The sequence below is a fragment of the Salvelinus namaycush genome, chromosome 9, assembly GCF_016432855.1.
Source record: "Salvelinus namaycush isolate Seneca chromosome 9, SaNama_1.0, whole genome shotgun sequence".
In the NCBI taxonomy this organism is placed as follows: domain Eukaryota; kingdom Metazoa; phylum Chordata; class Actinopteri; order Salmoniformes; family Salmonidae; genus Salvelinus; species Salvelinus namaycush.
In genome coordinates this window covers 33,587,870-33,659,958 of record NC_052315.1, presented here as the reverse complement: position 1 = coordinate 33,659,958, position 72,089 = coordinate 33,587,870, and the positions used below count along the sequence as shown (strand labels likewise).

General features: G+C 41.5%; 4 protein-coding genes across 7 annotated transcripts in view; all 4 read left to right on the top strand.

Moving 5' to 3' along the window:
- Positions 1 to 19,322: 19,322 nt before the first annotated feature.
- On the top strand, positions 19,323 to 39,713 carry LOC120053250 (receptor-interacting serine/threonine-protein kinase 3-like). Its single transcript, XM_039000394.1, has 8 exons — positions 19,323 to 19,474; positions 19,636 to 19,966; positions 20,216 to 20,367; positions 20,460 to 20,516; positions 27,995 to 28,137; positions 28,317 to 28,399; positions 37,714 to 37,843; positions 39,706 to 39,713. The coding sequence occupies exons 1-8, from the start codon at positions 19,323 to 19,325 to the stop codon at positions 39,711 to 39,713; spliced, it is 1,056 nt and encodes a 351-aa protein (XP_038856322.1).
- Positions 39,714 to 57,392: 17,679 nt separating this feature from the next.
- LOC120053249 (receptor-interacting serine/threonine-protein kinase 3-like) lies at positions 57,393 to 58,087 on the top strand. The gene is made up of 2 exons (XM_039000393.1): positions 57,393 to 57,541; positions 57,721 to 58,087. Exons 1-2 carry the CDS (start codon positions 57,393 to 57,395, stop codon positions 58,085 to 58,087), a joined length of 516 nt encoding a protein of 171 aa, XP_038856321.1.
- Positions 58,088 to 58,311: 224 nt separating this feature from the next.
- On the top strand, positions 58,312 to 59,474 carry LOC120053248 (ankyrin repeat and protein kinase domain-containing protein 1-like). The gene is made up of 4 exons (XM_039000392.1): positions 58,312 to 58,445; positions 58,788 to 58,952; positions 59,131 to 59,210; positions 59,388 to 59,474. Exons 1-4 carry the CDS (start codon positions 58,406 to 58,408, stop codon positions 59,472 to 59,474), a joined length of 372 nt encoding a protein of 123 aa, XP_038856320.1. The 5' UTR covers positions 58,312 to 58,405.
- Positions 59,475 to 60,547: 1,073 nt separating this feature from the next.
- The window catches only part of LOC120053984, an 11,844-nt gene continuing 302 nt past the window's right edge, over positions 60,548 to 72,089 (top strand). Inside the window, exons 1-5 of one of the 4 annotated variants that reach the window (XM_039001333.1) lie at positions 60,550 to 61,930; positions 62,052 to 62,334; positions 62,747 to 62,809; positions 63,231 to 63,479; positions 63,710 to 63,760. In XM_039001333.1, the coding sequence (XP_038857261.1) occupies positions 62,061 to 62,334; positions 62,747 to 62,809; positions 63,231 to 63,479; positions 63,710 to 63,729 (606 nt within the window). In that variant the 5' untranslated portion in view covers positions 60,550 to 61,930; positions 62,052 to 62,060 and the 3' untranslated portion in view covers positions 63,730 to 63,760. Of the gene's footprint in view, positions 61,931 to 62,051; positions 62,335 to 62,746; positions 62,810 to 63,230; positions 63,480 to 63,709; positions 64,442 to 72,089 lie in introns of those variants that run through there. The other 3 variants (XM_039001332.1, XM_039001331.1, XM_039001334.1) reach the window with 3 other exon arrangements.

Below are 72,089 nucleotides of genomic sequence, written 5' to 3'. Positions count from 1 at the left end.
TGTCTGGGGTGGAAAGGTGGGCCTATTATGTCTGGGGTGGAAAGGTAGGCCTATTATGTATAGGGTGGAAAGGTAGGCCTATTCTGTCTGGGGTGGAAAGGTAGGCCTATTCTGTCTGGGGAGGAAAGGTAGGCCTATTCTGTCTGGGGTGGAAAGGTAGGCCTACTCTGTCTGGGGTGGAAAGGTAGGCCTATTCTGTCTGGGGTGGAAAGGTAGGCCTACTCTGTCTGGGGTGGAAAGGTAGTCTTACTCTGTCTGGGGTGGAAAGGTAGTCTTACTCTGTCTGGGGTGGAACGGTAGGCCTACTCTGTCTGGGGTGGAAAGGTAGGCTTACTCTGTCTGGGGTGGAATGGTAGGCCTATTCTGTCTGGGGTGGAAAGGTAGGCTTACTCTGTCTGGGGTGGAAAGGTAGGACTACTCTGTCTGGGGTGGAAAGGTAGGCCTACTCTGTCTGGGGTGGAAAGGCAAGCCTATTCTGTCTGGGGTGGAAATGTAGACCTATTCTGTCTGGGGTGGAAAGATTTGGCATTGGAGAAACATGATGAGATTAACACATATGCCTATCTCTCTGTCCATTTCTTGCCTGTATTTTCAGTAATTTGTGTGGTATAAAATAAAGATTATGATGACATGTAAAATGCCAAATTGCATGACATTTTTGTAAAAGGCAATTTTTTCTCTGACCTGCAAATATGTTGATAGTTTAATGCAATGATTTTACTATAAAGGAGATCTTTCCACCCCTACTTGTCCACGGTGGTCTGCGAACCCACAACCTTCTGGACGGCAGCCAGGTGAGCTATCAAAATTCCAGCGTCGACATTTAACCCTTACAGGACGAAGAACATTTTGTAAAGCTTCATGTCTAAGGCTCTGATCTGTCCAATAATTGAGGGTAAATGGTAGACATGTTCTCTGCTATCCACTTTGTATTCATTATTTTTGGGGGTATAGGGGAGGGCCACTTGATTTTTTTGAAGTGTTCAGGGTACCTCTAGTTAGAAAATATTTTGCTGATGTGAGGGCCATCCATTTTAATTTTAAAGAGGTCCGTTTTTCTCCATGTAACCCTTATTATAAACAACATTAAAAACCTTACCAGTCTGGAGGTTGCTGATGCTACTAGGCAGGGGACAGTGGATGAGATGGAGGAAAGATACACCCCAGGAGGGGCTATGAATATGTCACTGGCTATCCTGACGAAACGTTTCTGACAGTCTGCAAAATAGGTGATAAAACTGTACAGTTGAAGTCGGATGTTTACATACACTTAGGTTGGAGTCATTAAAACTCGTTTTTCAACCACTCCACATATTTCTTGTGAATAAACTATAGTTTTGGCAAGTCGGTTAGGACATCTACTTTGTGCACGACACAAGTAATTTTTCCAACAATTGATTACAGACAGATTATTTCACTTATAATTCACTGTATCACAATTCCAGTGGGTCAAAAGTTTACATACACTAAGTTGACCATACCTTTAAACAGCTTGGAAAATTCCAGAAAATGATGTCAAGGCTTTAGAAGCTTCTGATAGGCTAATTGACATAATTTGAGTCAATTGGAGGTGTACCTGTCGATTTATTTCAAGGCCTACCTTCAAACTCAGTGCCTCTTTGCTTGACATCGTGGGAAAATCCCAAAAAATCAGCCAAGACCTCAAAAACAAAATTGCAGACCTCCACAAGTCTGGTTCATCCTTGGGAGCAATTTCCAAACGCCTGAAGGTACCACGTTCATCTGTACAAACAATAGTACGCAAGTATAAACACCATGGGACCACGCAGCCGCCATACCACTCAGGAAGGAGACGCGTTCTGTCTCCTAGAGATGAACGTACTTTGGTGCGAAAAGTGCAAATCAATCCCAGAACAACACCAAAGGACCTTGTGAAGATGCGGGAGTAAACAGGTACAAAAGTATCTATATCCACAGTAAAACGAGTCCTATATCGACATAACCTGATAGGCCGCTCAGCAAGGAAGAAGCCACTGCTCCAAAACCGCCATAAAAAAGCCAGACTACGGTTTGCAACTGCACATGGGTTCAAAGATCATACTTTTTTGGAGAAATGTCCTCTGGTCTGATGAAACAAAAATAGAACTGTTTGGTCATAATGACCATCGTTATGTTTGGAGGAAAACGGGGGATGCTTGCAAGCCAAGAACACCATCCATGAAGCATGGGGGTGGCAGCATCATGTTGTGGGGGTGCTTTGCTGCAGGAAGGACTGGTGCGCTTCACAAAATAGATGGCATCATGAGGAAAGAAAATGATGTGGATATATTGAAGCAACATCTCAAGACATCAGTCAGGAAGTTAAAGCTTGGTCGCAAATGTGTCTTCCAAATGGACAATGACCCCAAGCATACTTCCAAATTGTGGCAAAATGGCTTAAGGACAACAACGTCAAGGTATTGGAGTGGCCATCACAAAGCCCTGACCTCAATCCTATAGAAAATTTGTGGGCAGAACTGAAAAGGCGTGTGCGAGCAAGGAGGCCGACAAACCTGACTCAGTTACACCAGTTCAGTCAGGAGGAATGGGCCAAAATCCACCCAACTTATTGTGGGAAGCTTGTGGAAGGCTACCCGAAATGTTTGACCCAAGTTAAACAATTTAAATGCAATGCAACCAAATACTAATTGAGTGTATGTAAACTTCTGACCCGCTGGGAATGTGATGAATGAAATAAAAGCTGAAATAAATAATTCTCTCTACAATTATTCTGACATTTCACATTCTTAAAATAAAGTGGTGATCCTAACTGACCTAAGACAGGGAATTTTTACAGGGATTAAATGTCAGGAATTGTGGTAAAACTGATTTAAACGTATTTGGCTAAAGTGTATGTAAACTTCCGACTTCAACTGTACATTGGGGCAAATGCCAGATGGGCTGGTCCAGTTTCAGCCTAGTGGTCCTGTCTAATTGGGGTTTTAATCGCAAAATTATCGGGCTAATAATGGGTAGTGCTGAGAAATTAATGGTTTTTAAGGTTGGTTCGGTTTCAGTTCCATTATTAAAACATTATCACAATTTCAGATTTTGGTTTCGATAGCTTTTTAAAACATTAACTGCATTATGAATTATGTGGGTTGAATGCTGTTACAACAATAATACATTTACTAAAAGTCCCATGATGGTAGTGACTGCCTGTCACGGCCGTTTAAAGGAGTGGACCAAGGCGCATCGTTTTGAGCGTACATACTTGCTTAATATAAGAATTTGCCACCAAAACCATAAACGACCACGTGACGCCAACATAGTGCTCACAGGCAACTAAACATGGACAACTACCCACCAAACCAACATGGAAAATGGCAACCTAAATAGGCTCCCCAATCAGAGACAACGATAAACAGCTGTCTCTGATTGGGAACCCACTCAGGCCACCATAAACCTACAACCCCTAGATAATACAAAATCCCCATAGATAACAAAAAACCCTAGACAAGACAAAACCCCTAGACAATACAAAAACTAAACAAACCACCCCTTGTCACACCCTGACCTAACCAAATAATAAAGAAAGCAAATATAACTAAAGTCAGGGCGTGACACTGCCCATGACTGCTTAACACTTATTAACCATCAGCTCTTCAATTACTTTACTTTAATAAAATATGTGTTGTGTATATAACATTGTGTATATAACATTTGTTTTATGACATTACATTCCAAGTCATCATCTCATCTCTATAAAGCTGCTGCCTATGCTGTCTGACAAAATCACAATTTTAGTAGTTGTTCAAAGTAAATAAGCTATACTTTTATTACTGCTGAATAGAAACGATCAATCACTTAGATCATGTATTTTCAGGTGGAGATACAGTGCATTTTTCTCATCGATCTACACACAATACCCAAAATGAAAAAGCAAACGGAAATATTACATTTACATAAGTATTCAGACCCTTTACTCAGTACTTTGTTGAAGCACCTTTGGCAGTGATTACAGCCTTGAGTCTTCTTGGGTATGAAGCTACAAGCTTGGCACACCTGTATTTGGGGTGTTTCTCCCATTTTTCTCTGCACATCCTCTCAAGCTCTCTCAGGTTGGATGAGGAGCGTCACTGCACAGCTTTTTTCAGGTTTCTCCAGAGATCGGGTTCAAGTCTGGGCACCGGCCGGGCCACTCAAGGACATTCAGAGACTTGTCCCGAAGCCACTCCTGCATTGTCTTGGTTGTGTGCTTGGGGTCGTTGTCCTGTTGGAAGGCAAACCTTTACCCCAGGATGAGGTGCAGGTTTTCATCAAGGATCTCGCTGTACTTTGCTCTGTTCATTTTTCCCTCGATCCTGACTAGTCTTCCAGTCCCTGCCACTGAAAAACATCCCCACAGAATGATGCTGCCACCACCATGCTTCACCGTTGGGATGGTGCCAGGTTTCCTCCAGATGTGACGCTTGGCATTCAGGCCAAAGAGTTCAATCTTGGTTTCATCAGACCAGAAAATCTTGTTTCTCATGGTCTGAGAGTCCTTTACGTGCAATTTGGCAAACTCCACGCAGGCTCTCATATGACTTTAACTGAGGAGTGGCTTCCATCTGGCCACTCCACCATAAAGGCCTGATTGGTGGAGTGGTGCAAAGATTGATGTCCTTCTGGAAGGTTCTCCCATCTCCACAGAGGAACTCGGAGCTCTGTCAGAGTGATCATCGGGTTCTTGGTCACCTTCTTGACCAAGGCCCTTCTCCCTCGATTGCTCAGTTTGACCGGGTGGCCAGCTCTAGGAAGAGTCTTGGTGGTTCCAAATTTCTTCCATTTAAGAATAATGGAGGCCACTGTGTTCTTGGGGACCTTCAATGCAGCAGACATTTTTTCCGTACCCTTCCCCAGATCTGTGCCTCAACACAGTCTTGTCTCGGAGCTCTACCGACAATTCCTTCGACATTGCTTGGTTTTTGCTCTGACATGCACTGTCAACTGTGGGACATTATATATACAGGTGTGTGCCTTTCCAAATAATGTCCAATCTATTGAATATACCACAGGTGGAATTCAATCAAGTTGGAGAAACATCTCAAGAATGGAATGGAAACAGGATGCACCAATTTAGAGTCTCATAGCAGAGCGTCTGAATACTTTTCCTAATTTCCAAAAATAAAAAATAAACAGTTTTCAGTTAATTATTATTGGGTATTTTGTGTAGATTGATGAGGATTTTTTTTAATTCAATCTATTTTAAAATAATGCTGTAACTGAAAAAGTAAAGGAATCTGAATAATTTCCAAATGCACTGTACCTTGCGAAGAAACTGCTCTCTATGTATCCCCTCTTGATAGCGCAATCTTCTGTCCATTATGTAGCAAACGTAAAAGAAACACAGACTGGACAAGTAGCCGCAAAATGGATTATTGTCATTATAGTTCATTATCACGTTTTATGTGCTAAACTATGTATAACATTGGCCTGTTGAAAGTACAACTCCCCTCTACATGGAACAGTTCATGATCTGATTTATTTCTAGAGGAACTGCAGCGCGATGTGTATGAATGAGTGAATGAAATTCAAATCATTTAACCAAGATCAGTCAATTAACCAACATTCCAATTAATCACTCATCACTAATAATGGGTGCTTTAAGGGAAAAAAATTGCCGGTGCGGGAGCCTCAAGAAAAAAATGGGCAGGTGTGGGGGCCTCAATGCAAAAAAATGGGAAGGTGTGTTAGAAATGACAAATTTTATTTGTCACATGCGCCGAATATAACATGTGTAGATATTACCGTGAAATGCTTACTTTCAAGCTCTTAACCAACAATGCAGTTTTGAGAAAAAAAAGAGTTAAGAAAAATATTTACTAAATTAACTAAAGTAAAAAATAAAAGAACAACAATAACGAGGCTATATACTGGGGGTACCGGTACCGAGTTAATGTGCAGGGGTACAGGTTAATCGAGGTAATTGATGTAATATGTACATGTAGGTATGGGTAAAGTGACTGTGCATAGATAATAGATAATAAACAGCGAGTAGCAGTAGTGTAAAAAAAAAGTGGGGGGGGTCATTGCAAATAGTCCGGGTAGCCATTTGATTAGCTGTTCAGCAGTCTTATGGCTTGGGGGTAGAAGCTGTTAAGAAGCCTTTTGGACCTAGACTTGGTGCTCTGGTACCACTTGCCGTGCGGCAGCAGAGAGAAAGGTCTATGACTAGGGTGGCTGTAGTCTTTGGCAATTTTTAGGGCCTTTCTCTGACACCGCCTGGTATAGAGGTCCTGGATGGCAGGAAACTTGGCCCCAATGATGTACTGGAACCTATGCACTACCCTCTGTAGCGCCTTGAGGTCAGAGGCCAAGCAGTTGCCATACCAGGCGGTGATACAGCCAATCAGGATGCTCTCGATGGTGCAGTTGTAGAACTTTTTGAGGATCCCAATACAAATATTTGCATTCTCCTGAGGGGGAATAGGTGTTGACGTGCCCTGTTCACGACTGTCTTGGTGTGTTTGGACCATGTTTGGACCATGATAGTTTGATGTGGACACCAAGGAACTTGAAGCTCTCAACCTGCTCCACTACAGCCCCATTGATGAAAATGGGGGCATGCTCCGACACCTTTTCCTGTAGTGCACGATCATCTCCTTTGTCTTGATCATGTTGTGGGAGAGGTTGGGGTCCTGGCACCACTTTTCCAGGTCTCTGACCTCCTCCCTATAGGCTGTCTCATCGTTGTCGGTGATCAAGCCTACCACCGTTGTGTCATCTGCAAACTTAAGGATGGTGTTGGAGTCGTGCTTGGCCTCACAGTCATGGATGAACAGGCAGTACATGAGGGGACTAAGCACGTACCCTTGAGGGGCCGCCGTGTTGGGGATCAGCGAGGAAGATGTGTTGTTGCCTACCCTTACCCTGTTGGGGCAGTATGCAAATTGGAGTGGGTCTATGGTTTATGGGATGATGGTGTTGATGTGAGACATGACCAACTTTTCAAAACACTTCATGGCTACAGACAAGAGTGCTATAGGTCGGTAGTCATTTAGGCAGGTTACCTTGGTGTTCTTGGGCACAGGGACTATGGTGGTCTGCTTGAAACATGTAGATATTACAGACTCGGCCAAGGACAGGTTGAAAATGTCAGTGAAGACACTTGCCAGTTGGTCAGTGCATGATCGGATTACACATCCTGGTAATCTGTCTGGCCCTGCGGCCTTGTGAATGCGATGTAGTCACATCGGCTACCACGAGCGTGATCACAGTCGTCCGGAACAGCTGGTGCTCTCATGCATGCTTCAGTGTTGCTTGCCTCGAAGCGCAATTAGAAGTAATTTAGGCTTGTATCACTGGGCAGCTCACAGCTGGGCTTCCCTTTGTAGTACAGCCGCGAGCATTGGCGCTAGTGTAGTAGGATTCAATCTTAGTCCTGTATTTATGCTTTGCCTGTTTGATAGTTCGTCTGAGGGCATAGCAGGATTTCTTATAAGCGTCCAGGTTGGAGTCCCGTTCCTCTACCCTTTAGCGGATGTTGCCTGTAATCCATGGCTTCTGGTTGGGGTATGTACGTACGGGTACTGTGGGGACAACGTCATCAATGCACTTATTGATGAAGCCGGTGACTGATGTGGTATACTCCTCAATGCCATCGGAAAAATCCTGGAACATATTCCAGTCTGTGCCTGCAAAACTGTTCTGCAGCTTAGCATCGGCGTCCTTTGACCACTTCCGAATTGACCGAGTCACTGGTACTTCCTGCTTTAGTTTTTGCTTGTAAGCAGGAATCGGGAGGATAGAGTTAAGGTCAGATTTGCCAAATGGAGGATGAGGGAGAGCTTTGAAAGTGTCTCTGTATGTGGAGTAAAGGTGGTCTAGAGTTTTTTTCTCTCCTCTTGTTGCACATGTAACATGCAAGTATAAATGAGGTAAAATGGATTTAAGTTTCCCTGCATTAAAGTCACCGGCCACTAGGAGCGTCGCTTCTGGATGAGCATTTTCTTGCTTGCTTATGGCTTAAGTGTGGCTTAGTGCCAGCATCAGTTTTTGGTGGTGTATAGACAGCTACGAAAAATATGGATGAAAACTCTCTTGGTAAATAGTATTCTACCTCAGGCAAGCAAAACCTTGAGACGTCCTTAATATTTGATTTTGCACACCAGCTGTTATTGACAAATAGAAACAGACCACCACCCCTTGTCTTACCGGAGGCAGCCATTCTGTCTTGCCGATGCACAGAAAACCAGTCAGCCACGACTCGGTGAAACATAAGATAGTAGAGTTTTTTATTTCCCATTGGTAGTGTCACGAACCGGCTCAAAGCCCGTAACAAAAAGGAGACAACGTGGAGAAAAGGAATAACAAAATATATTTATTAAATAACGAAACTAGGTAGCACCATGAAACATAACCGAATCTATCAAAATGTCTGCCTGGAGAGAGTCCCCCTCATGAATGGAGAAGTGGTGTATTTATCCTGGGAGAGTGGGCCCAGGTGTTCCCCATGTAGCTGACGACCCTCCCAACTCCGCCCACCGGCATCCTAATAAGGAAACAAGAGCAAAGAGAGAGAGAAAACGGTAGACAGAGTGGGAGGGTCGTCACATTCCCCCCCATAAAACCGGGGACCAACAAGGACCCCGGAACAACATACCGGCCTCTGCGTCCCAAACTGACACAGCACTTGTGTCCCAAATTGATGAGGGGTACGTGTTCCCACTTCCAAATTTGCCCCAGCCAACCTCCTCTCCAGACCTCAGCAACCTTTGTGCACGGGAAGCAACCTTTAAGAGGAAAGACGACTCCCCAAACCTCAGCAACCTTAATACATAGGAAGCAACATTTAAGAGGAAAGAAGACTCCCCAGACCTCAGCAACATTAGTGCATAGGAAGCAACTTTTAAGAGGAAAGAAGACTCCCCAGACCAGGACGGAATAGACAGGAAAGACAGAACCTGACCATACAAACATTCAGGAAGAGGGCGCACGAGACCACATCAGCTACAAACTCCAACGAAAAGAACAAGGTCCTTAATTTTTTAATTCCCAACGATTCATAGCCCCTTCCCAACGTAACAGACTACTCATTTCAATCTACCCTTTTTTGTACGAGGCAAAGGACCCACACAGTCAATGATCAAATACTCAAAAGGTTGGCTGAGTACAGGAGTAGGAAACCGTGGTACCGGCTTAATAGCTTGATTAGGTTTACCAGTTAATTGACAGGTGTGACAAGTTTTGATGAAATCAGAGACATCCCTCTTTAATCTAGGCCAAAAGAAATGTCTTAATATGCGATGGTATGTTTTCCTCACACCCATATGTCCAGCAACACCATTGTGAGAAGTTGTCAAAACCAACTCACAAAGCTTTACTGGTACCACAACCTGACTAATCGCCTCCCCCAGAAAACGACTACCATGAGACACCCACTTTCTCATCAGGACATCCTCTTGGAGAAAATAGCAATGGGCGACATCTCCCAACTGTTCCACAGGCACAATTTGGTCACGCAACTCTTCCAATGTGGGGTCAGTCCGCTGCGCACTGACTAGATCTGAGTGGGTAACAGACAACGGAATAACAGGGACAGTTTGGTCTAGGGGTATGATTCTCGCTTTGGGTGCGAGAGGTCCCGGGTTCATATCCCGGACGAGCCCCCACTTGTCACGAACCGGCTCAAAGCCCGTAACAAAAAGGAGACAACGTGGAGAAAAGGAATAACAAAATATATTTATTAAATAACGAAACTAGGTAGCACCATGAAACATAACCGAATCTATCAAAATGTCTGCCTGGAGAGAGTCCCCCTCATGAATGGAGAAGTGGTGTATTTATCCTGGGAGAGTGGGCCCAGGTGTTCCCCATGTAGCTGACGACCCTCCCAACTCCGCCCACCGGCATCCTAATAAGGAAACAAGAGCAAAGAGAGAGAGAAAACGGTAGACAGAGTGGGAGGGTCGTCACAGTAGCAGAGTCTTGAAGCTCGTCCATTTTATTCTCCAATGATTGCACGTTAGCCAATAGGACAGATGGTTGAGGTGGGTTACCCTCTCGCCGACAAATTCTCACAAAACACCCGAACCTGCATGTGCCTATTTGTTTTTGCACATATAGTAAAAATGATCTTACTAAGATACTCTTAGTTAATATAGTTTAGCAAAATGTATGATTATGAAAAACAAAACCCAGAAATATCTTATTTACATAAGTATTCAGACCTTTTGCTATGAGACTCGAAATTGATTTCTGCTGCAACCTGTTTCCATTGATCGTCCTTGACATGTGTCTACATGTGCACACACCTGTATATATAAGGTCACACAGTTGACAGTGCATGTCAGCGCTAAAACTAAGCCATGAGGTCAAAGGAATTGTCCGTAGAGTTCCGATACAGGATTGTGTCGAGGCACAGATCTGGGAAAGGGTACCAAAACATTTCTGCAGCATTGAAGGTCCCCAAGAACACAGTGGCCTCCATCATTATTAAATGGCATAAGTTTGAAACCACCAAGACTCCTCCTAGAGCTGGCCGCCCGACCAACCTGAGCAATCGGGGAGAAGGCCCTTGGTCAGGGAGGTGACTAAGAAACCAATGGTCACTCTGACAGAGTTATAGAGCTCCTCTGTGGAGATGTAAGTACCTTCCAGAAGGACAACCATCTCCATCAATAAGGCCTTTCTGGTAGAGTCACCAGACGGAAGCCACTCCTCAGTAAAACACACATGACAGCTCACTATGAGTTTGCCAAAAGGCACCTAATGGACTCTCAGACCATGAGAAACAAGATTCTCTGGTCTGATGAAACCAAGGTTGAACTCTTTGGCCTGAATGCCAAGCACCACGTCTGGACGAAACCTGGCACCATCCCTATGTTGAAGCATGGTGGTGGCAGCATCATGCTGTGGCGATGTTTTTCAGAGGCAGGGAATGGGATACTAGTCAGGATAGAGGGAAAGATGAACGGAGCAAAGTACAGAGAGATCCTTGATGAAAACATGCTCCTGAGCACATAGGACCTCAGACTGGGGCTAAGGTTCACCTTCCAACAGGAAAACAACCCTAAGCACAGAGCCAAGACAATGCAGGAGTTTCTTCAGGACAAATCTCTGAATGTCCTTGAGTGGCCCAGCCAGAGCCCGGAATTGAACCTGATCGAACATCTCTGGAGAAACCTGATATTAGCTATACAGCAACGCTCCCCTTCCAGCCTGACAGAGCACGAGAGGATCTGCAGATAAGTAAGGGAGAAACTCCACAAATACAGGTGTGGCAAGCTTGTACCCAAGAAGACTTGAGGCTGTAATCACTGCCAATGGTGCTTCAATAAAGTACTGAGTAAAGGGTCTGAATACTTAAGTAAATGTAATCATTTTGTTTCATATTTTTTGTAAATCAGCAAACATTTTTAAAGCCTGTTTTGGCTTTGTCATTATTGGGTATTGGAGTCAAAAATACACACGACTGAGTGATATATGCAGTGCCTTCAGAAAGTATTCAGACCTCTTAACTTCTTCCAAATTTAGGTTAGGTTATGGCCTTACTCTAAAATTGATTAAATCGTTTTTTTCCCTCATTAATCTACACCCTACTACTTTCACAAAGATAGTAAAGCATCAACTCCATTCAAATTGCATTCAAAATGGATAATCCTGTTCTAGATTGACATAGACTTCAGTGAACCATCATTTTAGTCTGCTCTGTACTTGTACTGTAAGGCATTATATATTTTTAAATGTATCTGTATCTCATTAACAACGTTTCCATCCACAGTTTTTATGAGAGTAAAGTCATACGTATGTTTCGGTACAATTATAGCTATGACAACGAGAAATGGCGGTGGAAACGCCTTGAAGCGCAAATATTGATATAATGACCATCATATCGAAGTAAACTTGGAGTCACATGCTGATATGGTGTGTGGTCCTCCCAATACCTATTGGGAAACCATGTAGTTTATTAGGCTACACATTAACATTTACATTTAAGTCATTTAGCAGACGCTCTTATCCAGAGCGACTTACAAATTGGTGCATTCACCTTATGATATCCAGTGGAACAACCACTTTACAATAGTGCATCTAAATCTTTTAAGGGGGGGGGGGGGGGGTTAGAAGGATTACTTTATCCTATCCTAGGTATTCCTTAAAGAGGTGGGGTTTCAGGTGTCTCCGGAAGGTGGTGATTGACTCCGCTGACCTGGCGTCGTGAGGGAGTTTGTTCCACCATTGGGGTGCCAGAGCAGCGAACAGTTTTGACTGGGCTGAGCGGGAACTGTACTTCCTCAGAGGTAGGGAGGCGAGCAGGCCAGAGGTGGATGAACGCAGTGCCCTTGTTTGGGTGTAGGGCCTGATCAGAGCCTGAAGGTACGGAGGTGCCGTTCCCCTCACAGCTCCGTAGGCAAGCACCATGGTCTTGTAGCGGATGCGAGCTTCAACTGGAAGCCAGTGGAGAGAGCGGAGGAGCGGGGTGACGTGAGAGAACTTGGGAAGGTTGAACACCAGACGGGCTGCGGCGTTCTGGATGAGTTGTAGGGGTTTAATGGCACAGGCAGGGAGCCAAGCCAACAGCGAGTTGCAGTAATCCAGACGGGAGATGACAAGTGCCTGGATTAGGACCTGCGCCGCTTCCTGTGTGAGGCAGGGTCGTACACTACGAATGTTGTAGAGCATGAACCTACAGGAACGGGTCACCGCCTTGATGTTAGTTGAGAACGACAGGGTGTTGTCCAGGATCACGCCAAGGTTCTTAGCACTCTGGGAGGAGGACACAATGGAGTTGTCAACCGTGATGGCGAGATCATGGAACGGGCAGTCCTTCCCCGGGAGGAAGAGCAGCTCCGTCTTGCCGAGGTTCAGCTTGAGGTGGTGATCCGTCATCCACACTGATATGTCTGCCAGACATGCAGAGATGCGATTCGCCACCTGGTTATCAGAAGGGGGAAAGGAGAAGATTAATTGTGTGTCGTCTGCATAGCAATGATAGGAGAGACCATGTGAGGATATGACAGAGCCAAGTGACTTGGTGTATAGCGAGAATAGGAGAGGGCCTAGAACAGAGCCCTGGGGGACACCAGTGGTGAGAGCACGTGGTGCGGAGACAGATTCTCGCCACGCCACCTGGTAGGAGCGACCTGTCAGGTAGGACGCAATCCAAGCGTGGGCCGCGCCGGAGATGCACAACTCGGAGAGGGTGGAGAGGAGGATCTGATGGTTCACAGTATCAAAGGCAGCCGATAGGTCTAGAAGGATGAGAGCAGAGGAGAGAGAGTTAGCTTTAGCAGTGCGGAGCGCCTCCGTGACACAGAGAAGAGCAGTCTCAGTTGAATGACTAGTCTTGAAACCTGACTGATTTGGATCAAGAAGGTCATTCTGAGAGAGATAGCAGGAGAGCTGGCCAAGGACGGCACGTTCAAGAGTTTTGGAGAGAAAAGAAAGAAGGGATACTGGTCTGTAGTTGTTGACATCGGAGGGATCGAGTGTAGGTTTTTTCAGAAGGGGTGCAACTCTCGCTCTCTTGAAGACGGAAGGGACGTAGCCAGCGGTCAAGGATGAGTTGATGAGCGAGGTGAGGTAAGGGAGAAGGTCTCCGGAAATGGTCTGGAGAAGAGAGGAGGGGATAGGGTCAAGCGGGCAGGTTGTTGGGCGGCCGGCTGTCACAAGACGCGAGATTTCATCTGGAGAGAGAGGGGAGAAAGAGGTCAAAGCACAGGGTAGGGCAGTGTGAGCAGAACCAGCGGTGTCGTTTGACTTAGCAAACGAGGATCGGATGTCGTCGACCTTCTTTTCAAAATGGTTGACGAAGTCATCCGCAGAGAGGGAGGAGGGGGGGGAGGGGGATGAGGATTCAGGAGGGAGGAGAAGGTGGCAAAGAGCTTCCTAGGGTTAGAGGCAGATGCTTGGAATTTAGAGTGGTAGAAAGTGGCTTTAGCAGCAGAGACAGAAGAGGAAAATGTAGAGAGGAGGGAGTGAAAGGATGCCAGGTCCGCCCGGAGCCCTGTTCTGTGAGCTCGCAATGAGTCGTCGAGCCACGGCGCAGGAGGGGAGGACCGAGCCGGCCTGGAGGATAGGGGACATAGCGAGTCAAAGGATGCAGAAAGGGAGGAGAGGAGGGTTGAGGAGGCAGAATCAGGAGATAGGTTGGAGAAGGTTTGAGCAGAGGGAATAGATGATAGGATGGAAGAGGAGAGAGTAGCGGGGGAGAGAGAGCGAAGGTTGGGACGGCGCGATACCATCCGAGTAGGGGCAGAGTGGGAAGTGTTGGATGAGAGCGAGAGGGAAAAGGATACACGGTAGTGGTCGGAGACTTGGAGGGGAGTTGCAATGAGATTAGTGGAAGAACAGCATCTAGTAAAGATGAGGTCAAGCGTATTGCCTGCCTTGTGAGTAGGGGGGGAAGGTGAGAGGGTGAGGTCAAAAGAGGAGAGGAGTGGAAAGAAGGAGGCAGAGAGGAATGAGTCAAAGGTAGACGTGGGGAGGTTAACCTGTTTGGGCTGCAAGCCCGACACCGCCCACACTATGACAACATCCAGCTCAAAGTGCAGGGCGCGACATTCAAAAGCTAGTTTTTAAAAATATTTAACTTTCACACATTAACAAGTCCAAGACACCAGATGAAAGATAAACTTCTTGTGAATCAAACCAACATGTCCGATTTTTAAAATGTTTTACAGGGAAGACAAAATATGTAAATCTATTAGCTAACCACGTTAGCAAATGACACCACTTTTCTAACTGCATCAGTTTCTTACTCCATCAGGTGCTATCACAAATTCGACCAAATAAAGATATAAATAGCCACTAACCAAGAAACAAATTCATCAGATGACAGTCTGATAACATATTTATTGTATAGCATATTTTTTTTCGAAAAATGTGCATATTTCAGGTATAAATCATATTTTACATTTCAGCTACAAATCAGAAAGTGCACCGAAAGCAGCCATAATATTTACAGACACCAACAGACACCAACGTCAAATAGCTTATTACTCATCATAAAACATTTCCGAAAAATATATAGTTTGCAGCAATTGAAAGATAGGCAACTTGTGATTCCAAACAATATTTCCGATTTATTAAATGTTTTACAGCGAAAACAAAATGTATCGCTATATTAGCGTAGCCACAATAGAGAGACACATTTGGGCGCCCACGACCCGTTCACATGCACGACAGATATATGAAATAACATCATAAAATGAGTCTTACTTTGGCTGATCTTTCATCAGAATGTTGAAACAGGCGTCCTCTGTCCAGATGAGTCGTTGTTTCGTTTCAGAATGACAAATATCCCTGTTAATTTACCATTTCCAGTAGCCGTGGCCCAACGTAAACACAGTCATACGACGGAACACGGCAAAACTCCCGAATAAAGTTTCAATAATCTGATTAAACTATATTGAAAAAACATACATTACGATGATATGGTCACATATATCCAAAAAAATTCGAGCCGGAGACGTTAGCCGTTCGTTAGGAAGGCAAAACAGAAGTCCATCCCACTTCCTTCAGAATACCGGAAGTTGGCGCTCAGGTCAAAGAAATAGGTTTTTTTCCACCACAGACCAAGAGGAGCAAAAAAATTTCTTCTCTGACATCCTCTTTACACCAATAGGAAGGCGTATAGACTGTCAGCAGACTCGTAGGTGTTAAGACCATGTATAGGCATCAGATTGAAAAGAGCATAGATTTCTGACATTTCACTTCCTGGTCAGGAAAAGTGCTGCAGAAGGACTTGTGTTTCACTCAGAGAAATAATTCCAACTGTTTTAGAAACTAGAAAGTGTTTTCTATCCAAAAAGAATAATAATATTCATATTGTAGAAGCAAGATTTGAGTAGGAGGCCGTTTGAAATGGGCACGATTTCACTGGCTACTCAACACTTTGCCTTGCAGCCATAAGAAGTTAAAGTCACCCAGAACTGTGAGAGGTGAGCCATCCTCAGGAAAGGAACTTATCAAGGCGTCAAGCTCATTGATGAACTCTCCAAGGGAACCTGGAGGGCGATAAATGATAAGGATGTTAAGCTTGAAAGGGCAGGTAACTGTGACAGCATGGAATTCAAAGGAGGCGATAGACAGATGGGTCAGGGGAGAAAGAGAGAATGTCCACTTGGGAGAGATGAGGATCCCAGTGCCACCACCCCGCTGACCAAAAGCTCTCGGGGTGTGCGAGAACACGTGGGCAGACGAGGAGAGAGCAGTAGGAGTAGCAGTGTTATCTGTGGTAATCCATGTTTCCGTCAGTGCCAAGAAGTCGAGGGACTGGAGGGAAGCATAGGCTGAGATTAACTCTGCCTTGTTGGCCGCAGATCGGCAGTTCCAGAGGCTGCCGGAGACCTGGAACTCCACGTGGGTCGTGCGCGCTGGGACCACCAGGTTAGAATGGCAGCGGCCACGCGTTGTGAAGCGTTTGTATGGTCTGTGCAGAGAGGAGAGAACAGGGATAGACAGACACATAGTTGACAGGCTACAGAAGAGGCTACGCTAATGCAAAGGAGATTGGAATGACAAGTGGACTACACGTCTCGAATGTTCAGAAAGTTAAGCTTACGTTGCAAAAATCTTATTGACTAAAATGATTAAAATGATACAGTACTGCTGGCTGGTGAAGTAGGCTAGCTAGCAGTGGCTGCGTTGTTGACTTTGTTTGAAAGTGTAGCTGGCTAGGTAACCTCGATAACTGGCTAGGTAACCTCGATAACCTCGATAATTACTCTAAACTACACAATTATCTTAGATACAAAGACAGCAAAGACAACTATGTATCTAGCTAACACTACACTAATCAAATCGTTCCGTTGTAATGTATTATTAGTTTCTACAGTGCTGCTATTCGGTAGAAGTTGACTAGCTAGCTAGCAGTTGTTGACTAGGTAGGAGAACGGTGGCGCGGCGACGAAAATAGCTGGCTAGCTAACCTCGATAATTACTCTAAACTACACAATTATCTTAGATACAAAGACAGCAAAGACAACTATGTAGCTAGCTAACACTACACTAATCAAATCGTTCCGTTGTAATGTATTATTAGTTTCTACAGTGCTGCTAGTCGGTAGAAGTTGACTAGCTAGCTAGCAGTTGTTGACTTAGTTGGAGAACGGTGGCGGGGCGCGGCGGACGAAAATAGCTGGCTAGCTAACCTCGATAATTACTCTAAACTACACAATTATCTTAGATACAAAGACAGCAAAGACAACTATGTAGCTAGCTAACACTACACTAATCAAATCGTTCCGTTGTAATGTATTAGTTTCTACAGTGCTGCTAGTCGGTAGAAGTTGACTAGCTAGCTAGCAGTTGTTGACTAGGTAGGAGAACGGTGGCGCGGCGCGGCGGAAAAAAATAGCTGGCTAGCTAACCTCGATAATTACTCTAAACTACACAATTATCTTAGATACAAAGACAGCAAAGACAACTATGTAGCTAGCTAACACTACACTAATCAAGTCGTTCCGTTGTAATGTAATAGTTTCTACAGTGCTGCTATTCGGTAGAAGTTGGCTAGCTGGCTAGCTAGCAGTGTTGACTACGTTAGAAGGACGAAAATAGCTGGCTAGCTAACCTCGATAATTACTCTAAACTACACAATTATCTTTGATACAAAGACGGCTATGTAGCTACCTAAGAAAAATTGCTCAGATCAAACAAATCAAACCGTTGTACTGTAATGAAATGTAATATTACCTGTGGAGCGAAGCGAAGTGCGACTACTCGCTCCAACCCGGAAGTTCCAACATTAAATAACTTGTGATGAACAGGCATAGGGTGGTGAAAGTGCACGGCAAACTTGATGCCGCTTTACAAAAAATATTGAGGGTCTTATTCTGGAGACATGATGATCGTGATGATCGATGCTTGACTGCCATTTGACAAATAAAAATACTCTCACTCTTAATAATCTCATCATGTACACTAGCTTACCTGCACAGCCTTCCCGCACTGTATCTGTCTGCGAGCAGTTGGCTAGATCGTACCTGTCAAGACCAGAGTAGGCACATTTGCTATTTAACTTAACAGTTTTTGTGAAAGAACTTTCGGTGGAGTTGAAAATGGATGGAAACACATTGAACTTCAGATTTTTTTCGGAACATGAAAACTTAAGCGAAAAAGAAAATTTTGTGTGCAGTATGTCATCACACACCGATTACTATCCACAACAAGTCTGTTTGGTGGAAACACCACTGGTGGAAAAATGGTCATCATTTCTGTATGCAGATTTGGGATATTCATGTGAAAATCTGTCTCCAAATGGATGGAAACTTAGCTTATATAGTACAATCAATAAATTGGATACTTTTCAAATAAAAACAGATGGCTAGTATAGTCTCAAATATTACACAATTATGAATGCTACACCATGCCACTGCATTCAATGCCATCTGGTGGAGAAAATGTGTCAAGTCCTGACTGTACAACTTCAACCTTTCTGACTCCACCCTCCTCTGATAAACAAAATGAGGTGGAAACACCTAAGATACTGAAGTGAGAGTAAAATAAATTAAGTGAAGATTCCATTTAAATACAGGAGAGTTACGGGGAACATAATTTCTTAAGCACGGTCACAGGTAAGGAAGTCATAGTATAATGAGTACAAGAAGCAATGGATACTCAGCTACTATCTAATCTTATACACATAATAAGAATGTTATCATTATCAGGAGGTAAGTTTGATGCACAGTAACATAGTGGAGAGACTGTGCCATGGTAAACTAAATGATAACTCAACATTGATATGTATTGTAATGCGAAGCTGAATAACATGCTTGAATCATACATCTGATTTGTGTTTGCTGATTTTTGAGATGATTATTTCAGAGACAATATGAGCTTTAGAGAGGTAGGAAATAAGTCAGCTATTATCATATCACACAAACTGGTAGTCCAGGGCAAAGGTTGAATGTGACTGATGATGTGCAATCCTGTAAACTGCTTTATCAGAGGATAGGATGAACTTGGATGACTTGCACTGTTATGGTACACTTAGAATTTTTTTCCCCAAAAGGTTTCTTCAGTTGTCCCTATTTTAGGTAGAACACTTTTAGGTAGAACACTTTTTGGTTCCATGTAGAGCCATCTGTGGAAAGGGTTTTACATGGAACAGAAAATGGTTCTACCTGGACCCAAAGGGGTTATACCTGGAACCAAAAAGGGTTATTGAAAGGGTTCTCCTATCGGGACAGCCGAAGAACACTTACGTTCTTGATATCACCTTTTTTTCTAAGAGTGAATGGAAAAACCTTATAAAGGACAGTGTTCGCTACAGTAGTGTCTCAAAAAGGAGAACCAATACCATGTGACTTGATGAGATTTGATGCGACTTGACTTGATGTGGAACTTATTTGATGCAAACACTGAATGCCATTACAGATCATCTTGATTGACAGATGGACCGGTCCAGCCCGGCAGCAGTAATTGGAAACAACAGTCTGGAAAACTGGAAAGTGATTGGTGCAGGAGGGTTTGGACAAGTCCACAAAGCCAGACATGTGAACTGGGGATATGATGTGGCCATCAAGTTGCTACAATGTGATGATGGGTAAATTGTCTATACTTTAAACACTTGATTGTATGTCAATTAAATTAGTTTTATATTCCATTATAAACTGATTTGTCTTTCATGATGTGGTCAACCATTTAAGTTAAGACAAGTCCACTCCCTCCCGTGTCCTCTCCTTCCCACCCCTAACTTTATCCCAGCTCTAGCGCTTCCCTGCATAATGAGGCAGAAATGATGAGCAAGGGTGCAAGCCTCCATGTGATAAGGATTCTTGGAGTGTACAAGGATTGTCCCCCCACTTGCGGCCCTTCCATTCAGCTGGGTCTTGTGATGGAGTTCATGGAGAGGGGGACACTGGAATCCCTCCTGGACACCCTCTCTCTCCATCCACCTTGGCCCCACCCCCTTGCCTATCGCTTGGCCCACCAGATCGCTCTGGGGATGAACTTCCTCCATTGCCTCATCCCACCCCTTCTGCATCAAGACCTAAAGCCCAATAATGTGCTGCTGGATGACTGCCTTAATGCCAAGGCAAGTTCCAGGCTCCTGGTTCTGATTAGGCTTTAACTGGTGGGAACACGAGCATGAACTGAGGTTCAATAGCACTATTGCTTGTTGGAGTGTATTATTGAGGCAATATTATAATTATTATTATTGATATTACCATTCATTGATTATTAACTATTTCAACAAATATAGTTAGATGACATGAGTTATACTGCCAGTGATTGTAATGCATAAACCGAACATAAACTGAAGACTATCTCTCTGTCTTTCTAGCTTGCAGATTTTGGCCTGGCCAAGGTGTCCCACAGTGTTTACAAGATGAGCAAAGAGTTCCCTGGGAAGGCTGGGGGGACATCTAGTTACATGCCCCCTGAGGCTTTGGAAAATGTGTCATACAAACCCATTCGTGCCTTTGACATCTACAGGTACGTCACTAAATGCCTCAAGAATAATCAATATGGACATATGACTTTACAATGACTCTTTCTATCTCTCTCTCACACATTCTCTTCTTCAGCTATGGTATACTTCTGTGGTCCATCATCACTGGTCAGTCGAAGCCATATCCTAGTGAGTAACACTTACAATGAATACCCTCTTCATGGTGCATTATACTCACATTCATTGCACTTTGCTATGCAAGGTAACGTTACGTTATAGCCACACCGTGGCTGTACTAAATTCTACAGGGACTTCAGGTTACGAAAAAAAAGAAGGTATGGTAACTGTTTAAATTATCTGAACATTATGAAGTGGATATGAACACACACGTACTACATGCTTGCTTACACATACGAACTTATACATACACACACACACCTGATCTCGCTCTCTTCTCTCACTCTCTTTTCTCTTCTCTTCTCTCTCTCTATTGTTGAGAACTGTTTTATAATTTAATGTGTTTATTGTTTGTCTATCTTTTTTAAGTATTTGTCTACAAGTTTATATATTTTTACAAAAAGCAAGGGGAAGATATCAAAATAGGGGCATTGGGGAATAAAAACATATTGTACGGAATACATTTGTACTGTAGTGAAGACGTCTCTAGAGTAATGCAAGGTCTCTTTCATGATCATGTGAAACGTCAATTGCTATGGAAATGCTGGGATGTGTTTTTCAATTATGTTAAAGGTAATTATGATGCAACTATGATGGTGATACGATATGGATTACAATTATGAATATTAAGTCTATACGCACTACATGTTACACACATAGACATTCAAACATGCAAATTGGCAGAGTTATTATTTATTTGGACATCACAAATTATAGTCTTACTCTTATACAGACATCATACACACTCATTATATCATATCCAATATCGTACACATCAACCTACTCAGATTTGTTACACACATAATTTGTCTAAATTTTCTAACATCTTTGACATTGGCTCACAGGCAAACAGGCAAGGGAATAATAAAAACATTCCTAGAACCTATTTCTTGAATTCTAAATATCAGACATTTGAAAGCTCTAGTTTCGACCTTCATATTACCTGTAACGGCTGTCCTCCTCCTCTTCGGAAGAAGAGGAGGAGTAGGGATTGGACCAAAGCGCAGCGTGATAGTTTGACATAATGATGTTTATTAAAGTAAAGACGAAAACACGAAAATACTTAAACAAACTACAAAATAACAAACGAACGTAGACAGACCTGAACTATGAGAACTTACAAAATGACGAAGAACGCACGAACAGGTACAGACTACAACAAACGAACAAACCGAAACAGTCCCGTGTGGTGCAACATACACAGACACAGAAGACAATCACCCACAAACAAACAGTGTGAACAGCCTACCTTTATATGGTTCTCAATCAGAGGAAACGTCAAACACCTGTCCCTGATTGAGAACCATATAAGGCTAATTACAAATGACCTAAACATAGAAACACAAAACATAGAATGCCCACCCCAACTCACGCCCTGACCAACTAAACACATACAAAAATAACAGAAAACAGGTCAGGAACGTGACATTACCTCTGATGGCAGTAACTTTACAAGAACTAATTATGGTCAAATTAGCCTGAGAATAGTATCTAGTTATGGTAAGGGGTGAAATACGTATAGCTAGTTATAATTGTAACGGTTTGGCAGATTATAAAAAAAGAAGATCAGTATTTACATGGCTAAATGAAAAGGAATATAACATATACTGTTTACAGGAAACTCACTCTACATCCTTAGATGAAGTTGCGTGGAAAAAGGAATGGGGTGGTGAAATAGTTTTCTGTCATGGACAAAGGAACTCAAAGGGTGTGATGATATTAATTAACAAAAATGTCGATCTAAATGTGCAAATAATCAGGAATGATTCGTAAGGAAGGTGGATCCTTTTGAATATGAAAGTGGACGAAAAAGAGATTTGTCTCATTAATCTATATGGTCCAAATCAGGATGATCCACACTTCTTCGAAAACATTTATACCAATTTATTGAACTTACAGGCAACAAATGATCTAATCATTATGGTAGGAGACTATATCACAGTATTAAGTACCTCAATGGACCGTAAAGGTAATCACTCTACAAACTATCATCACCGTGCCCTTAATGAAATCACAAATATTATGGACACATTAGAAATAGTGGATATTTGGAGACTAAAAATCCCCGACCTAGTGAGATATACATGGAGAAGACTTAATCAAGCTAGTCATCTTGACTACTTTCTTGTTTCTTTCGCTCTTGCATCAAAGGTTAAAAAAGTTTTAATAGGAGACAGAATGCGATCGGATCATCATCTAATTGGCATTCACATGACTCCAGTAGATTTTCCACGTGGACGGGGATATTGGATATTTAATCCAAGTTTACAGGAGGACAACTTATTTTTAACTAAACCAAAATAATTTATAACTGAATTTTTCCAGTATAATATAGGTTCAGCATATGCCCTTATTGTTTGGGATACCTTTAAATGTACCTTCAGGGGTCATTCAATTCAATATTCATCAATAATAAAAAAGCAGTTTCTGGCTAAAGAAACAAGACTAACAAGACTAAATAAGAGTACAGGTAGATAGCAATAAAAACGATACTACAGAGATACAAAAAAAGATAGAGGAAAAACAAAAAGAACTTGAGGAACTTATTCAAGAACGATCTAATGTAATCTATTACAAAAATAAAGAAAACTGGATGGAATATGGAGAAAAATGCACAAAATTCTTCCTGAATCTCCAATACAGGAACGCTAACAAAGATAATTTGCAGAAACTCGTTACTGAAGACGGAGTCATCTATGATTCTCCAAATTATATTTTAAAAGAGGAAGCTAATTATTTCAGACAGATGTTCTCTTTTCCGTCTCATCCTCTCCCACTGAATGAAGATTACGGTAAGGAATTCTTTCCAAGTAATATAAAAAATGTAAAATTAACAAATGTACAGAAAGATCAGTGCGAAGGCCATATTACAGAGGAGGAACTTTTTGAGGCTATTAAATCCTTTCAGTCTGGAAAAACCCCAGGGCTTGATGGCACACCGGTAGAGGTATATCAAGTATTTTTTGATATACTAAAAGCTCCATTGTTAGATTGTTTTAACTACTCCTATAGATAGGTCTGTCAGGTACTCAGCAGGAAGGTCTGATTTCTCTATTATTAAAACAAGACCCAGATGGCAAATATAAAGACCCGGTCTATCTAAAAAACTGGAGGCCCCTTACACTTCAATCATGTGATGCAAAAATACTAGCAAAATGAATAGCACTCAGAATTAAAAGGGTTTTACCAGGTATTGTTCATCCTGATCAGACAGGTTTTTTACATGGACGATACATTGGAGATAATATACGACAACTACTAGAAATAATAGAACATCATGAAACATATAAGAAGCCAGGAATGGTATTTATAGCGGATTTTGAAAAGGCATTTGATAAAGTAAGATTGGATTTTATTTCTAAATACCTGGATTTTTTCAATTTCAGTAATTCTCTTATAAAATGGGTAAAAATAATGTATAGCAAACCCAGGTGTAAAATAGTAAATAACGGCTACTTCTCAGAGAGTTTTGAATTGTCAAGAGGAGTCAAACAAGGGTGTCCACTGTCACCATATCTATTCGTTATGGCCATCAAAATGCTAGCTATTAAAATCAGATCCAATAACAACATTAGAGGATTAGAAATCCAAGGCTTAAAAACAAAGGTGTCCATGTATGCCGATGACTCAAGTTTTATGTTAAGTCCGCAAGCTAGATCCCTGCAATGTCTCATTAAAGAAATAACTTTTCTGTACTCTCTGGACTATGATAAGTGTACAATATTACGTATTGGATCCTTAAAAAATACAACTTTTACATTACCTTGCAGCTTACCTATAAAATTGGCTGATGGTGAAGTAGACATACTCAGTATTCATATCACAAAAGATATAAATAAGCTCTCCACAATGAATTTCAATAGAAAACGTGTAAAAATAGACAAGATCCTGCTACCATGGAGGTAAATACCTGTCTATTTATGGAAAATTGCCCTGATTAACTCCTTAGTCATATCTCAGTTTACTCACTTACTTATGGCGCTGCCTACTCCTGATGATTTGTTTTTCAAATCATATGAGCAAAAATATTTTGCTTTATCTGGAACACTAAACCAGACAAAATAAAACGAGCCTATCTATATAATGAATATGACTTGGGTGGGTTGAGATTATTAAATATAAAAGCACTAAACCTCTCTCTAAAAGCTTCACTCATTCAAAAGTTTTATTTGAACCCTAAATGGTTCTCATGTAGATTAATAAGAAAAGCTCATCCATTGTTTAAAAATTGCCTTTTTGCCTTTGTGCAGATTGCCATGTGCAGATTGCCTTTGTGCAGATTTGCCATGTCTCATTTTTGATTAATTGAAAACGATACTTTTTTCAAAGTATCTGTATTTTTCAAACAAGCATTGTAGAGCTGGTTACAATTTCAATTTCATCCCCCTGAAAAGATAGAACAAATATTACAACAAATATTATGGCTGAACTCAAATGTGCTGGTTGATAAAATACCTGCATTTATGAGAAGATGTTTGAAAAGGGTATTTTGTTCTTAGCTGCAAGGGCAGTATTGAAGAGCTTGGATGAAAATGTGCCCAGAGTAAACTGCCTGCTCCTCAGTCCCAGTTGCTAATATATGCATAGTATTATTAGTATTGGATAGAAAACACTCTGACGTTTCTAAAACTGTTTGAATGATGTCTGTGAGTATAACAGAACTCATATGGCAGGCAAAAACCTGAGAAAGAAATCCTACCAGGAAGTGGGAAATCTGAGGTTTGTATGTTTTCAACTCATCACCTATCAAATACACAGTGGGATATGCGTCAGTTTGCACTTCCTACGGCTTCCACTAGATGTCAACAGTCTTTAGAACCTTGTCTGATGCTTCTACTGTGAAGTGGGGCCGAAGGAGAGGGGAATGAGTAAGGTCTGCCATGAGCTGACCATGCTCTGACCATGTGCGTTCACATGAGAGGGAGCTCTGTTCCATCGCACTTCTGAAGACAATGGAATTCTCCGGTTGGAACATTATTGAAGATTTATGTTAAAAACATCCTAAAGATTGATTCAATACATCGTTTGACATGTTTCTACTGACTGTTACGGAACCTTTTAACATTTCGTCTGCTTTTTGTGAACGCGCTTCGTGACTTTGGATTTGTTTACCAAACGCGCTAACAAAAGTAGCTATTTGGACATAAATGATGGACATTACCGAACAAAACAAAAATTTGTTGTGGAACTGGGAGTCCTGGGAGTGCATTCCGACGAAGATCAGCAAAGTTAAGTGAAGATTTATAATGCTATTTATGACTTTTGTTGACTCCACAATTTGGCGGGTAACTGTATGGCTTCCTTTTGTGGCTAAACGCTGTTCTCAGATTATTGAATATTGTGCTTTTGCTGTAAAGCTTTTTTGAAATCTGACACAGCGGTTGCATTAAGAACAAGTTTATCTTTAATTCTATGTAAAACATGTATCTTTCATCAAAGTTTATGATGAGTATTTCTGTTATTTGATGTGGCTCTCTGCAATTTCTCCTGATATTTTGGAGTCATTTCTGAACATGGCGCCAATGTAAACTGAGGTTTTTGGATATAAATATGAACTTTATCGAACAAAACATATATGTATTGTGTAACATGAAGTCCTTTGAGTGTCATCTGATGAAGATCATCAAAGGTTAGTGATTCATTTTATCTCTATTTCTGCTTTTTGTGACTCCTGTCTTTGGCTGGAAAAATGGCTGTTTTTCTGTGATTTTGCAGTGACCTAACATAATCGTTTGTGGTGCTTTCGCTGTAAAGCCTTTTTGAAATCGGACAGTGTGGTGGGATTAACAAGAAGTGTATCTTTAAAATGGTGTGAAATACTTGTATGCTTGAGGAATTTTAATTATGAGATTTCTGTTGTTTGAATTTGGTGCCCTGCACTTTCACTGGCTGTTGTCATTTCGATCCCGTTAACGGGATTGCAGCCCTAAAAAGTTAATGATATTGTAAATTGTAATGGTAGAGTTATGTCCTTCATGGAGTTATCAGAATTGTACGGGAAGGTCTGCTCAATCCAAGAGTGCAACCAATTGATTACAGCATTGCCCCAAAAATGGAGGAGGCGGGTGGCAGCGGGAGGAGGTAGGGAAATTGTCTGTCTGCCCAATATAAAGGATCAAAACTGGCGGAGGAATAAAAATAGCATAAATAGGAAAGTATACCAGTTTCATTTGAGGACCAGGATGTTGACAACTGTGCCATACAGATTGCAAAATATTTGGGATGAGATTTTTGATGTACCGATTCCATGGTACACGGTGTATGAGTTGATATATAAAACAACGCAAGATTCAAGACTTCGTGCTTTTCTGCTAAAATTATTATATAGAATTCTTGCCACCATCCAAATCTTGAATATTTGGGGCATAAAATCATTGAAGCTCTGCAGACTTTGTTGTGAGGATACAGAATCAATAGACCATATATTTTGGTATTGACCTCAGGTAGCCTGTTTCTGGTCTCAGATTCAGGAATGGCTGAAAATGCATAGCATTGATCTAAAATTGACCCTAGAAATAGTACTGTTAGGAGATCTGGAGAGACCGGGTCAGTCAATTACTAATATACTAATACTCTTAGTAAAAGTATTTAGCTTCAACACGCAATCTGTAGATTCTATTCGATTAGATAGATTGAAATTGTACGTTAAACATCATAGCATAGTTGAAAGATATGTGTTGCGTAGAAACACGAAGTGGGTGGCCAGCAGAGATAGATGGGATGGGCGGAGGGAAGCTTAGGGTTGGTATGTGGAATTGGAGACAAGTGGGAGTGGAGTTGCTGTGTGAGAGAGAGAATGATGGTCAAAAGATAAAGGGAAAAAAAGTCAAAATAAAACATAATAAAAGTACATTTGAATGACACTAAGTGGCAGTGTTTTTACAACTAATGCCGGTTTGCCTGAGGCTGATGCCGTGCAGGTGTTTGTACACATGCATATACACACACTCTCATTCAAATAAACACATACAAGAACACACACATACATGTAATAGTGCCAGACATGCACACAAACATATAAAGTAGCCATTGCTGTTATGATTTCAGTTGTCCTTGATGTCCTTTGTTTTAAATGTTGTTGTTTGCTGTTTTCTTCTGTCTTTTCCTTTTTTCTCTTTAGTTCATTCTCTTGGTTGTTAGTGCATTCTTGGGGATGGCGAATGGAAATAATTGTATTTTTTATTTTGTTTATTTTGGGGGGGTGACTGTGGGAGGGGTCTCGAATGGTTGAGGGACAGCTATTGAGGAACTGTGGGGGGATCTTGGAGGGTTCGGGTTTCACAAGATTGTGATCATGAAAAAGGTTTTAAAAATATGTTTTTATATATTTTTTTAAACGTTACATTATACTGCACCACATAGACAATAATAACTGTTCATAAACATTACATCTACATTCATAGAGAAATATGACAGGACTGTTTAAGACTTTTTGGAGCATCTTACCTTTACTCTTCAATCTCTTCTAGATGTACATCCCGGAGACTACAGCAGGTTCTGTTTTCTCATCAAAGACAGAGGACAGAGGCCTACCCTGGAGGATGTGGACAAAGAGCAGGTCGAGGGGCTAGGGGACCTGGTGGAGCTCATGGAGAAGTGCTGGGACCATGAGCCCTCTAAGAGACCCCCCTTCAAGAGTAAGAGTACAGGAGTGTAATTGGAATATTCATTTTTTTTATCACATAGGGTAGCTATACTCATCCAGTTAGGATTGTGTACATCTTCATTGTCATAACATAAGCATGTATGTCTTTATTTATGAGTTTTACACATCACTGATACGTGTCGTTTGGAACTCTTCCTGTTTATTTTTCAGAATGCTTCCTTGTGACAGAAAGAGGGTTTGAGAAGCACAAGAAGGGGATACGCAATGCTGTCCATCAAGTGCTTACAAAACTGGTACAGAACAAGACACTAAAGCTACGTTCTAATATGTACACTAGTGTACCACTCGGAATAAACCAATGTATTTGTCATGCTTTTAAGTGGTAATGCTTGTGTGGGCATTGGAACATAGCATACTAATAACTGTCTCCTCCTTATTCTACTCTTCCCTCTATCATACCCTCTCTCTAGGACTCGGGAAGTAAAACATCAGGTGTTGGCGCCCTCCATGTATCTGCAAGTTCAAAGCCACCTGGTATAACACTTTATAACAACTAATACTACTATTGAACTTAGCATCCAAGTATTGACTTGATCGAGTTCATCTAAATCATAGACCAAATATAGAATGTTAACCTTCCTTCTACAGCATGTCCAAAAGACAAGGTGAATATCTCTGCTGATGTGAAGACTGGTTCACTCCCTCCAACACAGGTAAGAGAATTTGGCCTTCACTGAGATGCATCTATGGTTTGATGAGAACACAGAATAACATTGCCTACATAACTATTGGTCTGCTCATATCCTGTAAACAGTGGCAGATTTAGGTATAGGCGACATGGGCAGCCGCTCAGGGCGGCACCTTGCCGTGGGCGGCAGAGGGCGCCCGCATCAAAAATAAATACATGTAAAAAAACATTCGTAATGGTGACATTTGCGCGATCGGTTTTCTATCGCTCATTTGCACCTCACATCAATGATATGTCACCGTGTGGGACTGTGGGTCAATTAACCTTGTCGGAGTGGTGGCCCTGATTCTAGTTTGTGAGCTAGGAAGGATACTGCCTGGGAAGGTCTCCCACTCAGAAGTACGAGATGGGGAGGGGGACAGGGGTAGGTTGACCTCAGGTCATAAGGTATAAGGGCTCGAGGTAAAGGTATAAGGGCTCGAGGTAAAGGTATAAGGGCTCGAGGTAAAGGTATAAGGGCTCGAGGTAAAGGTATAAGGGCTCGAGGTAAAGGTATAAGGGCTCGAGGTAAAGGTATAAGGGCTCGAGGCCAGACCCAGATGCAGCTACGGGATGCAGATGGTTTGAGCATTAGATATTTATTAGTTCCAAAAGGGTAAGCAAGAGAATGGTCGTGGACAGGCAAAAGGTCAAAACCAGTTCAGAGTCCAGGAGGTACAGAGTGGCAGGCAGGCTCGAGGTCAGGGCAGGCAGACTGGTCAGGCAGGCGGGTATGGAGTCCAGAAAACAGGCAAGGGTCAAAACCGGGAGGATTAGCAAAAGAGAGAATAGAATAAGCAGGAGTACGGGATAAACACGCTGGTTGACTTGAAACAGACAAGACGAACTGGAACAGAGAGACAGGAAACACAGGGATAAATACACTGGGGAAAATAAGCGACAGCTGGAGGGGGTGTAGACAATCACAAGGACAGGTGAAACAGATCAAGGTGTGACAGTACCCCCCCCTAGGGGCGCCACCTGGCGTCCTACCTGGACACATACCTGGCTGACTGGGCAGTGGAAATCGGCAATGAGGGCCGGGTCCAGGATGTCTTTAGCAGGAACCCAGCACCTCTCCTCCGGGCCATAACCCTCCCAGTCAACCAGGTACTGGAAACCCTTGCCCCGTGGTCGAACACTCAGGTCTCACCGTATACGCTGGCTGGCCATCGGTGACCCGGGGGGAGGGATGGGCCTAGAAACAGAAAACACAGGACTGTGAGACAAGGGCTTAATCCTGGACACATGAAAAGTGGGGTGAACACGGAGGGTACGGGGCAACAGCAGACGGACAGCAGTGGGATAATGACTCTAGAATTGGGGAAAAGAGCAATGAAACGGGGGGATATTTATGAGTCTTATTTTTGTATATATTTTCATATTTATATAGTTTAAAATGTTATAATTATTTATTTGTGTTGTTCAAAATGTCTGACAAAAAATTACAGTTAGTGCAGAATGGTGCTTTTTGGGGCTGTAAGACTGCTCATATTATGGTTTTCAAACATATCAATTGTGATTTTGTAAATTGCTTTACTTTCTGCTTACTGTAGGATGTGGCTGATGGCTTGTCCTCAAAACTAATCGACAAAGGTAAAATAATAATTTCCTTATCGTCTCTTCAACCCTCTCTCTCTGCTCTTCCCTTACTCTCTATATCTTTCACTTCTCTTAACTTCCACTCATATGAGTGTGAGAGAACAGCTTGTCAAATAGATCAGATATGAAAAACAGAGTTATTTGCAATCCTTGTATTGCTCCAGGTACATAAGAAAAATGTCAATACTTGTAAGTGAAAGTCCAGTGAACTTGTCTGGACACCTTAACTTTTCATAACCTTAGACAGGATGTGATCCATATAAACAAAATATAATTGCTCCTACATGCATATGGTCCGTTGCAGCTTTTGCCCATTTGTCATTATATGTTGTCCTATCTGTCTGTCCTGTCTGCATGTCCTGTTTGCCACCCCAAGTCACTGCCTGTGAAATATCCCTTGATATGATTTTGTTGTTGTGCAGAAAGACAAACAGTCATTTCTGATGGAGTCAGGCACAGATGAGACTAATCAAAAGGAAAAGTGGCTAAATCAACCTTTTCCAAAGCTCTGCTGAAACATTAACCTCTTCTAGTTAAAGATTTAGATAAGCAGCACCCCCCCCCCCCCCCCCCTTTTGTAAGCTTTTCTTTCTCTTCTGTTGGTAACATATCAAATACATTTATATTCCCCGTTATTTACCAATGTTAAATCTCTGTCTCTGCTGCCCTGGGATCAGCTGTAATGTTGATGATCTACACATTGATTTCATTGTATATCCCACCAGGGGACAATCTGGTGTTTTTAGATAGAATTCAGGCTATGTTAGATCAAATCCAGACAGTAACTATTCTTTTAGCAGGTGATCTAAATCATACATTTGATTAGATTGACAGACGTAGTAATAAAAAGGGGCACATTTAGAGAACCTCCAAAGAGGCTGAAAAATGTAATTTCTGCAAATAATTTACAGGAAACCTAGAGATTGCTATTTCCAACTGCAAAGACTAACTTTTTTTTTCTCAAAACAAGAAAAGTTATTCAAGAATTGACTACATGTTTTTTCTCAATGTGCTCAACAATATACTGGACTAAAAAAAATCATGACAGTCTTCTCCCCAGTCTAGCCAGGTTCAATCTGCAGTCATGGAGACAAAGCAGTATGGGAATGTAACCTGCCTTTTTTGCATGAGATACATGCTGAAATATTACTGAACTAGTGTTGTAAGAAGATACTTCAAAAAATATATATATAAAAAAATTACTGTACTTGACCAGATTCACACTGAGATGAATAATATGATGAATAAATAGATGACCTAAAGCCAGGAGTCTATCAATCTGCAAGACAACAGTATGCATATTACTGAGGAAATATTAATATTGGAAAATATGGCATGCTCAACTCTTAAAAAAGCTTTGTTGGGTGCAGATATGAAATGCATTTTAATAACTCAGATTGTGAGTACTGAATGTCATTTTCATTCAGGAAACAATTCTGATGCAAGGTCTTTCTTAAGTCATGTTTGTCAGATGATGCCGAAAGAAAAACTTCTATATTTCGGTCTCACCTGTATAGTCCTGTACATTCACGGTTAGATTCACTGAAAATCAATCATTCTTTAAGGTTGTTTGAGTAACAGATGTTCTCTAACCCAGGTGCCCAATTTGTGGATGATAACATGGAAAAACTTGTTCAAAGGATTACCATGGTGATGCCAATAGCAGATGGCCTGTACCAGAAGAAAATGATCCATTATGAGGATTACTCTGAAATCACTGCGGCCCAATCCAGTATGGCAAAGATGAGAAAGCTGTATTTGGCCCTGCAACCAGGAGGAGAGGTGGCTAAATCAGCCTTTTACCAAATTCTACTGGAACAACAATCTCTTCTAGTCAAAGAACTGGGTAAGCTCCTCTCTCTCCTCTTTTGGTATCATAAGTATCTATCAGTGAAATATATGTGTATTCCAGTCCCTGCTCCCCTGGAATGAGCTGTAATGTTGATTATCTATAATGACTTTGAATGGAGAAGGTGATGGTTTGTTATGGGGCTGCAAAGTTCCCCCTAGCCACCCTGTAATTCTAAACCCTGCACACAACTGATTATTTCCCTTTGTTGTCCTATATGACTACAGGTGGGGTTGGCCAGAAATGAAGTCATAACTCGAGCGGCTTCTACAGTTTTGGTCTGGACTCACTTTTTTTCAAATCTCACACATTGCCTCAGAAATATTGGTCCTTTCACACCACTGTTGTCAAACAACAATTTGGAACAAAATAAATAAAATAAAAATATTGAATCACATCATGTCTTTTCCTGGTTGCTTAAGTGTTCAGACTGCCTACCGAAGACAGCGAACTAGGACCCGGACTGGGATTTGCCACCAGACACGAGAAGTCATACAAAAACCTTGACATCTGAATCTTTAACGGTTTTACTATATAAGATTTTGAAAAACAGTGTGTGTGAATCACAGGAGGCTGGTGAGGAGGTGACGGCTCATAGTAAGGGCTGGAATGGAGGAAATTGAATGCCGTTACATTCATTCTGTTCCAGCCATTACTATGAGGTCGTCCTCCCCAATTAAGGTTCCACCAGCCACCTGTGGTGGGAATGCTGCAAATGTCTCACCATTATGCCTTATACATACATGGAAACATATTCATTTGAAGAAAAAAAATGTTGATCCAATACTACATCTGTGAAATATAAGAGTTTGCCAATGTGGTGAGTGTTCAGGTCCAGGTGGTGGATAGGATACATTTTTACTCACAGTGTAAAGTTGCTCTTTATTCGACAGAAAATCACTGTGTAAACACAAATCATCACTACATGTACACTTTATAACTGTGTCAGCTTGGAGAGCAGCCCATACAGGTCTGTATTTAAAAGAAGCCAATTTAGTATATCCTCTGCTCTTTTAAAGTGGGACTGAAAGCGTTTTAGCAACAGGACATCTTATTAAAATATGTTCGTATACACCCCCATTTTCAGGAAAGCGAGCACTTAGACATATGGTCATTTTCACATTTAAATAACAAGACATTTGTGGAGTGGTTGAAAAACAAGTTTTAATGACTCCTACCTAAGTGTATGTAAACTTCTGACTAACTAGCTAATGTTAGGCTCTGTGTTCTTAGCTTGCTACTACATAAATAGATACGCTACATGTAGCATATTAGCCACGTTATGACTTACTTGTGATCATTGCCCTTGCTAGTTTGACATTCGTCCGTTTTTGTCCAAAATATTGAGTCATTGAAACTGTAACAGGGTCTTCCAAATAGGGACAGCAAACAATGTACCAGGCCAGCTGTGTTTTACATCCTGGTAGGAATATTTTTTGTTTGGACTACCAAGAAATGTATTGGTGAATTACTCTATATTAATCATGAATTGAACTTCATCCATCTATTCTGCCAACAATGCCTTAGTGCACGTCATGTAATTTTGAGTCAAATAGAACCTATTTTTAAAACCTCTTATGAAGTTGGTTTTGTAGCATAAACTGGGAATTTTATATTTTTGACTGATATGACTGACATATGTTTCATATCTGCAAAGTAGTTAAAATGCTGTCAGGTCCACTTTAATGTTATTTTTATACATGTTATTTAGTCTGCATAAAATGTGGTTGATGCAAAATGAATTGCCTCTTTCAGGATATTAACTTTTACTAAATCGGAATCTGACCTTTAGGAACTCTGATCACCACTCGATTATAGACACTGACCAGATCTTGTAGAAGCAAATTTGATTTGATTTAGAATAACATTTCCATCCAGAAAAGTAAATGTGCATTTAGTTTTACCTGAGATCAGATCTGTTGTATTTGGTGAAGGCTGCAGACCTAAGACCAGCTGGTTATACTGCAAAGCAAGATCAATGTGTCAGGTAACTATCTTTGATAAACAACCAGAAATAACTAGTGATTTTCTGATTCATTAAAAGAAAGTTAATCTTAGAAATGTTTTTTTTGTTTTTCGTTGTTAACTTAAGGATTGTACCCCTTTTTTTTAAATTTTCGCCTAAAATGACACACCCAAATCTGCCTGTAGCTCAGGACTTGAAGCAAGGATATGCATATTATTGAAACCATTTGAAAGGAAACACTTTGGTATTTGGGAAAATGTTAAATTAATGTAGGAGAATATAACACATTAGATACGGTAAAAGATAATACAAACAAAAAACATGTTTGCTTTTTAATTTATCTTGTATCATCTTTGAAATGCAAGAGAAATGCCATACATTAAGATTGGATCCTAGGTGTAATTTAGATTTTGTCCACAAGATGGCACACAGCAGTGTGTTTGCAAAGTTTCAGACTGTTCCAGTGAAGAATTACCTCACTAAATCAAATCAAATCAAGTTTATTTTATATAGCCCTTCGTACATCAGCTAATATCTCGAAGTGCTGTACAGAAACCCAGCCTAAAACCCCAAACAGCAAGCAATGCAGGTGTAGAAGCACGGTGGCTAGGAAAAACTCCCTAGAAAGGCCAAAACCTAGGAAGAAACCTAGAGAGGAACCAGGCTATGAGGGGTGGCCAGTCCTCTTCTGGCTGTGCCGGGTGGAGATTATAACAGAACATGGCCAAGATGTTCAAAATGTTCATAAGTGACAAGCATGGTCAAATAATAATCAGGAATAAATGTCAGTTGGCTTTTCATAGCCGATCATTAAGAGTTGAAAACAGCAGGTCTGGGACAGGTAGGGGTTCCATAACCGCAGGCAGAACAGTTGAAACTGGAATAGCAGCAAGGCCAGGTGGACTGGGGACAGCAAGGAGTCATCATGCCCGGTAGTCCTGGCGTATGGTCCTAGGGCTCAGGTCCTCCGAGAGAGAGAAAGAAAGAGAGAAGGAGAGAATTAGAGAGAGCCAAGATTTTCAAAATGTTCATAAATGACAAGCATGGTCAAATAATAATCAGGAATAAATGTCAGTTGGCTTTTCATAGCCGATCATTAAGAGTTGAAAGCAGCAGGTCTGGGACAGGTAGGGGTTCCATAACCGCAGGCAGAACAGTTGAAACTGGAACAGCAGCAAGGCCAGGTGGACTGGGGACAGCAAGGAGTCATCATGCCCGGTAGTCCTGACGTATGGTCCTAGGGCTCAGGTTCTCCGAGAGAGAGAAAGAAAGAGAGAAGGAGAGAATTAGAGAGAGCATACTTAAATTCACACAGGACACTGGATAAGACAGGAGAAGTACTCCAGATATAACCAACTGACCCTAGCCCCCCGACACATAAACTACTGCAGCGTAAATACTGGAGGCTGAGACAGGAGGGGTCAGGAGACACTGTGGCCCCATCCGATGATACCCCCGGACAGGGCCAAACAGGAAGGATATAACCCCACCCACTTTGCCAAAGCACAGCCCCCGCACCACTAGAGGGATATCTTCAACCACCAACTTACAATCCTGAGACAAGGCCGAGTATAGCCCACAAAGATCTCCACCACAGCACAAACCAAGGGGGGGCGCCAACCCAGACAGGAAGATCACGTCAGTAACTCAACCCACTCAAGTGACGCACCCCTCCTAGGGACGGCATGAAAGAGCACCAGTAAGCCAGTGACTCAGCCCCTGTAATAGGGTTAGAGGCAGAGAATCCCAGTGGAGAGAGGGGAACCGGCCAGGCAGAGACAGCAAGGGCGGTTCGTTGCTCCAGAGCCTTTCCGTTCACCTTCACACTCCTGGGCCAGACTACACTCAATCATATGACCTACTGAAGAGATAAGTCTTCAGTAAAGACTTAAAGGTTGAGACCAAGTCTGCGTCTCTCATATGGGTAGGCAGACCGTTCCATAAAAATGGAGATCTATAGGAGAAAGCCCTGCCTCCAGCTGTTTGCTTAGAAATTCTAGGGACAATTAGGAGGCCTGCGTCTTGTGACCGTAGCGTACGTGTAGGTATGTACGGCAGGACCAACTCGGAAAGATAGGTAGGAGCAAGCCCATGTAACGCTTTATAGGTTAACAGTAAAACCTTGAAATCAGCCCTTGCCTTAACAGGAAGCCAGTGTAGGGAAGCTAGCACTGGAGTAATATGATCAAATTTCTTGGTTCTAGTCAGGATTCTAGCAGCCGTATTTAGCACTAACTGAAGTTTATTTAGTGCTTTATCCGGGTAGCCGGAAAGTAGAGCATTGCAGTAGTCTAACCTAGAAGTAACAAATGCATGGATTAATTTTTCTGCATCATTTTTGGACAGATAATTTCTGATTTTTGCAATGTTACGTAGATGAAAAAAAGCTGTCCTTGAAACAGTCTTGATATGTTCGTCAAAAGAGAGATCAGGGTCAAGAGTAACGCCGAGTAACGCACTACACAATATTGTGCATCAAGTCTGCCAGGAGTTTGCCCAAATGTGTCGAATTGGTCAATTTATACATTTTCAAGTACATAACTATAGAAAACATACAAAGATGCTATGGTAATACAAAATTAAAGTTTACACACTCCCAAGAATGTCATACATGATGGATCCTTAACTTCCCTACACAAAATACACTAACCTTCACACATCCAGATGGCCGAACCCAGTGCATAAAAAAATGGATTTTATCAAACAAAACTATGCTACATTTTATCTCTGGGATCCTCAGGATTAAAATCAGAGCAAGATTACTGAATGTAAGTACATTATTTACCTTCAGAGGTGTATGTACCAAACCAAATGCCGTGATAATAGTTTTTTGTTGTTGTGCAATATCCTCAAACAATAGCATGGTATTTTCTTTCCGTAACAGCTATTATAAATTGGACACTGCAGTTAGATTAAAACAATTAAATGTTCTGCCCATATAAGACATGTCTATGTCCCGGACAGTTGTTGTATACATTGTTTCTAGTGACATTATCGCATATTGAGAAACACCCGTCCCGGTTAAGGGACACCGATCCCGTAGAGGTTTTAACCCTATCTGGTTCTATACCAGGCCAACGGACACTACCACTCAAACACCCCTGTAACTCTTCTGCAGTAAAATATTGTAGTCCCAAGTACTTCTCCGCATCTGCCACCACAACACCTATTTTCTGTGACTTTACATTCCATTCCTGCGGTACGGTTGACTACCATGGCAATGAATGCTAAAATGCCAACTTTACTGAATCACCATTCATTTGTAGTCCTATCACTCAGGTTATGTAACCAATGCATATGGGTCCAGTAAAATTCTCAAATGTCTGGAAAATTAAAATGCTGCCTGTCAAATGTCCAGCACTACATTTGTCTAATGGAAACCCTGATACACACATGCACACACACCAAAAAGTACTTGTACTACCATTGAACCTAACATACTTTTCTGTCTATGTGTTTTTAGCTGGACTTGGACCAGCAGAAAGATGAGGAGGAGCAGGAGAACAAATCTGAGTTGGTGAAGATGAAGAGCAACCTGAGGAGATCCAAGCAGGGGACTGATGGGGAGAAACACCACTTAGGGAACCACAGGGGTGTGTGTTTGTGTGTGTGAAAAAGAGAGAGCAGATATGTTCATAGAAGTACACTACCGTTCAAAAGTTTGGGGTCATTAAGAAATGTCCTTGTTTTTGAAAAACATTTTTTTGGTCCGTTATAAAAAACATAAAATAGTTCAGATATACAATGTAGACATTGTTATTGTTGTAAATGACTATTGTAGCTGGAAACAGCGGATTTTTTAATGCAATATCTACATAGGCGTACAGAGGCCCATTATCAGCAACCATCACTCCTGTGTTCCAATGGCACGTTGTGTTAGCTAATCCAAGTTTATCATTTTAAAAAGCTAATTGATCATTAGAAAACCCTTTTCCAATTATGTTAGCACAGCTGAAAACTGTTGTTCTGATTAAAGAAGCAATACAACTGGCCTTCTTTAGACTACTTGAGTATCTGGAGCATCAGCATTTGTTGGTTCGATTACAGGCTCAAAATGACCAGAAACAAAGTACTTTCTTCTGAAACTTGTCAGTCTATTCTTGTTCTGAGAAATGAAGGCTATTCCATGCGAGAATTTGCCAAGAAACTGAAGATCTCATACAACATTGTGTACTACTCCCTTCACAGATCAGTGCAAACTGGCCCTAACCAGAATAGAAATAGGAGTGGGAGGCCCCGGTGCACAACTGATCAAGAGGACAAGTATATTAGAGTGTCTAGTTTGAGAAACAGACGCCTCACAAGTCCTCAACTGGCAGCATTAAAAAGTACCCGCAAAACACCAGTCTCAACATAAACAGTTAAGAGGCGACTCCGGGATGCTGACTTACCTCAGCCTCTCTCACCAACACACAGACAGACAGACTTTGAGGGGAAGAGAAATACTACAGAATGCTACAGACTGATTTGTCTGCCTACTATAGTACTCACATCAACCTCTCTACACAACACACAGACAGAAAGGAGACAGTGAACATAAAACATGGATATTAAACATGGAACATGCTACGTGCTACACATGAAGGACAGCCAGACAGTCTTATGGGGAGGTCTGATGTAGGGACAAACAGAACCCACACAAAGTTTCCAATCCAAGTTTATAATTTTTTTCCGTTTGGTGTCACAAAGTATAATGGATTTACACTCCAGTCCAGTTGGTGGCAGAAGGCTAATGCAACATATTGAATTGCCGTAAAACCTCATCGAAGAAGAAAAGTGAAATACACAATATGAGAAGAAAATTAGTCACCGTCTGAAAAATAAATAAGAGCCCGAGATGGAGGAGAGAAAGACCAGCAGTGCCGGTTTGCAAGCCAAGGACAGAACTAACTGGGTACTTTACTAAATAAGTTGGTTAGCTAGCTAGTTCAAACGTAAGCAAACTTACAGTAGCTACTATTAGCCTGGCTACACAGACTAGATGGCCACCTATGTCATAGGTTATGATGACAACACATAGTAAGACAGGCTAGCCAGCTTCCTAACATTATCATTTAGCTAAACTCGATTGACCAGCTAACCGTTTTATTCTAAGTTAGCTAATGTAGTTAGCATTCGCTTTTTCAAAATAATATGTTCGCTAGTTTTGAGCCATAGTAAGTACAGTAGTTAGCTAATTTTGTGGTAAGTTACCGTTAGTTGGCTAGCCAACATTTAGCTAGTTAGAGATAACGTTTGTCAATAAAGTGCAGATGCTGTGCTATGCAGACGATGCAGCCTAGTTGGCTGGCTTTCTAGCTAAATTCAGTATTTAGACAACTGTGATCACAGTACGGTAAAATATGTTAGCCAGTCTCAAGTCAAATGTCAAGAGTGCAAATGTAAAGTGCGGGTTGGTGTGGCCACGCCCACATGGGAGCTCCCATTCACTCACACTCTCTTTCGCCCTCCATAGGTGTGTAAAGGGCCCCAAATGCGGAGCTGACCAAAATATTATCCCACGACCTGGAGATGGCCAAATTTAAAATCTTTGAGGAGTTGTCAACGGAGAGAAACTTTTTAAAAGAACAGCTCAGTCTCATTATTTACCAATGTTGCCAATTATTTCAGGGAAAGTTGCTATTGTTGGCTGCTTGAGTCCAAGTTTCAAAGTATAAGTCTGTCTAGTAGTAGTAGTGGGTTTTATTGGTATCTCGCAGTCATAATCTGTAAAACTTGGATTTGGAATTGAGATCAGATGTACCCCCCCTTTATGTAAGCTTTTCTTTCTATTCTGTTGGTGACATATCAAATACATTTATATTCCCGTTATTTACCAATGTTAAATCTCTGTCTCTGCTGCCCTGGGATCAGCTGTAATGTTGATGATCTACACATTGATTTCATTGTATATCCCACCAGGGGACAATCTGGTGTTTTTAGATAGAATTCAGGCTATGTTAGATCAAATCCAGACAGTAACTATTATTTTAGCAGGTGATCTAAATCATACATTTGATAAGATTGACAGACGTAGAAATAGAAAGGGGAACATTTAGGGAACCTCCAAAGAGGATGAAAAATGTCATCTCTAAAAATAATTTAGTTTGGTCGCAAATGGGTCTTCCAAATAGACAATGACTCCAGGCATACTTCCAAAGTTGTGGCAAAATGGCTTAAGGACCACAATGTCAAGGTATTGGAGTGGCCATCACAAAGCCTTGACCTCAATCCTATAGAAAATTTGTGGGCAGAACTGAAAAAGTGTGTGCGAGCAAGGAGGCCTACAAAGCTGACTCAGTTACACCAGCTCTGTCAGGAGGAATGGGCCAAAATGCACCCACCTTATTGTGGGAAGCTTGTGGAAGGCTACCCAAAACATTTGACCCATGTTAAAGAATTTAAAGGCAATGCTACCAAATACTAATTGAGTGTATGTAAACTTCTGACCCACTGGGAATGTGATGAAAGAAACAAAAGCTGAATTCTCTCTACAATTATTCTGACATTTCACATTCTAAACATAAAGTGGTGATCCTAACTGACCTAAGACAGGGAATTTTTACTATTATTAAATGTCAGGACTTGTGAAAAACTGAGTTTAAATGTATTTGGCTAAGGTGTATGTAAACTCCGACTTCAACTGTAGCTAGCCGCCAGGTGGACTTCATGTCATTGGAGAAGTGGGTTAGTGAGTGACTTTATCCCTTTTTATCGCTTTTCGGTGGCTACACAACTTGTGAAGCACATGTCATTTGGTTAGCTAGCAAGAAATGTGAATTGCTTTGCTAGCTTGCTCTTGCATTTGCAAATTCACTCTAGCTAGCTATCTACTCTGATTTCAGAGACTCTTGTCTGAGTGTGCCAGAGCGCAGAATAACTGATGAATATACGAACGCACAAGACCTGCTGAATATGGCCGGTGTCAGTAAACGTAGGCAAAAAAAAGCAATTGTTAGTCACAAATGGTCTATATAAAAATGGTCAGTGAGGTGTTCTGTCATTTGTGTCTGGAAGTAGCTAGCTAGCAAGCTAGCCAGCTTTAGCCAGTTAGCTTGGGTGCTTGGTTGGGAAAACGCATGAACTGGCAGGCAAACTGCAGAAGGACGAGCAGGATTTTCCCCATCGGTTATCAGTGCAATGTTGAAGGCCAACAAAAGCTGAAAAAGTTTGAGAGGGTTTATCTAATGTTCCTTTGTTAGATTTTAGCTCATCTTGCTCTGGCTAGCTTTAGTTATTTTGTTGTTTTTGATGTGCACACAGGGAAAGATAGCCTAACTTTTTATGGTTGTCTGATCAATAAGACTGTGAAGTTCCCAAATGTAAGAGGGCTCGTGTGGTATTTAGCTACATATTTGCAGAAATCCATTCAAGTGTACATTGGGGCTTTTGCTGAAGGCGTAGTAAGGATCTAAAGTCGAGCTGTTAAATTGCCTGTGAACACACAGCACAGTTCGAAGTGAATGATGACAGGCCATTGTGGTAAATTTCTTGTTGGCATATACAGCGCATTCGGAAAGTACCCTTGACTTTTTCCACACTTTGTTACATTACAGCCCTATTCTAAAATTGAATAAATTGTTTATTGTCCTCATCAAACTACACAAAATAATGACAAAGCAAAAGATATATTTTATATTTTTCTGCCCCAAAAAACGGAAACATCACATTTAAAGTACATACGTATTCAGACCCTTTACTCAGAACTTTAATGATGCACCTTTGGCAGCGATTACAGCCTTTAGTCTTCTTGGGTATGACGCTACAAGCTTGGCACACATGTTTTTGGGGAGTTTTTCCCATTCTTCTCTACAGATCCTCTCAAGCTTTGTCAGGTTGGATGGGGAGCGTCGCTGCACAGCTATTTTCAGGTCTCTCCAGAGATGTTCGAACAGGCTCAAGTCCGGGTTCTGGCTGGGCCACACAAGGACATTCAGAGACTTGTCCCGAAGCCATTCCTGCATTGTCTTGGCTGTGTACTTAGGGTCGTTGTCCTGTTGTAAGGTCCTGTCTGAGATCCTAAGCGCTCTGTAGCAGGTTTTCATCAAGGATCTCTCTGTACTTTGTTTATCTTTCCCGCGATCCTAACTAGTTTCCCGGTTCCTGCCGCTGAAAAACATCCAAACAGCATGATGCTGCCACCACCATGCTTCACCATAGGGATGGTGCCAGGTTTCCTTCAGATGTGACGCTTGTCATTCAGGCCAAAGAGTTCAATCTTGGTTTCATGAGACCAGAGATTCTTGTTTCTCATGTTCTGAGATCCCTTTAGGTGCCTTTTGGCAAACTACAAGTGGGCTGTAATGTGCCTTTTACTGATGAGTTGCTTCTGTTTGGCCACACTACCATAATGGCCTGATTGGTGGAGTGCTGTAGAGATGTGTGTCCTTCTGGATGGTACTCCCATTTCCACAGAGGAACTCTGTAGCTCTGTCAGATTGACCATCGGGTTCTTGGTCACCTCCCTGACCAAGGCCCTACTCCCCCCGATTGCTCAGTTTGGCCGGGCGGCCAGCTCTAGGAAGAGTCTTGGTGGTTCTAAACTTCATCCATTTAAGAATGATGGAGGTCACTGTGTTCTTGGGGACCTTCAACGCTTCAGACATTTTTGGTACCCTTCCTCAGATCGGTGCCTCGACACAATCCTGTCTCGGAGCTCTACGGACAATTCCTTCCACCTCATGGTTTGGTTTTTGTTTTGACACTGTCAACTGTGGGACTTTATATAGACAGGTGTGTGCCTTTCCAAAAAATGTCCAATCAATTGAATTTACCACAGGTGGACTCCAATCAAGTTGTAGAAACATCTCAAGGATGATCAATGGAAAGAGGATGTACCTGAGCTCAATTTTGAGTTTTATAGCAAATGGCATGCATACTTAAGTAAATTAGGTATTTCTGTTTTGTAATACATTTGCAAACATTTCTAAAAACCTGTTTTTGCTTTGTCAATGTGGGGTACTGTGTGACGATTTCATTTAAAAAAATGTTTAATCAATTTTAGAATAAGGCTGTAATGTGGAAAAAGACAAGGGGTCTGAATACTGAATACTCAGATTGTCTATGGAGCACCGGTCTGCGTGGAATCCAGTTCTGGACGAGACAGATTATTAGGTTTAATTTACTGCAGTGTCTATTAATTGTCCAAACCCGGGGCCACTTTCCCACTCTATATTGCTATTGAACTTTCACAAATTCCTTAGTATACATAATTCCCAAACATTCTAAGAATTCATGAAAATGTGAAAATGACCATGTATCTAAGTGCTCACTTTCCAGAAAATGGGGGTGTATACAAACAGATTTTAATAAGATGTCCTGTTGCTAAAACGCTTTCAGTCCATCTTTAAAAGAGCAGAGGATCAACTAAATTGGCTTCTTGTAAATACAGGTCTGTATGGGCTGCTCTCCGAGCTGACACAGTTATAAAGTGCACATGTAGTGATGATTTGTGTTTACACAGTGATTTTCTGTCGAATAAAGAGCAACTTTACACTGTGAGTAAAAATGTATCCTATCCACCACCTGGACCTGAACACTTACCAGTTTGGCAAACTCTTATATTTCACAGATGTAGTATTGGATCAACATTTTTTTTCAAATGAATATGTTTCCATGTATGTATAAGGCATAATGGTGAGACATTTGCAGCATTCCCACCACAGGTGGCTGGTGGCACCTTATTTGGGGAGGACGACCTCATAGTATTGGCTGGAACGGAATGAATGTAACGGCATTCCATTTCCTCCATTCCAGCCCTTACTATGAGCCGTCACCTCCTCACCAGCCTCCTGTGATTCACACACACTGTTTTTCAAAATCTTATATCGTAAAACCGTTAAAGATTCAGATGTCAAGGTTTTTGTATGACTTCTCGTGTCTGGTGGCAAATCCCAGTCCGGGTCCTAGTTCGCTGTCTTCGGTAGGCAGTCTGAACACTTAAGCAACCAGGAAAAGACATGACGTGATTCAATATTTTTCTTTTATTTATTTTGTTACAAATTGTTTTTTGACAACAGTATTGTGAAAGGACCAATATTTCTGAGGCAATGTGTGAGATTTGAAAAAAAGTGAGTCCAGACCAAGACTGTAGAAGCCGCTCGAGTTATGACTTCATTTCTGGCCAACCCCACCTGTAGTCATATAGGACAACAAAGGGAAATAATCAGTTGTGTGCAGGGTTAAGAATTACAGGGTGGCTAGGGGGAACTTTGCAGCGCCATAACAAACCATCACCTTCTCCATTCAAAGTCATTATAGATAATCAACATTACAGCTCATTCCAGGGGAGCAGGGACTGGAATACACATATATTTCACTGATAGATACTTATGATACCAAAAGAGGAGAGAGAAGAGCTTACCCAGTTCTTTGACTAGAAGAGATTGTTGTTCCAGTAGAATTTGGTAAAAGGCTGATTTAGCCACCTCTCCTCCTGGTTGCAGGGCCAAATACAGCTTTCTCATCTTTGCCATACTGGATTGGGCCGCAGTGATTTCAGAGTAATCCTCATCATGGATCATTTTCTTCTGGTATAGGCCATCTGCTATTGGCATCACCATGGTAATCCTTTGAACAAGTTTTTCCATGTTATCATCCACAAATTGTGCACCTGGGTTAGAGAACATGTGTTACTCAAACAACCTTAAAGAACGATTGATTTTCAGTGAATATAACCATGAATGTATAGGACTATACAGGTGAGACCGAAATATAGAAGTTTTTCTTTCGGCATCATCTGACAAACATGACTTAAGAAAGACCTTGCATCAGAATTGTTTCCTGAATGAAAATGACATTCAGTACTCACAATCTGAGTTATTAAAATGCATTTCATAGCAGCGCCCAACAAAGCTTTTTTTAAAGTTGAGCATGCCATATTTTCCATTATGAATATTTCCTCAGTAATATGCATACTGTTGTCTTGCAGATTGATAGACTCCTGACTTTAGGTCATCTATTTATTCATCATGCCTCTCAGTGTGAATCTGGTCAAGTACAGTAATTATTTTCTTACATTTTTTTGTTCCATTTTTTGTAATATCTTCTTACAACACTAGTTCAGTAATATTTCAGCATGTATCTCATGCAAACAAGGCAGGTTACATTACCATACTGCTTTGTCTCCATGACTGCAGATTGATCCTGGCTAGACTGGGAGTAGCAGCTTGATCTGGCAAGAGAGAGAGACTCTCCATGACATGGTTTGTAAAGAATCAACATCGAATACATGTTCTGTATTTGTAGCCTGAGTTGAATAAAGCACAAATTGACATGCAGAACTGCTTTTACTTCACAAGTAAGCCTACACTCAGGGGCAGCTTCCTGAGCACAGATAAAAAGCCTACTCCTGGAATAAAAACAAGATCAATGTAGAATCTCCATTGAAAATTAATAGCCTTGTCTAGTTTTTCTAGGGTAGCCAGCAGCCGCTGTGGAACGGGTGTGGCCATTGTAGATCACTAGAATGGGTCAAATATGAATATTTTAAATTAATATAACTTTACTACGTGCAAAAATATGGAGTCAACCATATTGACACATTGTCAATCTTTACTTTACCCAATACACCCAGGTACTTACAATGTGTCTGTGTTGGACAGATAACTCCCAGTAACGCTTTTTCTCAAAAACTTTTTCTTCAGTTTTTAACTTTCAGGTTTCTCTTATAATTCTCCACCCCTTTTTATCTGAATCAGAGAGGGTGGACTTCCAAGTGCACAGTTAAGACTTTATATACAGACATGTAATGACAGGTTGGTTTTGCATTACTTGGTTTTGTAATGTTTGAGACCTCACGAACTATCAGTATGATAAACTATTTTATTCGTAGGACGTTGATCTATCTCAGAAATAATTGATCCTGCTTTGCCGTCTGCCCCACTGGTCTCAGGTCTACAGGCTTCACCAAATACAACATAACTATTCTTTACCAAATGCACATTTACTTTTCTGGATAGAAATGTAATTCTACATTATCTGGTCAGTGACTACCATCTAGTGGTGATCAGAGTTAATACAGGTCAGATTTAGATACAGATAACTTTGTCCTCAGAGGCAATTACTTATGCAGCAATCACAATACATAAAGATGATATCAAATATCAAAAAACAACAAGGCAGGTTACATTACCGTACTGCTTTGTCTCCAAGACTGCAGATTGATCCTGGCTAGACTGGGGAGTAGACTATATCATAAATCTTTCAGTCCAGTAAAATGTTGAGCACATTTTTGGAGATTTTTTTTTTTGTAAATTCTTGAATAACTTTTCTGATTTTGTGAAAAAGAGGAATAGTCTTTGTAGTTGGAAATAGCAATCTCTATAGCTGCTTCAATATATCCACATCATTTTCCTCCCTCATGATGCCACCTATTTTGTGAAGTGCACCAGTCCCTCTTGCAGAAAAGCACGCCGACAACATGATGCTGCCACCCCCATGCTTCATGGTTGGGATGGTGTTCTTCGGCTTGCAAGCCTCTCCCGTTTTCCTCCAAACAAAACGATTATCGCCAAACAGTTCTATTTTTGTTTCATTAGACCAGAGGACATTTCTCCAAAAAGTATGACCTTTGTCCCATGTGCAGTTGCAAACCGTAGTCTGGCATTTTTATGGCGGTTTTGGAGCAGTGGCTTTTTCTTTGCTGAGCGCCCTTTCAGGTTATGTCGATATAGGACTCATTTTACTGTGGATATAGATACTTTTTTACCTGTTTCCTCCATCATCTTCACAAGGTCCTTTGCTGTTGTTCTGGGATTGATTTGCACTTTTCGCACCAAAGTACGTTCATCTCTAGGAGACAGAACGCATCTCCTTCCTGAACGGTATGATGGCTGCGTGGTCCCATGGTGTTTATACTTACGTACTATTGTTTGTACAAATGAACGTGGTATCTTCAGGTGTTTGGAAATTGCTCCCAAGGATGAACCAGACTTGTGGAGGTCTACAATTTCTTTCTGAGGTCTTGGCTGATTTCTTTTGATTTTCCCATGATGTCAAGCAAAGGGGTAGTGAGTTTGAAGGTAGGCCTCCAATTGACACAAATAACGTCAATTAGCCTATCAGAAGCTTCTAAAGCCATGACATAATTTTCTGGAATTTTACAAGCTGCACAGTCAACTTTGGTGTATGTAAACTTCTGACCCACTGGAATTGTGATACAGTGAATTATAAGTGAAATAATCTTTCTGTAAACAATTGTTGGAAATATTACTTGTGTCATGCACAAAGTAGATGTCCTAACCGACTTGCCAAAAATATAGTTTGTTAACAAGAACTTTGTGGAGTGGTTGAAAAACACGTTTTAATGACTCCAACCTAAGTGTATGTAAACTTCCGACTTCAACTGTACATCACGGAACTAGAATGACTAGAATGACATTCACATCTCTCTGCTCTGATAGACATGAGACTGCAACTGACATTAGCATAAACATTACTTATTCGATGAGATCTACACATTTATTGTGACAGCCTATAATATAATATATTTTGCAATCGATGCATTTTGGAGGGAATTGCAATAATAAATAGTCAAGATAGTAGAGAGGAGACTCTTTCAACAATGAGACCAACATTGAAGAAGGGGGTCTTGATTGCGCTGTTGGACCGGGACCAGACCCTGCCAAGGCAGCAGCTACTTGTCCAGGGTTCCAGCATAACAGATTTCACAACACATTCTCATTGGAATCATTATATGCTCTTAGAAAAAAAGGGTTTGGGTTCTTCGGCTGTCCCCATAGGATAACCATTTCGGTTCCAGGTAGAACCATTTGGGGAAAAGGTTCTACAAGGAACCCAATAGGGTTGTACCTTGAACTAAAAGGGTTCTACCTGGAACCAAAAAAGGTTATTCAAAGGGTTATCTATGGGGACAGCAGGAGAACCCTTTAAGGTTCCAGATAGCACCTTTTTGTTCTAAGAGTGTACAGTTGGCTTGGGCAACAATTTATTGGTACAGTCATAGTCTGAATCGTTCTGTTACAAGGCATTGTTAATGATGGTTGATGAGTATTACAATTAGTAGAGAACAATAAACAATAGTGAGGTAGCTATGAGTAGATAGAATGTGGGTGGAATTAAATTTAATCTGTAGGCGAAAGAAACGCACACCTGTTTAAGCGAGGTGCTGGAACACTTGAAAAAGAAAAGGAGAGCCGCACACTGGAAATTCTAGTTACACACAGCATTGATACTTATTTTGAATAACATTTCAGATTCCTGGCGACAGGGCACTCCTACAGGACAATCAGATTCAGCTTCCGAGTTGGACGGTCCACAGTGGCAGGCATTGTCCGCTCTGTGGCACAAGACATTTGAGACTGAAATCATGCCTGTCCCCGAGGAAGACTGGAGGGCCATCGCTGCTGAGTTGCTGGAGAGGTGGGATTTCCCCAACTGTCTTGGATCCATTGACGGGAAACATGTAGTAATCCAGGCGCCACCCTGTTTGGGTTCACAATTCTACAACTACAAGGTTACATATTCAGTTGTACTCTTGGCTGTTGTCGATGCGAACTACTGTTTCCGTGTAGTCGATGTTGGTGCTTATGGCAAGGGAAATGATGGCGGACCCTCCTGGACTCTGCCTTCGGCCAGGCACTTAAGGACAGCACCCTATAGATAACCACCACCTGCATCACTGAAGACTGGGGACCCATCCCCCCCTTCCCTTTGAGGCCCAACCTCATAAGGCCAGCTGCCATTGCCAAGGCCTGTAAGGATCTTCAACAAACGACTGTCCAGAGAAAGGTTAGCTGTTGGGCACGCCAAATGGTCACTTACCTGATGTCACCAAGGAAGGTGCCACCAACTACCCCAGACAGGCACTCCAAGTCCCATGGCAGCATGCCACGGAGTGAAGGTTATTTTAAGAACCATCCACCATTGTTCATAAAATGTGTTCATTGTTCATTTTTTTCCTCAGATTATATAATGTCTCATAGTCTCTCTTCATTTGGAAGTCATATTAAGTGAATTTGGGAGTAAAGACCACACTATAACCCCTTCCCTCCCTTTAACATCAGTATAATGTGCACCTGGCATGGTACATCAGGTGAGCAGGAGCTCTAATTAAGGTTATACGACATACAGTTACTTTGACAACAATGGGAAAGGGTAACCTAGGGTGAAAACAATTAGTACAGTTTTCCACCATCTTCACTGGTCTGACAACAAAATACAGGTGGACAAAAAAAATGAATTAGAGATTGGGTTTTTACTTTCATCTTGTCTTAGACTCTTTCCTCTGTACACCTTTGCAGATCTAATTGAGATACTAAAAAACAAATTAAATGAAAACGAAAAACATTACAGGAGAAAGTACAAGAAAGAACATGAATGGTATGTGCGTTATTGCCTGTCTTCTCCCCTATGGTTAGCCACCACCATTCATCTCGACAGCCCCCTCAGGCAGAGGGAGATAAAAGGGCAGGGCATTGGACACGTGAGGTGCCTCAAGGAGAAGAGCAGTGTGTGTTTGTCTCTGTAAATAAGAAAAGAATGTGTAGCCATAACACAAACAGTTCCAATACCCTGGTTTTCAGGTGGTTTTAAATGAAAGAAATCTATTCACCTTTAGACCAACAAGAGAATCTGTGAATTCTCTGGTGTGTGAGTTTCAATTCAGTCAATTCAGAAAGATATGTAACACTAATAATGAATGCTATCCTAAGAATTTAGTAACAATTAACTTTATGTATTGACGGAATTGACACGTGTGTGTGAAAGGAAAGGTACAATGAGGGAGGTCAAAACAATAGCAACCAGACAACTCCTCTCTTCCTCCTGTCGTTCCTGTGAGCTGACTATCTTGACTCCATCTCTGGTAGGGAAGAGAAAAACAACACATACATGCATTACATAATACCATAGAATTTAGATTTATGTTTACTAAATACTGCTTGTCTAGTGTAGTTAGTGGCATAAATATTGTAAGAGTGTGGTACAGTTGGTAATTCTTGTTGTGCACTCATGGAATTTGAGATCAAAAGATTAATATGACAGGCACATATTTAGACAGCAAACTGTTGTTTCGGGGTATTTTCAAACCCAACTATACATTTGACTCATATTAATCCTTTGATCTGAAATACCAATTAGCGTACATGAGTATACAAAAATGACCCCACTTTACTTCACTGTCTCAATACTTGACACATCCTGTGTTGTGGATTAAAAAAGAACCATTGAACTTGAATCTTAAGCTGGGCTGCTGCTTTTCTTTGCCGATGCAGCCTCTTCAGGGTTAGAACCAGGCGCATGGCAGAGGGTCTCTTCCTCCTCCTTCCTGTGAGCATCAGGTTGGGCTGCTTTCCTCTCGACAGCTTGGAAGAGCCTCTGCTGAAATTAGTTGAGTGGATCTGGGGGCTGGTACCTCCAATGACGCCTGGTGTGAAGTTGTTCCTCTTCGTTTTTCTGCACGTGTTTCTCCACGGCCACATCCCGTTTGAGGTCCTCAGTGGTCACTTCGGTGAGGGTCATAATAATCTCACCGGGTCCCTGGTCCAGAGTTGCTTCCTCCATTCCAGTGTCTGCCATGGCTGCACCGGTGATGGTCAAACTTGCGGATGACGTAGACGTCATAGAGGGTCTAGCTGCACCGGTGGAGGACATACTGAAGATGACGTAGAGGGTCATGCTGCACCGGTGGAGGACATACTGAAGATGACGTAGAAGGTCCCGCTGCACCGGTGGAGGACATACTGAAGATGACGTAGAAGGTCCCGCTGCACCGGTGGAGGACATACTGAAGATGACGTAGAGGGTCACGCTGCACCGGTGGAGGACATACTGAAGATGACGTAGAGGGTCACGCTGCACCGGTGGAGGACATACTGAAGATGACATAGAGGGTCACGCTGCACCGGTGGAGGACATACTGAAGATGACATAGAGGGTCACGCTGCACCGGTGGAGGACAAACTGAAGATGACGTAGAGGGTCTAGCTGCACCGGTGGAGGACATACTGAAGATGACGTAGAGGGTCTAGCTGCATCGGTGGAGGACATACTGAAGATGACGTAGAGGGTCACGCTGCACCGGTGGAGGACATACTTGTAGATGACGTAGAGGGTCACACTGCACCGGTGGAGGACATACTTGTAGATGACGTAGAGGGTCTCGCTGCACTGGTGGAGGACATACTTGAAGATGACATAGAGGGTCTCGCTGCACCGGTGGAGGACATACTTGTAGATGACGTAGAGTGTCTAGCTGCACCGGTGGAGGACATACTTGAAGATGACATAGAGGGTCTCGCTGCACCGGTGGAGGACATACTTGTAGATGACGTAGAGTGTCTAGCTGCACCGGTGGAGGACATACTTGTAGAGGGTCTAGCCGCACCGGTGGAGGACATATTTGTAGATGATGCAGAGTGTCTAGCTGCACTGGTGGAGGACATACTTGTAGATGACGTAGAGGGTCTAGCTGCACCGGTGGAGGACATATTTGTAGATGACGTAGAGGGTCTAGCCGCACAGGTGGAGGACATACTTGTAGATGACGTAGAGGGTTACGCTGCACCGGTGGAGGACATACTTGTAGATGACGTAGAGGGTCACACTGCACCGGTGGAGGACATACTTGTAGATTACGTAGAGTGTCTAGCTGCACTGGTGGAGGACATACTTGAAGATGACATAGAGGGTCTCGCTGCACCGGTGGAGGACATACTTGTAGATGACGTAGAGTATCTAGCTGCACCGGTGGAGGACATACTTGAAGATGACATAGAGGGTCTCGCTGCACCGGTGGAGGACATACTTGTAGATGACGTAGAGTGTCTAGCTGCACCGGTGGAGGACATACTTGTAGAGGGTCTAGCCGCACCGGTGGAGGACATATTTGTAGATGATGCAGAGTGTCTAGCTGCACTGGTGGAGGACATACTTGTAGATGACGTAGAGGGTCTAGCTGCACCGGTGGAGGACATATTTGTAGATGACGTAGAGGGTCTAGCCGCACAGGTGGAGGACATACTTGTAGATGACGTAGAGGGTTACGCTGCACCGGTGGAGGACATACTTGTAGATGACGTAGAGGGTCACACTGCACCGGTGGAGGACATACTTGTAGATTACGTAGAGTGTCTAGCTGCACTGGTGGAGGACATACTTGTAGATGACGTAGAGGGTCACACTGCACCGGTAGAGGACATATTTGTATATGACGTAGAGTGTCTAGCTGCACTGGTGGAGGACATACTTGTAGATGACGTAGAGCGTTACGCTGCACCGGTAGAGGACATATTTGTAGATGACGTAGAGGGTCTAGCTGCACCGGTGGAGGACATATTTGTAGATGACTTAGAGGGTTACGCTGCACCGGTGGAGGACATACTTGTAGTTGACGTAGAGTGTCTAGCTGCACCGGTGGAGGACATACTTGTAGATGACGTAGAGGGTTACGCTGCACCGGTGGAGGACATACTTGTAGTTGACGTAGAGTGTCTAGCTGCACCGGTGGAGGACATACTGAAGATGACGTAGAGGGTCACACTGCACCGGTGGAGGACATACTTGTAGTTGACGTAGAGGGTATAGCTGCACCGGTGGAGGACATACTTGTAGATGTCGTAGAGGGTCTCGCTGCACCGGTGGAGGACATACTTGTAGTTGACGTAGAGGGTCAGCTGCACCGGTGGAGGACATACTTGTAGATGTCGTAGAGGGTCTCGCTGCACCGGTGGAGGATATACTTGTAGTTGACGTAGAGGGTCTAGCTGCACTGGTGGAGGACATACTTGTAGTTGACGTAGAGGGTATAGCTGCACCGGTGGAGGACATACTTGTAGTTGATGTAGAGGGTCTAGCTGCACCGGTGGAGGACATACTTGTAGTTGACGTAGAGGGTCTAGCTGCACTGGTGGAGGACATACTTGTAGATGACATAGAGTGTCTAGCTGCACCGATGGAGGAAGTCGGAAGTCGTGACAGATTCAGTATAGTTGTGTAGCTGCTCAAAATGTTATGCAGCATTGATGCAATGACGCTGTCGGCGCAATCAAGGCAATTTTCCATGTCAATTGTTTCTGACTACCAGATTTTCAAAGAAGCACATGAACCCAGCAAAGAACTCGTGCGCACTTACTTTCTAGTATCGTCTATAACAATCTCTTTCACATTCAAAGTAAGACTGATTTAATGTCACTTTTATTCATACAAAACAAAAAATTATAGAAATCATTATAATTATAGAAAGAAAAGTCTCACACTTGGAAAGGGTTCTAGTATTGCTTCAAATAGCATTAGCTGAGGAAATGGTATGTTGGAGATAAAAAATAATAAAAAGTAACCTGGGTGTTTTTTCACACAAACACTCATCTTGTCCTGCTCAGGTTCCACACATTGAGCTGTAAAACTAAACAGATGTCTCTCACACTCCCTACATGGGGCTAAAATACTACAAACAAACTTTTACAAAATACAGCTTTAAGAGTCCATCCAGTGTCCGCTTTTCTATTCTGGGTTCTGAAAATGAAAACAATGACAACAATAACAGAAGGAGAACTTTCTGTGGCCAGAGAGAGGAGCAGACAGGAGAGAGGGAATGCAAACTGTGTGGGTTCTGTTTGTCCCTGCATCAGGCTTCCCAAGAAGACTGGCTGGCTGGCTGTCCTTCATGTAGCATGTTCCGTGTTTTGCGTCCATGTTAAGTCTCCTCTCGGTCTGTGTGTTGAGTGGAGATGCTGATGTGAGTACTATAGCAGGCAGACAAAGCAGTGTGTAGTCTCTATAGGGGATTCTCTTCTCTGCAAAGTCTGTCTGTCTGTTGGTGAGAGAAGCAGAGGTGATTAAGTTTCCTTGGTCACTGCCTGTGGTGAGAGCTGTAGCAGACAGACAAAGAGGTCTGTAGTACTGTTGGTATTTAGTAGGCAGACAAACGGGTCTGTAGTCTTTCTCAACAGGGTCGGATAAATCAGAATCAGGAAGTGAAGTCCACCTCAGATGACATGTGCCATAGACTCTGCACAAACACACAAACATATCTCCATGGACACAGTTGCCCTCTCCTTCCCTCTCAAGCCCCCCCCCCCCATGGGTCCCTAAGTGGTACGTTCCTCCCCATTAGCCTCCAGCTTGGTCCACCAAGATTGCTCTTCATCTTCACGAACTCAGGGGTGTTCTCCTGCTCCTCCTCATCCTTCTGCTGGTCCAACTCCAGCTAAACACAGACAGATAAGTGTGTTAGGTTACATGTTAGTACAAGTACATTTTAGCTTGTAAACTTAACAAAAAAAGAAACGTCCCAATTTTCAGGACCCTGTCTTTCAAAGATAATTCGTAAAAATCCAAATAACTTCACAGATCTTCATTGTAAAGGGTTTAAACACTGTTTCCCATGCGTGTTCAACGAACCATAAACAATTAATGAACATGCACCTGTGGAACGGTCGTTAAGACACTAACAGCTTACAGACGGTAGGCAAATAAGGTCATAGTTATGAAAACTTAGGACACTAAAGAGGCCTTTCTACTGACACCAAAAGAAAGATGCCCAGGGTCCCTACTCATCTGCGTGAACGTGCCTTAGGCATGCTGGAAGGAGGCATGAGGACTGCAGATGCAATAACTTGCAATGTCCGTACTGTGAGACGCCTAAGACAGTGCTACAGGGAGACAGGGCGGACAGCTGATCGTCCTCGCAGTGGCAGACCACGTGTAACAACAACTACACAGGACCGGTACATCCGAACATCACACCTGCGGGACAAGTACAGGATGGCAACAACAACTGTCTGAGTTACACCAGGAAAGCACAATCCCTCCATCAATTCTCAGACTGTCCGCAATAGGCTGAGAGGCTGGACTGAGGCCTTGTAGGCCTGTTGTAAGGCAGGTCCTCACCAGACATCATATCGAAGTAAACATGGAGTCACATGATGATATGGTGTGTGGTCCTCCCAATACATTTTGGGAAACCATGTAGTTTATTATGCTACACATTAAATAACTTGATGATGAACAGGCATAGGGTGGTGAAAGTGCACGGAAACCTTGATGCCGCTTTACAGAAAATATTGAGGGTCTTATTCTGGAGACATGATGATCGTGATGACCGATGCTTGACTGCCATTTGACAAATAAAAAAACTCTCTCTCTTAATAATCTCATCATGTACACTAGCTTACCTGCACAGCCTTCCCGCACTGTATCTGTCTGTGAGAAGTTGGCTAGATCGTACCTGTCAAGACCAGAGTAGGCACATTTGCTATTTAACTCAACAGTTTTTGTGACAAAACTATCGGTAGAGTTGAAAATGGGATAGAAACACATTGAACTTCAGATTTTTTTTCGGTACATGAAAAAGTACATTTTGTGTGCAGTATGTCATCACACACCAATTACTATCCACAACAAGTCTGTTTGGTGGAAACACCAGTGGTGGGAAAATGGCCATAATTTCTTTATGCAGATATTCATATGAAAATCTATCTCCAATAGGATGGAAACTTAGCTTATATAGCATAATCAATAAATTGGATACTTTTCAAATAAAAACAGATGGCTAGTATAGTCTCAAATATTACACAATTATGCATCCTACATCATGCCACTGCATTCAATTCCATCTGGTGGAGAAAATGTGTCAAGTCCTGACTGTACAACTTCAACCTTTCTGACTCCACCCTCCTCTGATAAACAAAATGAGGTGGAAACACCTAAGATACTGAAGTGAGAGCAAAATAAATTAAGTGAAGATTCTATTTAAATACAGGAGAGTTACGGGGAACATAATTTCTTAAGCACGGTCACAGGTAAGGAAGTCATAGTATAATGAGTACAAGAAGCAATGGATACTCAGCTACTATCTAATCTTATACACATAATAAGAATGTTATCATTATCAGGAGGTAAGTTGATGCACAGTAACATAGTGGAGAGACTGTGCCATGGTAAACTAAATGATAACTCAACATTGATATGTACTGTAATGCGAAGCTGAATAACATGCTTGAATCATACATCTGATTTGTGTTTGCTGATTTTTGAGATGATTATTTCAGAGACAATATGAGCTTTAGAGAGGTAGGAAATAAGTCAGCTATTATCATATCACACAAACTGGTAGTCCAGGGCAAAGGTTGAATGTGACTGATGATGTGCAATCCTGTAAACTGCTTTATCAGAGTGTTACGGATACAAGTATTCTGTGTGTATCCTGTGTGTATTTCTTTTCTCTCCTTCTCCCCTACTCACAGGTGACAATCATCATTCCCCAATCAGTCATCAATCAGTCGCTAATCGGAAGACACATGCTCCTTTTCCCTTACCCAATCACAGTCCCTTTCCCTTGGTTTAAAAACCCTGTCAGTTGTGTTCTCTAGCGCTCAATCTCTCTGTCAATGCCATATGTCTGTAGATCCATTGTGTGGTTTGCAACTACATGTCACTTTGTCCCCACATGTGAGTATTGGTTTTGTTATGGTGTTTGAGTGTTTCTTTGGTAGTGGGAAAAGGGGGTAACCAGACAGTTCGCCCATGGGCATACACTACCCGTAGTTAAACTTTGTTAGAACAGGGCGGACCACCCACTATATTTTTGGTTAGTAGTTGGTGAAGTAGGCTAGTCTAACTTAGGGGTATTTTTGAATTCTTATTATTTCTTTCCTTGGGTCCAGCTCAGCCCCTTTTTACTGCCCCCCTTTACCGTGTGTTTAGAAATAAACCCTGAGTGTTTGACGGTAATTAAGTTGTCTGTTATTTCGTTCTCACCATTACTTTGTCACTGTTATAATTTGCGTGAGTTGTGTTATGGATCCCATTACCACCCCCCCTGGATTGTCGGGCCAAAGGGATTCGTAACAGAGGATAGGATGAACTTGGATGACTTGCACTTTTAAGGTACACAACATTTTTTTCCAAAAGGGTTCTTCGGTTGTCCCTATAGGAGAACCCTTTTTGGTGCTATGCAGAGCATTTGTGGAAAGGGTTTTACATGGAACCAAAAAGGGTTATTGAAAGGGTTCTCCTATCGGGACAGCTTAAGAACACTTATGTTTATATCACCTTTTTTCTAAGTGTATGGAACAACCGTATAAAGGACAGTGTTAGCTACAGTAGTGTCTCAAAGGAGAACCAATACCATGTGACTTGACTTGATGTGGAACTTATTTGATGCAAACACTGAATGCCATTACAGATCATCTTGATTGACAGATGGACCGGTCCAGCCTGGCAGCAGTAATTGGAAACAACAGTCTGGAGAACTGGAAAGTGATTGGTGCAGGAGGGTTTGGACAAGTCCACAAAGCCAGACATGTGAACTGGGGATTGGATGTGGCCATCGAGTTGCTACGATGTGATGGGTAAAATGTCTATACTTTAAACACTTGATTGTATGTCAATTAAATGAGTTTTACATTCTATTATAAACTGAATTGTCTTTGTCAACCATTTAAGTTAAGACAATATTCCTGTGTTGCCCTCACTCTCTCTGTCCACTCCCTCCCGTGTCCTCTCCTTCCCACCCCTAACTTTATCCCAGCTCTAGCGCTTCCCTGCATAATGAGGCAGAAATGATGAGCAAGGGTGCAAGCCTCCATGTGATAAGGATTCTTGGAGTGTACAAGGATTGTCCCCCCACTTGCGGCCCTTCCATTCAGCTGGGTCTTGTGATGGAGTTCATGGAGAGGGGGACACTGGAATCCCTCCTGGACACCCTCTCTCTCCATCCACCTTGGCCCCACCCCCTTGCCTATCGCTTGGCCCACCAGATCGCTCTGGGGATGAACTTCCTCCATTGCCTCATCCCACCCCTTCTGCATCAAGACCTAAAGCCCAATAATGTGCTGCTGGATGACTGCCTTAATGCCAAGGCAAGTTCCAGGCTCCTGGTTCTGATTAGGCTTTAACTGGTGGGAACACGAGCATGAACTGAGGTTCAATAGCACTATTGCTTGTTGGAGTGTATTATTGAGGCAATATTATAATTATTATTATTGATATTACCATTCATTGATTATTAACTATTTCAACAAATATAGTTAGATTACATGAGTTATACTGCCAGTAATTGTAATGCATGAACTGAAGACTGTCTGTCTCTCTGTCTCTCTAGCTTGCAGATTTTGGCCTGGCCAAGGTGTCCCACAGTGTTTACAAGATGAGCAAAGAGTTCCCTGGGAAGGCTGGGGGGACATCTAGTTACATGCCCCCTGAGGCTTTGGAAAATGTGTCATACAAACCCATTCGTGCCTTTGACATCTACAGGTACGTCACTAAATGCCTCAAGAATAATCAATATGGACATATGACTCTTTCTATCTCTCTCACATTATCTTCCGCTATGGTATACTTCTGTGGTCCATCATCACTGTTCAGTCAAAGCCATATCCTAGTGAGTAACACTTACAATGAATACCTTCTTCATGATGCATTATTCTCACATTCATTGCACTTTGCAATGCATAATAATGTTACATTATACTGCACAACATAGACAATAATAACTGTTCATAAACATTACATCTACAAGTACAGTCATAGATAAATATGACAGGACTGTTTAATACTTTTTGGAGCATCTTACCTTTACTCTTCAATCTCTTGTAGATGTACATGCCAGAGACTCCAGGTTCTGTTTTCTCATCAAAGACAGAGGACAGAGGCCTACCCTGGAGGATGTGGACAAAGAGCAGGTCGAGGGGCTAGGGGACCTGGTGGAGCTCATGGAGAAGTGCTGGGACCATGAGCCCTCTAAGAGACCCCCTTTCAAGAGTAAGAGTACAGGAGTGTCATTGGAATATTCATTTTTTGATCACATAGGGTAGCTATACTCATCCAGTTAGGATTGTGTACATCTTCATTGTCATAACATAAGCATGTATGTCTTTATTTATGAGTTTTACACATCACTGATACGTGTCGTTTGGAACTCTTCCTGTTTATTTTTCAGAATGCTTCCTTGTGACAAGAGGGTTTGAGAAGCACAAGAAGGGGATACGCAATGCTGTCCATCAAGTGCTTACAAAACTGGTACAGAACAAGACACTAAAGCTACGTTCTCATATGTACACTAGTGTACCACTCGGAATAAACCAATGTATTTGTCATGCATTTAAGTGGTAATGCTTGTGTGGGCATTGGAACATAGCATACTAATAACTGTCTCCTCCTTATTCTACTCTTCCCTCTATCATACCCTCTCTCTAGGACTCGGGAAGTAAAACATCAGGTGTTGGCGCCCTCCATGTATCTGCAAGTTCAAAGCCATCTGGTATAACACTTTATAACAACTAATACTACTATTGAACTTAGCCTCCAAGTATTGACTTGCTCGAGTTCACCTAAATCATAGACCAAATATAGAATGTTAACCTTCCTTCCACAGCATGTCCAAAAGACAAGATATGAAATGCATTTTAATAACTCAGATTGTGAGTACTGAATGTCATTTTCATTCAGGAAACAATTCTGAAAGCAAGGTCTTTAAGTCATGTTTGTCAGATGATGCCGAAAGAAACTTCTGTATTTCGGTCTCACCTGTGTAGGCCTGTACATTCATGGTTATATTCACTGAAAATCAATCATTCTTTAAGGTTGTTTGAGTAACTCTTCTCTCTCCTCTTTTGGCATCATAAGTATATATCAGTGAAATATATGTGTATTCCAGTCCCTGCTCCCCTGTAATCAGCTGTAATGTTGATTATCTATAATGAGTTTGAATGGGTCAGGTCAGGGGGTCAGTCTGGTATATCTGGAGTACTTCTCCTGTCTTATCTGGTGTCCTGTGTTAATTTAAGTATGCTCTTTCTAATTCTTTCTCTCTCGGAGGACCTGAGCCCTAGGACCATGCCTCAGGACTACCTGGCATGATGACTCCTTGCTGTCCCCAGTCACCCTGGCCGTACTACTGCTCCAGTTTCAACTGTTCTGTCTGCGGCTATGGAACCCTGACCTGTTCACCGGACGTGCTACCTGTTCCAGACCTGCTGTTTTCAACTCTCTAGAGACAGCAGGAGCGGTAGAGCTACTCTCAATGATCGGCTATGAAAAGCCAACTGACATTTACTCCTGAGGTGCTGACTTGTTGCACCCTCGACAACCACTGTGATTATTATTATTTGACCATGCTGGTCATTTATGAACATTTGAACATCTTGGCAATGTTCTGTTATAATCTCCTCCTGGCACGGCCAGAAGAGGACTGGCCACCCCTCATAGCCTGGTTCCTCTCTAGGTTTCTTCCTAGGTTTCGGCCTTTCTAGGTAGTTTTTCCTAGCCATCATGCTTCTACACCTGCATTGCCTGCTGTTTGTGGTTTTAGGCTGGGTTTCTGTATAGCACTTCAATATATCAGCTGATGTAAGAAGGGCTATAGAAATACATTTGATTTGATTTTGAATGGAGAAGTTTTGTTATGGGGCTGCAAAGTTCCCCCTAGCCCCCCTGTAATTCTAAACCATGCACACAATTGATTGTTTCCCTATATGACTACAGGTGGGGTTGGCCAGAAATGAAGTCATAACTTGAGCGGCTTCTACAGTCATGGTCTGGACTTCCAGGAACCTGCTGGCCCACTACTCACTTTTTTTCTAATCTTACTGTTGTCTCTCAACCGTTTAAATCTCACACATTACCTCAAATATTGGTCCTATCACACCACTGTTGTCAAACAACAATTTGTAAGAAAGTAATGTTTTTCAAATTAATCACATGTCTTTTCCTGGTTGCTTAAGTGTTCAGACTGCCTACCGAAGACAGCGAACTAAGACCCGGACTGGGATATGCCACCAGACAAGAAGTCATACAAAAACCTTGACACCTGAATCTTTAATGGTTTTACTATAAAAGATTTTGAAAAACAGTGGGAATCACAGGAGGCTGGTGAGGAGAGGGTGGCTCATAATAAGGGCTGGAATGGAGTAAATGGAACAATCTAACACATTGAAACCATGAATTTGATGTGTTTGATACCATTCCATTCCAGCCATTACTATGAGCCCATCCTGCCCAATTAAGGTGCCACCTGTGGTGTGAATGCTGCCCATGTCTGACCACTATGCTTGTGAAACATATTCATTTGAAACATTTTATTGTGATCCAACAGTACACCTGTGAAATCTAAGACTTTGCCAATGTGATGAGTGTTCAGGTCCAGGTGGTGGATAGGATGAGGTTTTACAGTGTGAAGTTGCTCTTTATTCTACAGAAAATCACTGTGTAAACACACATCATCCCTACATTATATCTGTCTTCTATCACCTTAGAGACTAGTATTCACAAGCAGCACATGGAGAATATCCTTTGCTATTTAATATGTGATATCATCTTTATGTATTGTGATTGCATAAGTAATTGCCTCTGAGGACAAAGTTATATGTATCTAAATCTGACCTGTATTAACTCTGATCACCACTAGATGGTAGTCACTGACCAGATTATGTGGAATTACATTTCTATCCAGAAAAGTAAATGTGCATTTGGTAAAGAATAGTTATGTTGTATTTGGTGAAGCCTGTAGACCTGAGACCAGTGGGGTAGATGGCAAAGCAGGATCAATTATTTCTGAGCTAGATCAACGTGCTCTGAATAAAACATCATTACATGACATGTATATAAAGTCTTAACTGTGCACTTGGAAGTCCACCCCCTCTGATTCAGATAAAAGGGGTGGAGAATGTAAAGAGAACTGAAAGTAGAAAAAGTTTGAGACAAAGCGTTACTGGGAGTTATCTGTCCAACACAGACACATTGTAAGTACCTGGGTGTATTGGGTAAAATAAAGATTGACAATGTGTCAATATGGTTGACTCCAATTTTTTGCTTGTAGTAAAGTTGTATTAGTTTAATATATTCATATTTGACCCATTCTAGTGATCTACAATGGCCACACCCGTTCCACAGCGGCTGCTGGCTACCCTAGAAAAACTAGACAAGGCTACATTTGAGATCTTCCAGTGGAACCTGATGCAGGAAACACTCGAAGGCTTCACTCCCATGTCAACCGCCAGACTAGAGGACGCTAACAGGCACACGACAGTGAGTAAGATGGTGCAGGCCTATAAGAAAGAAGGTGCCATGAAAATCACACAGAAGATCCTGGAGAACATGGGAATGATTGATCTAGCAGATAAGTTAAAGACAGACGGTGATAAAGGTAATTCAGAATTGATTACAAATACTGTATGCAACAAATGTACTTTCACATGTGCATTTTAATTGTTCATTCACATACTGTAAAGGTAAATATGTAAATGTCTATTGTTGATAGTTGAACATTTTAGAGGCAGTTTCCTGGACACAGATAATTAAGCTAAACCTGGACTAAAAATAATTTTCAATGGAGATTCTCCATTGTTCTTGCTTTTTATTCCAGGAGTAGGCTTTAAAAAAAATCTGTGCTCAGGAAGCTGCCCCTGAGTGTAAGCCTACTTGTGCAATAAAGTAAAAGCAGAACTGCATGCCATACGTCAATATGTGCTTTATTCAACTCAGGCTACAATACAGAACATGTATTCGATGTTGTTTCTTTACAAACAATGTCATGGAGAGTCTCTCTCTCTTGCCAGATCAAGCTGCTACTCCCCAGTCTAGCCAGGATCAATCTGCAGTCATGGAGACAAAGCAGTATGGTAATATAACCTGCCTTGTTTGCATGGGATTTATGCAGACATATTACTGAACTAGTGTTGTAAGAAGATATTACAGAAAAATGTAATTAAATAATTACTGTAATTGACCAGATTCACACAGAGGAATGATGAATAAAATGATGACCTGAAATAAGGAGTCTATCAATCTGCAAGAAAACAGTATGCAAATTACTGAGGAAATATGGCATGCTCAACTCTTAAAAAAGCTTTGTTGGGTGCTGATATGAAATGCATTTTAATAACTCAGATTGTGAGTACTGCATATCATTTTCATTCAGGAAACAAATCTGATGCAAGGTATTTCGGTCTCACCTGTATAGTCCTGTACATTCACGGTTATATTCACTGAAAATCAATCATTCTTTAAGGTTGTTTGAGTAACAGATGTTCTCTAACCCAGGTGCACAATTTGTGGATGATAACATGGAAAAACTTGTTCAAAGGATTACCATGGTGATGCCAATAGCAGATGGCCTATACCAGAAGAAAATGATCCATGATGAGGATTACTCTGAAATCACTGCGGCCCAAACCAGTATGTCAAAGATGAGAAAGCTGTATGTGGCCCTGAAACCAGGAGGAGCGGTGGCTAAATCAGCCTTTTACCAAATTCTACTGGAACAACAATCTCTTCTAGTTGAAGAACTGGGTAAGCTCCTCTCTCTCCTCTTTTGGTATCATAAGTATCTATCAGTGAAATATATGTGTATTCCAGTCCCTGCTCCCCTGGAATGAGCTGTAATGTTGATTATCTATAATGACTTTGAATGGAGAAGGTGATGGTTTGTTATGGGGCTGCAAAGTTCCCCCTAGCCACCCTGTAATTCTAAACCCTGCACACAACTGATTATTTCCCTTTGTTGTCCTATATGACTACAGGTGGGGTTGGCCAGAAATGAAGTCATAACTCGAGCGGCTTCTACAGTTTTGGTCTGGGCTGACTTTTTTTCAAATCTCACACATTGCCTCAGAAATATTGGTCCTTTCACAATACTGTTGTTAAACAACAATGTGTAACAAAATATATATTTTTTTTAAATATCGAATCAGACCATGTCATTTCCTGGTTGCTTAAGTGTTCAGACTGCCTACAGCGAACTAGGACCCGGATTGGGATTTGCCACCAGACAAGAGAAGTCATACAAACACCTTGACATCTGAATCTTTAATGGTTTTACTATATAAGATTTTGAAAAACAGTGTGTGTGAATCACAGGAGGCTGGTGAGGAGAGGACGGCTCATAATAAGGGCTGGAATGGAGGAAATGGAATGGTATCAAACAGATTGATCTATGAGCTCGTCCTCCCAAATTAAGGTGCCATCTGTATCGGGAATGCTGCCAATGTCTCACCATTATGCCTTAAACATACATGGAAACATATTCATTTGAAAAAAAAAATGTTGTGATCCAATACTACATCTGTGAAATAAAAGAGTTCGTCAATGTGGTGAGTGTTCAGGTCCAGGTGGTGGATAGGATACATTTTTACTCACAGTGTAAAGTTGCTCTTTATTCGACAGAAAATCACTGTGTAAACACAAATCATCACTACATGTGCACTTAATAACTGTGTCAGCTCGGAGAGCAGCCCATACAGACCTGTATTTACAAGAAGCCCATTTAGTATATCTTCTGCTCTTTTAAAGATGGACTGAAAGCGTTTTAGCAACAGGACATCTTATTAAAATCTGTTTGTATACACCCCCATTTTCTGGAAAGCGAGCACTTAGATACATGGTCATTTTCACGAATTCTTAGAATGTTTGGGAATTATGTATACTAAGGAATTTGTGAAAATTCAATAGCAATATAGAGTGGGAAAGTGGCCACACGTTTGGACAATAAATAGACACTGCAGTAAATTAAACCTAATAATCTGTCTAGTCCAGGACAGGAGTCTACGCAGACCGGTGCTCCATAGCCAATCTGAGTATTCAGTATTCAGACCCCTTGTCTTATTCTAAAATTGATTAGATTGAAGAAAATAAATATTTACACACAATACCTCACAATGACAAAGCAAAAACTGTTTTTTAGAAATGTTTTGAAAATGTATTACAGATAATACAGAAATACCTAATTTACATAAGTATTCAGACCCTTTGCTATAAGACTCAATTGAGCTTAGGTGCGTCCTGTTTCCTTTGATCATCCTTGAGATGTTTCTACAGCTTGATTGGAGTCAACCTGTGGTAAATTCAATTGATTGGGCATGATTTGGAAAGGCACACACCTGTCTATATAAAGTCCCACAGTTGACAGTGCATGTCAAAACAAAAACCAAGCCATGAGGTGGAAGGAATTGTCCCTAGAGCTCCGAGACAGGATTGTGTCGAGGCACAGACTTGGGGAAGGGTACCAAAAAATGTCTGAATCATTGAAGGTCCCCAAGAAAACAGTGACCTCCATCATTCTTAAATGGAAGAAGTTTAAAACCACCAAGACACTTCCTAGAGCTGGCCGCCCGGCCAAACTGAGCAATCAGTGGGAGAAGGACCTTGGTCAGGGAGGTGACCAAGAACCCGATGGCCAATCTGACTGAGCTCCAGAGTTATTCTGTGGAAATGGTAGTACCTTCCAGAAGCACACACATCTCTACAGCACTCCACCAATCAGGCCTTTTTGGTAGTGTGGACAAACAGAAGCCACTCCTCAGTAAAAGGCACATTACAGCCCACTTGTAGTTTGCCAAAAGGCACCTAAAGGGATCTCAGAACATGAGAAACAAGAATCTCTGGTCTCATGAAACCAAGATTGAACTCTTTGGCCTTAATGACAAGCGTCACATCTGAAGGAAACCTGGCGCCATCCCTATGGTGAAGCATGGTGGTGGCAGCACCATCCTGCTTGGACATATGTAAGCGGCAGGGACAGGGAGACTAGTCAGGATTAGGGAAAGATAAACGGGAAAGATGAACGGAGCAAAGTACAGAGAGATCCTTGATGAAAACCTGCTCCAGAGCACTTAGGACCTCAGCGTAGGGCCAAGGTTACAACAGGACCTTACAACAGGACAACAACCCTAAATTCACAGCCAAGACAACGCAGGAATGGCTTGGGGACAAGTCTCTGAATGTCCATGAGTGGCCCAGCCAGAGCCCGGACTTGAACCCATTCGAAAATCTCTGGAGAGACCTGATCCAACCTGACAAAGCTTGAGAGGATCTGTAGAGAAGAATGGGAAAAACTCGCCAAATACAGGTGTGCCAAGAAGACTAAAGGCTGTAATCACTGCCTTAGGTGCTTCAACAAAGTACTGAGTAAAGGGTCTAAAAACATATATACTGTAAATGTGATATTGATGTTTTTTTGTGGCAAAAAATGTAAAATCCTGTTTTTGCTTTGTCATTATTTTGTGTAGATTGATGAGGAAAATAAACAATTTATTCAATTTTAGAGTATGAATGTAAGAGTTTAGAGTAAGTATGTAATGTAACAAAATGTGGAATGAGTCAATGGGTAGGAATACTTTCCGAATGCACTGTATATGCCAACAAGAAATGCGCCACAATGGCCTGTCATCATTCACTTTAAACTGTACTGTGTGTTCACAGGCAATTGCAACAGCTCGACTTTAGATCCTTACTAAGCACGCATTCGGCAAACGCCACAAAATACACTTGAATGGATTTCTGTAAATATGTAGCTAAATACCACTCTTACATTTGGGAACTTTACAGTCCTATTGATCAAACAACCGTAAAAAGGTAGGCTATCTTTCCCTATGTGAACATCAACAATAGCAAGATAAACAACTAAAGCTAGCCAGAGCAAGATGAGCTAAAATCTAACAAAGGAGCATTAGATAAACCCTCTCAAACTTCTTCAGCTTTTGTTGACCTTCAAAATTGCACTTACAACCGATGGGGAATATCCTGCTCGTCCTTCTGCAGTTTGCTGCCAATTCATGCGTTATCCCAACAAAGCACACAAGCTAACAGGCTAGCTAGCTAGCAAATCTTTTCACATTTCTTGCTAGCTAACCAAATGACATGTACATCACTAATTGTGTAGCCCCCGAAAAGCAAAAAGGGAAAAAGTCACTCACTAACCCACTCCTCCAATGACATGAAGTCCACCTAGTGGCTAGCTAGCTAGCGATCTAGCTAATGTTAGGCTCTGTGTTTTTAGCTTGCTACTACATAAATAGATACGCTACATGTAGCATATTAGCCACATTATGACTGACTTGTGATCATTGCCCTTGCTAGTTTGACATTCGTCCGTTTTTGTCCAAAACATTAAGTCATTGAAACTGAAACAGTGCCTTCCAAATAGAGGCAGCAAACAATGTACCAGGCCAGCTGTGTTTAACAACCTGGTAGGAATATCTTTTGGACTACCAAGAAATGTATTGGTGAATTACTGTATATTAATAACCTTTTCTCAATAGGGGGTGCTGTTGGCACTTTGTAATAATTTCGTTCCCAAATTAAACTGCCTCGTACTCAATTCTTGCTCGTACAATATGCATATTATTATTACTATTGGATAGAAAACACTCTCTAGTTTCTAAAACCGTTTGAATTATATCTGTGAGTAAAACAGAACTGGAGTTAGAGCAATTTTCCTATGAGAATGTGAGAATGCTAAAATCTGCCGGCTGTTCTGAGATCCGTTTATAAATCTGCCTGTCTTCTATTGGTTGAGATGCACTGCATACGCCTTCCCCTGGATGTCAGCGAATAGTGAGAATTGAAATGGTGTTGCTAGGCAGATCTGAGAGCTTATAAATGGGCTGGGAACGTGGGGTCCGTCCTTTGTCCTCTTCGCCAGGGCGCAGAAAGGACCTCTGGCTGTCGTTATAGAAAGCTCCCTTTATAGCCCTTAGATATATCCGGCTCTGTTTTTATTCGATATAGGTGTTAAAGACATCATAATGTTGTTATATTAAACCGAGTTATCAGTTTATATCGTTATATTGCGATTTTCGGATATTTATTTATGCTGCGTTTTAGGGAGTTGGACACGTCTTTGCCACATGGCTAATGTTTACTGCTAATTCCAACGTTGAAGGCGACAACCTTCAACCGAGCAACGATTCTTTTGGACAAAGGACACCGTGCCCAAGATTCTGATGGAAGCTCATCAAATAGTAAGAACTATATATGATGTTAATTCGTTGTTCTGTTGAAAAATGTAAAACTCATATTCCGCCATTAATCTCAGTGCGGTCTCGCTTTAACGCACGCTGTATGTCGTAGTAACGTTAATTTTAAAAATCTAACACAGCGATTGCATTAAGAACTAATGTATCTTTCATTTGCTGTCCAACCTGTATTTTTTAGTCAAGTTTAGGATTAGTTACTGATTAGACTAGGTGCCTCTCCCAAGATTTCTCCTGACATATTGTTGGCAGTTTGGCTACTTTTCTCATTGTATAACCACGATTTGTGCCGCTAAATATGCACATTTTCGAACAAACTCTATATGTATTGTGTAATATGATGTTATAGGACTGTCATCTGAAGAAGTTTGAGAAGGTTAGTGAAAAAATTAATATCTTTTGCTGGTTTATTCGTTATCGCTATTGTTGGCCTGAATCAATGCTGTTGTGTGGTTGGCTATTGTAGTAAGCTAATATAATGCTATATTGTGTTTTCGCTGTAAACACTTAAAAAATCTGAAATATTGGCTGGATTCACAAGATCTTTGTCTTTCATTTGCTGTACGCTGTGTATTTTTCAGAAATGTTTTATGATGAGTATTTAGGTAATACACGATGGTCTCTGTAGTTATTCTAGCTGCTTTGGTGAGAGTTGTGATGGTGGCTGCAATGGTAAACTATGATTTATACCTGAAATATGCACATTTTTCTAACAAAACATATGCTATACAATAAATATGTTATCAGACTGTCATCTGATTAAGTTGTTTCTTGGTTAGTGGCTATTTATATCTTTATTTGGTCGAAATTGTGATAGCTACCTATGCAGGAAAAAAATGGTGGAAAAAAAAGTTGTGTCTTTTGCTATCGTGGTTAGCTAATAGATTTACATATTGTGTCTTCCCTGTAAAACATTTTAAAAATCAGAAATGATGGCTGGATTCACAAGATGTGTATCTTTCATCTGGTGTCTTGGACTTGTGATTTAATGATATTTAGATGCTAGTATTTACTTGTGACGCTATGCTAGGCTATGCTAGTCAGCTTTTTTACTGATGGGGGTGCTCCCGGATCCGGGATTGTGATGAAGTAGAAGTTAATCATGAATTGAACTTCATCCATCTATTCTTCCAACAATGCCTTAGAGTACGTCACGTAATTTTGAGTCAAATCTAACCTATTTTTAAAACCTCTAAGTTGGTTTTGTAGCTTAAACCTGTTTGGGATAGGGGGCAGCATTTTCACGTTCGGATGAAAAGCGTGCCTAGAGTAAACTTCCTGCTACTCTGGCCCAGAAGCTAATATATGCATATTATTAGTAGTATATGATATAAAACACTCTGAAGTTTCTAAATCTGTTTGAATGATGTCTGTGAGTATAACAGAACTCATATGGCAGGCGAAAACCTGAGAAAATTGCAACCAGGAAGTGGGAAATCTGAGGTTTGTAGTTTTTCAACTCATTGCCTATCGAATATACAGTGTCTATGGGGTCATATTGCACTTCCAAAGGCTTCCACTAGATGTCAACAGTCTTTAGAACGTTGTGTAGAACGCTGTGAAGTGGGGGAGAATGAGAGCTGATTCAACCAGAGGCCTGCCAGAGTGCCATGAGCTGATCACGCGTGCACACGTGAGAGCGACCTGCGTTCCATTGCAATTCTAAAGACAAAGGAATTCTCCGGTTGGAACATTATTGAAGATTTATGTTAAAAACATCCTAAAGATTGATTCTATACATCGTTTGACATGTTTCTACGAACTGTAATCTAACTTTTTGAACTTTTCGTCTGAACTTTCGCCTGGACTTGCCCGCGCCTCATGAGTTTGGATTTGTTTACCAAACACGCTAACAAAAGGAGGTATTTGGACATAAATTATGGACTTTATCGAACAAAACAAACATTTATTGTGGAACTGGGATTCCTGTGAGTGCATTCTGATGAAGATCATCAAAGGTAAGTGTATATTTATAAAGCTATTTCTGACTTTTACTGACTCCACAACATGGCGGGTATCTGCATGGGTTGTTTTTTTGTCTGAGCGTCGTACTCAGATTATTGCATTGTGTGCTTTTTCCGTGAAGCTTTTTTGAAATCTGACGCAGCAGTTGCATTAAGGAGAAGTATATATATAATTCTGTGCATAATACTTGTATATTTTATCAAAGTTTATTATGAGTATTTCTGTAAATTGATGTGGCTCTCTGAAAATTCGCAGGATGTTTTCGAGGCACAACATTACTGACCATAAAGCGCCAATGTAATCTGAGATTTTTGGATATAAATATGAACTTTATCGATCAAAACATACATGTATTGTGTAACATGAAGTCCTATGAGTGCCGTCTGATGAAGATTATCAAAGGTTAGTGATTAATTTTATCACTATTTCTGATTTTTGTGATTCTTCTCTCTGGCTGAAAAATGGCTGTGTGTGTTTTTGTGACTAGGCTCTGACCTAACATAATCCTATGGTGTACTTTCGCTGTGAAGTATTTTTGAAATCGGACATGATGGGTATATTTACAGGAAGTTAAGCTTTATTTTGTGTATCGCACTTGTGAATGTATGAAAGTTAAATATTTCCCAAAAATATTTTTGAATTTCGCGCTGTCTTTTCAGCGGAATGTTGTCGAGGGGTTCCGCTAACATATGACTGACATATGTTTCATATCTGCAAAGTAGTTAAAATGCTGTCAGTTCCACTTTAATGTTTTTTTTATACATGTTATTTAGTCTGCATATATTGTGGTTGATGCAAAATGAATTGCCTCTCAGGATATTAACTTTTACTGAATCTGAATCTGACCTTTTGGAACTCTGATCACCACTAGATTATAGACACTGACCAGATCATGTTGTTAACTTAAGGATCAGACCCTTTTTATAAATTTTCGCCTAAAGTGACATACCCAAATCTAACTGACTGTAGCTCAGGAACTGAAGCAAGGATTTGTATTATATTGAAACCATTTGAAAGGAAACACTTGGGGAAATGTGAAAATAATGTAGGAGAATAACACATTAGACCTGGTAAAATATTTTTTTTAACTGTTTTTTTGGTTTGTATTATCATCTTTGAAATGCAAGAGAAAGGCCATACATTAAGATAGGATACTAGGTGTAATATAGGCGTAACACTAGGTGTAACAACAAAGTTACAGACTGATCAAGTGAAGAATTACCTCACCACACAATATTTTGCATCAAGTCTGCCAGGAGTTTGCCCACATGTGCCGAATTGGTCAATTTATACATTTTCAAGTACATAACTATAGAGAACATACAAAGATTCTATGGTAATTCAAAATTACATTCCCAGGAATGTCATACATGATGGATCATTAACTTCCCTAGAGAAAATACACTAACCTTCACACATCCAGATGGCCGAACCCAGTTCCTGCTTTTGAATATAAAAATTGATTTTATCAAACAAAACGATGCAACATTTTATCTCTGGGACCCTCACGATGACAAATCAGAGCAAGATTACTGAATATAAGTACCTTATTTACCTTCAGAGGTGTATGTACCAGTTGCTGTGATAAAAGTGTTTTGTTTTTGTGCACTATCCTCAAACAACAGAATGGTATTTTCTTTCTGTAATAGCTACTGGAAATTGGATACTGCAGTTAGATTAACAACAATTTAAGCTTTCTGCCCGTATAAGACATGTCTATGTCCCGGAAAGTTGTTGAATACATCGTTTCTTGTCACATTATCGCATATTGAGAAACACCCGTCCCGGTTAAGGGACACCGATCCCGTAGAGGTTTTAACCCTATCTGGTTCTATACCAGGCCAACGGACACTACCACTCAAACACCCCTGTAACTCTGCTGCAGTAAAATATTGTAGTCCCAAGTACTTCTCCGCATCTGCCACCACAACACCTATTTTCTGTGACTTTACATTCCATTCCTGCGGTACGGTTGACTACCATGGCAATGAATGCTAAAAAGCCAACTTTACTGAATCACCATTCATTTGTAGTCCTATCACTCAGGTTATGTACCCAATGCGTATGGGTCCAGTAAATTAAAATGCTGCCTGACAAATGTCCAGCACCACATTTTCCTAATGGAAACCCTGACACACACACACACACACTAAAATGTCCTTGTACTACCATTGAACCTAACGTA

Coding starts and splice junctions, on each gene's coding strand:
- LOC120053250 (XM_039000394.1), top strand. CDS start 19,323: ATGGACCGGTCCAGCCCGGCAGCAGTAATTGGAAACAACAGTCTGGAA. Junction 19,967..20,215: donor ATGACTGCCTTAATGCCAAG/GCAAGTTCCAGG, acceptor CTGTCTTTCTAG/CTTGCAGATTTTGGCCTGGC. Junction 20,517..27,994: donor TCGAAGCCATATCCTAGTGA/GTAACACTTACA, acceptor AGACTACAGCAG/GTTCTGTTTTCTCATCAAAG.
- LOC120053248 (XM_039000392.1), top strand. CDS start 58,406: ATGTGTCATACAAACCCATTCGTGCCTTTGACATCTACAG. Junction 58,446..58,787: donor CGTGCCTTTGACATCTACAG/GTACGTCACTAA, acceptor AATCTCTTGTAG/ATGTACATGCCAGAGACTCC. Junction 58,953..59,130: donor TAAGAGACCCCCTTTCAAGA/GTAAGAGTACAG, acceptor TTTATTTTTCAG/AATGCTTCCTTGTGACAAGA.
- LOC120053249 (XM_039000393.1), top strand. CDS start 57,393: ATGGACCGGTCCAGCCTGGCAGCAGTAATTGGAAACAACAGTCTGGAG. Junction 57,542..57,720: donor GAGTTGCTACGATGTGATGG/GTAAAATGTCTA, acceptor ACTTTATCCCAG/CTCTAGCGCTTCCCTGCATA.